The 72,089-nt window shown below is 38.1% G+C and overlaps 1 protein-coding gene across 1 annotated transcript; it reads right to left on the bottom strand.

Annotated features, from left to right (window-relative positions):
• Positions 1-12,908: 12,908 nt before the first annotated feature.
• LOC131692391 (spondin-2) lies at positions 12,909-20,996 on the bottom strand. The gene is made up of 4 exons (XM_058979405.1): positions 20,308-20,996; positions 13,634-13,911; positions 13,348-13,569; positions 12,909-13,291 (listed from the first exon to the last, which is right to left on the bottom strand). The coding sequence occupies exons 1-4, from the start codon at positions 20,561-20,563 to the stop codon at positions 12,965-12,967; spliced, it is 1,083 nt and encodes a 360-aa protein (XP_058835388.1). The 5' UTR covers positions 20,564-20,996; the 3' UTR covers positions 12,909-12,964.
• Between the last annotated feature and the right edge of the window lie 51,093 nt (positions 20,997-72,089).

Here is a 72,089-nt window from a genome sequence, read left to right on the forward strand (position 1 = left end):
GAAGTCCTGACAAAGCTGGATGTAAGACTGTGCAATGAAGGTTCCGCTAGCACATTCCGTAAAGATGGTCGTCATCGACATAACCTTCTTCAGTCCTTTGCTGACTGATAACATGAATTGGCGAGTTAGTAAGCCGTACAGCATAGCGACCACCAAGCGATTCACTACATCATTGGTTGCCAGAATTGTATTGAAACGCGGAGAGTGAGGACTAGCGAGCGGAAGTGGAAAATAGAGGACTTCGACAAGGTTGACATCCGGCGTATTGGTGCAGTGAAAGCCTCAGCATCCTCCGTACTGCTTGCCTAACAGCCAGAAGACGCGTTCAGTGAGCAAGATCTGAGGCAGTCAGAGAAGATAGTGCTTAGTAAGTCCACCTGGTACATAGAGCTGTGCATTAGAAGTAGACGTTAACCCCTGGGGCAACGCTTACCGTGTCGTGATGGCCAAGATCAAGGGTCGAACTACGCCACCTGAAATGTGGGTTGACAAACTGAAAATGATTGTGATTGGTCTTTTTTCGAAGCTCAACCAAATCGCATAACCACTACCCCTTATGTTGATGCAGACGGCAGAAATGCTGGTGACAATTGAGTCTCCAACGACAAGCCTCTTACGGTGGCAAATAAGCTGAAAGAAAAGAAAGCTCCCAGTGCAGATGGTATCCCCAACGGGGCACTGAAGACCTCGGTCCTGGCGTTTCGGTACATGTTCAGGATAGCTTTACAGAAACGGTGTGGCTATTTCCCGGACAGATGGAAGATCCAGAAGCTGGTGTTGCTGCCAAAATCAGGTAAACCACAAGCAGATCCAGCATCGTATCGGCCTATATGCCTGCTGGATACTCTCGGTAAGCTTCTGGAAAGGGTCATCCTACACAGGCTGACTACCTACGCTGAAAGTGAGAACGGACTATCGCAGAGGCAGTTCGGGTTTCGGAAAGGGATATCGATGGTGGACGCCATCCGCAGTCATCGCGAACGCGGAGAAAACATTGAAGCAAAAGAGAAGGGGTAATCGCTACTGCGCCGTGGTAACGGTAAACGTGAAGAACGCATTCAACAGTGCTAGCTGGGGGGAGATCGCCTTAACGCTGCACAGACTGCGGGTTCCGGACTATCTGTGCCAGGTGCTGTAAAGTTACTTCCAGAACCTAGTACTGGTCTACAAAACGAACATGGGAGAGAGGTCGATTAAGTTTACGGCGGGAGTACCTCAGGTCTCCATACTCGGCCCAACGCTCTGGAATATAATGTACAATGGAGTGTTCACACTGGAACTGCCCAGGGGAGTGAAGATTGTCGGCTTTGCAGATGATGTTGTCCTAACGATAACGGGCGAGACCCTTGCGGAGGTGGAGATGCTGACGGCGGAGACAATAGGCATCGTGGAAACCTGGATGGCAAACGTCAAGTTGCAGCTGGACCGAGGAAGTGCTAATCAGCAACCGTAAAAAGATCGAGCGTGTCGAGATCAGCGTCGGGGGACAATCTATCCAATCGATGCGTACGCTGAAGTACCTGGGTGTGATGGTCGACGATCGGTTAAATTACAACAGCCATGTCGACTATGTATGTGAGAAGGCTGCGAGGACAACTAACGCATTGGCAAGGATCATTCCGAACCACGGTGGAGCAAGGGGCAGCACGAGACGTCTCCTGGCGGATGTCTTATCCTCAATACTGAGATATGGCGTACCAGCCTAGGCAACTGCGCTGAACTCAAAGCGAAACCGGACGAAGTTGACAAACACGTTTCGCCTAATGGCTGTTCGTGTCGCGAGTGCGTACAGAACGATCATCGGAGGCGGTATGCGTAATTGCCGGGATGATTCCTATCTGCATCACTCTGGCTGAGAACGTGGAATGCTACCAACGGAGAATACACATAATTCAAGAAGACTGGTCCGAGTGGTCCCGTTGGTTTAATGGTAGCAGGAGTGGGACAACGCGGACGAAGGAATGTGGACCCACCGACTCATCCCAAATGTGTCGGCTGCATAGGAAGCATGGGGAAGTGAAATTCCATTTGACGCAGTTTTTGTTTTTGTTTTGCTTCCGGAAGTACTTGCGTTGTTTTGAACATGCTTCGTCACCCCTTTGCCCGGAGTGTGTGGACGTGCAAGAGAAACCGGAACACGTGGTATTTGAATGCCCTAGGTTCGAAGAAGTTCATAAGAGTAGGCCTGGTGTGACAGTGGACAATATCGTGTGCCACGACGAGCATATCTGGGACGCTGTCAACAGAGTGGTTACGAGTATACTCTCCGAGCTTCAGAAGAAGTGGCGAAGGGACCAACAAAGTAGCGCCATTGGCTAGAACGCCGCTGGGAAACCACAAATCGGGTTTCGGGAGAAATTCCGCCGCCGAGGAACTCTCCAACGGTGTAGACTGGGGGCCCTATTCTCACAGTCACGTCACCTAGTGACTAGAACAAAATTTCCCTCTAGTCACTAAGTGACGTGACTGTGAGAATAGGGCCCTAGGTCCATGGCCGGGGACCAGTTGAGTAGTACGCGGCATAGCACCGGGCTTGGGTCGCCGGGGTGCCAGTGAACCGGACGTCAGGCTTCACCGGAATCGCCGGATCCACCCTACCGGGTAGCTCGTGAGTAAGCTAGATCCACCGCCGTGGATTTGACTGAGTAGACTTAGGGGCAGATCACTTGTGATGCATTTTTAAAAATCAGCTAAATTAAATGCATTTCTTTCCATCAAAATAGAAATTCGTAATGTATTTTGCATTGCGTGTAAGACGTCAAAACCCTACAAAAAATTAGCCCTACATTCAGCGATGCCACATGTTTTTTTGAAATGTCTGTAGAAGAATAACTAAAATGTCTGTAAAAGTCTGTAGATGGTTGTGTAAATCCTAGTTACACTAAAATTTTACTTTAAAAATAGTTTGAAAGTAGAATTCTATTGTGAAGGAATGATTCGTATTCGAAAACAGTTATTCTAGTGCAATTTTACTAAACACTATTACCCTTTTAAACGTCTGTAGATCTCTGGCTACGTCTGTAGGAGACATCAAAAGTCTGTAAAATACAGACATGTCTGTAAATCTGGCATCGCTGCCTACATTAAACAAAACTTCGAACAAAGTGAATCAGCGTAGGACGTTTGATAAACAAACTTTTCTGCGAGGGAGTGCAAAGTTGATGCAAAAATGGAAATTAAATGCATTTTTTCTAATTTGATGCAAATTTGTTATACATTTCTTGAGTGATCTGCCCCTAAGTGAGTCGTTGGGGCGCCAGTGAACCGGAAGCTACACTCCACCCGGAATCGCTGGACGGACCTCAGCACCTACTGGCTGGCCCGTTGAGTAGGCTAGGTCCACCGCCGGGGACTAGACCGAGTAGACGGAGCGGGGAGCTAAATGGCTCACAGAAAGGTACATCGTTATCGGGAACAATCTACCACCTGGGAACTCACGGTAGGCTAGATTCGCCGCCGTTGACTACCCGAACGAATCGTGATGAAAAGGGGAGCTAATTGGGTCACGAAACAAACATCGGTACCGAGAGAAATCCCGTTACCGGAGAACTCTCAATCGGAGTAGGATAATATCCGACTTGATCTCGATAAAGCTGGGAGCTAAAAGGCTCAAGGAAGCGGGAATCGGTGTCGGGGGGAATTTATTTTTTTTTCAGCTCCGATCATAGAGACCTCAGCCGGGCCAATATGTAAAAGCGAAGGAAAATAATTGGGCGTGCTGCTAATTATGGACAAATGTAATTATGTTAGTAGAAGTTTCGGGTAATAGAATAGGATAGCATATCAGGTAGTAGTAGGTAGAACATATTAGAAGTATGGAATAAATTTTTTAAAACTTTTAATGGAAATGTATTTTCGTTCAGTGGAGCTTCGGAAAATAGTAGGTGACGGCATGAGTCAGATGCTGGGTCATTAGGCCGAAAGCCGGTAGGCCGAAGGTGTCATTAGGCCGAAGGCCATTTGGCCGAAAGGGTCATCAGGGCGAATGGGTCATTAGGCCGAATGGGCCATTAAGTCGAATGGGCCACTACCCGAGCAAACGAAAAACCCATAATGCCCCCATGCTCATGGTCCAAATTTACCCCCACTGCATGATTTTTTGATAGTGTTTGGAATGGGTTCAACCCATGAAAATACCATCACCATGGTCCGGAAGATCCCATTTAAAAACCATATACTGGTGCATTTATGGGTTTTTGAGACCATTTGTTGGTGTTTTGATGGTCGTAAAATATGGCGCGGACCATGTTCATGGTATTTTCATGGGGTTGTATGGTGTTTGAACCCATTAGAATTTGCTCGGGTAGGCCGAATGAGTCGTCAGGCCGAATGGACAATTAGGCAAAATGGGCCATCAGGCCGAATGAACCACAGAGAGTGATTAATAGAGCGGTTGGAGCTGAAAATTTTCATTCTTCTGAGCGTATTCATTCCTCTGTGCGGCTCTTCCTCCAGCAAGGAACACTTCCGCCCGCGCACTACAAGCTTTCTATTCCAAACTAAGTTCGTCAATCATCCTCCATGTTCCAACATGTGCTCCAACAAGTTTCGACAACCGGCTATGCCACGATTCGACCTGGTTTGTTGTTCTTGGCAGGCCATTTACTACATTACAATATACAGACCAAAAAGACGGCGGATACATAGGGTGACACTACTGCTGCTTTTTTCCGTATTTTTTCTTTCCGAGAATGTACTTCTCTTCCATGTACTGGATTACTGGCAGCATTGACTCGGAAAGATCTGCCGAAATCATTTCATAACCACGTGGTACATCGTCAGGAGGTAAGAAAGCGAGAGCTTGAAGTTTTTTATAGCTTTCGTACAACATGCTTTTCGGGTTAGAAAATAATGGGACAAGTCCGCTTTGTTGAACTTTTTTCCAGAGATTCTGAGACAAGTGAAAAAAAAACACCCAAGCTGTGCAGCGTCTGGAAATTCTTTATGAAAGGCGTTTAGTATTCCTCTTTCAAAGTCCGTCAGGATCAACTCGGGGGCCAATTCAACTTCGATCTGGTTAGACATTTCCACCAATTTTCCTAACACTTTTTGATACAGAGCCTCGGTTTTGTTGGTCATTAAAATATAAACTGTAGGGATAGTGTTTGTGTGACAGAGCCCAACACTTACATGGACAGAAAACAACTGACTGAAGAGCCCAGGTATCGTATCAAAGGTGGCATCTGCCACCCAGTATCGCGCGAGAGGCAGCCTTCTTAGATCTTGTTAAGAAGAAAAAATCATTGCTTGCCCACTATCGGCTGTCGCTTTTCCTTGGAAGAATCGAGCACCATCCAACGTATTCTTCAAGTTTTCCGGAAGTTCAAATTCATCGAGTGAAGCTGGCTCTGCGACATCTCGGGGACGCGAGCGCTTCACTATTTTCCTTTAGGCGTTCTGACTTAATCGGTGCTGAACTCCAATGCAATGGTCCCTTAACCGTTTTTTGAAGAATTCTAGCTGGAGGTCAGACTGTCTTCAGCGGCACGTCGCTTGATGTTGCACCGCAACTTTACTGTTTCAACAGCCATTGGTTCCGGTTCATGATTGTGATTTGGGGCAGCGCTGACCACGGTGCGACTACCGATAGTAGCTTTTGAGGAAATTCGAGATGAACACATTTGGTCGCTATTCTTGCAGTGTTTCCTCTCACGACACTCCCAATAAAAATGGTCGCACTTTTTTCTGTATTGTTAAAAATACATTTCAAGGGTTACTTACGCGTTTGTGATAAAGATAACCAGCATGTAGCAGAACATCTCCGCCGCGGGAAGTTTTCAAAATTTCCGGACCGGAATCAGTCACACTCATTTTGACACGTCTATATCTTCAGGCTTCTGAACCTTCTGAACAAAATGTAAACCGGAAGAGAAGTGAAAACTTTTTCTACCAGCCTACTTTGATTTGATTTATAAGGTGGTTGAATAGTGCAAACTAAACTAAAATGATGATTATATAAAAATCTTCATTAAGGGGGAATGTCTTCAATTATTCTATTTTTTTCTTTCCCCGTGTTTCGAAAGGAAAGATTTTAAATTGGTTCTTTAAATTTTTTTTGTCGGGACAAGGTCCTGTTGTATAATACAGAAAATCTCAATCTATTTGTTCTCTCATTTTCGTTATTTTGACATTAAAAATGTCTTACTCCACTATCTGGGGCTGGGCGTTATTCTAAATTTTGAAAATCTCCTATGCAACGAAACTATGTAAGGTTTGTACGGTTATAACTTCGCAATTACTGTCAATAATTTATACACCAATCGATTCAAAAACACCTGACTTGAATATAGTTGCTAATAAGTTTGATGTACTATATAAGTATTCTATTGAAAATCGGTTGAATAGAAATTGAACAATTTCACGAAAAAGGGGAAAATGTGCATACATGAGGATGCTATTCCGAGCAGAGCCGTCAATACAGAGCATTTAAGAGGTCAATCAAACAAGGAAAAGTTATAAATATATGTGCTGAATTTCCTTTTTGCCTTATCATTCGATAATTGATGGTCGACGAGTAGTGTACGGACGATTCTCATAAACAAACGGCCAATAATTGCCGCTGTACTGTACGGAACAAACAGATTCTTGCGAGGTTTGGGAAATAATCATAACAATTGTGTAATAGATTCCGTAGAGGATACGAATACCGTAAATTTTGATAGAAATGATTTTGAAAACGCATTAATTAGACGTGCTTTGATTGGTGGTTTACTTGTTAGCGCCGCCTTTTTGACGATGAACCACATCTGAGATAGGTAAAACAAATTGTCTACAGGAAAATGTTTTCAGTTTGCATTTGATCATCGTTGAAATCAGTTCGCTTGTCGCCGGCGACCCGCTTCGTTAGTTCCTGGAAGGAATACTCCCCGTTAGCAGGAGCAAACAAAGGCGCTCTCAAAATTGCCTCCATCACTAGACGTGTACAGAAGTCGCATTATTATTGACAAGGAAACGGCGAAATAATATTCTATGTGTTCTAACGGTTCTTATTAGGACCACAAAATCGTTCTCAGGAGAATTATAAATGAAATTTCCATTTCGTGCTTTGGAAAATAGCTTCCCTCTTACCGGGTTGGTTATTTTCTATAATATCCGAAAAATGTACGATAAAACCAATAAACTGATCAATCGGACGGAAGCAAGAAAATACCTACAAAAATTTGAATCTGAAAAGTGACATTGACGGAAAAATGCTTAGATCGTTTCTAAGTGATTGGCAACTGAAGTTGCCGATTTGTTTTCCAACGTCAATTGTTTGCGCGGTGCTGTACGGAACAAACAGATTTTTGCGCGATTTGTTGTGAAATAATCAAAACAATTGTGTATAGATTCCGTATAAGATACGATTTGTTACCTTTTGTGTGTAGTCCTAAATAAGTCGATGGCATTACAGGATGTATCCACGAATAATATGGCTGGTTCACAAAAATGGTCGCATTTTTAATGTCATCGTGGTCGTGTCTTGTACACAACCCTTTAATTTTTTTGGTATATTATTTTTATGTCCCGTTGATAGCTATTTGAAATATATCGTTATGACTATCGACACGTATATGACCACTATTTTCGTCTTATTTATGGGTCGAATATACGAACACTTCTGTCTAACAATCCAATTTAATAATGCCATCCTGTATAAATAAACACCATTCCCGAAAACTTCGGAACCATTTTCTAACTATTCATATAATACTCACCATATAGGGAATACTACTGATACATTCCATAATTATAATTCAACTAATATACTACCATACTTATTTAGTTACCATTTCCAATACCTTCCGCGTATACTATATTGGAGATTTGTATACTAAACTGTACTTTTGTGCAAGAGGTTACTCTAGTTGGTCTTTGTTATTCGTATATCTGTTTACGTTACTCCAAAAATCTGTAGATTAACATGGTCAAAAATCCTCGTCTTCCAATAATACGGCGATAGACTAATTGGATAAAGCTTAAGGTTGCACAGAGAATGCGCAAAATTCGCAAACGAAAAAAGCAGTTTTTTTTTCCACACCGTATGTTAGATCTTCATAAAAATCAATCAGCGTATGTAGAATGTTGTTACAGTACTGTTGATTGATTTGTATGAAGATCTGACATACGGTGTGGAAAAAAAACTGCTTTTTTCGTTTGCGAATTTTGCGCATTCTCTGTGCAACCTTAATGTCAACGAAGCTTTCTTCAAAAGATGACGTGCAGCAAAATAAAATTTCAGCAGTCGATAGAATTGAAAAGATGAAAGGGAAGTTTTTTCCTCACCTAATATTTTATGCATTGCTAGATATAAAATATGCATGCCATCATAATCTGTATGGTTCATAAATGGTATGTTGTCAAAATGTATATGGAAAACAGCACATTTTGATATGGTGACCGTTCTTAACAACCCGTTGTTTGTATGGTCAAGTATGGAAAAACGATACTGGTTATGTTCGATATTGTGCCAGGCAATGGTTAATCTATTGTTGAACGAACCAAAAAAAAGAAAAAAAATATTGAAAACGGGTTTGAGACGTTTAATGCAATGGTTGGCATATGGTACACATTTATGGGGATACGGGAGCGATTATTTAAAACAAAACAATTTAAAAGATGTTAAACAATAAAAAAAAACAGTTCGTGGTGATTGGAAGAAAAAATTATGATATTCTCGTTTTTTCATTAATTTCATTGAATCCAACAAAAGCGTTTAGATCATCTTATCTATGAAAGTAGACAAGGGCTATACAAGGAAAGATTGAATATCTAAAGCCTATCAATTCGCAGGGTGTAATGAAAAAATCCATTGAATCAGTCGGTTATCTGACGACGCTAAACCCTAAGACCCTAATATAAACCAATCCAAGGTAATGCTTAAAAAAAGGCAAAGTACACGATTACGATTTTTTTTCAAAATTTTTTTTAACGACATGAATTATGTGACAAGCACTACATTACATCATATATCGAAAATCATCCCATGATAGCCCATGGACATGGCAATATTAACTGTGAAATTATAACTTTTACTTTATGGTAGCTAACGATGCTTTTAATCTAATGGCATTCAGCCCAATGGTACATATGGCTTAATGACCAAATTCGGCCTACTGACCTATTCGGCCTACTGACCCATTTGGCGTAATGACCCATTCGGCTTAATGGCCCATTCGGCCGAATGGCGTTCGGTCAAATGACCTATTCGGCCTAATGACATTCGGCTTTATGACCCATTCGGCCTAATGGCGTTCGGCCTTGCAGCACTCGGCCTAACGGCTTCCGACTTAATGGCCCGACACCATGAGTCGCGAAGAGGGGTACAATACCCACTGAGACGTCCAAAAATTTGTTTCAAAATCGTTCAACACGGGTCCAACGATGGACGTTCGTTGAACGGTTATTTGGACGTTGGTGAAATTGGTCCAACGAACGTCCGTCATTGGACGATTTTGAAACCAACCGTTCTTAGAGGGTAGGTTTGTTCCAGTACATGGAAGTTACTCCCTGTTGCTCCGGAGCAAAAAATTCTTGCTCCTTTTCACTCCGGTTTGCCACCAGAAGAAGAAAAAAGAGAAGAAGATAATACAGGAACGATCTTCTCCCTGTTTGCTCCGGAGTGCTTCCATTTTCTCCTGGTACTGGAACAAACCTAATACGAACCGAGGACTTGGGAGTAATAAAGAGAGAGATAGTAAGTATAATTTTTGCGGAAGTGCGCAAAAAATTTACTATTTAAGCTTCAAATAAATTTCAAATGAAAGATACAGTAATCATAATAACTGCTATTGAATTTTATACAGTTCGGACTTTTGGTTCCGGAGTTACAGGGTGGTTGGTAAGGTTAAAATAGGTTCAACATTACTTGTATTTGCGGGTCTAGGTCGCTAATGATCAATCAAAGTAGTTTTGACCACATTGGCCACCTATGATGGTTCTTGATGCCCCTGGGGAGAACTCACCAAGCTCCTAAGCTAATATCACACCTATTTCCCAGCAAACTCATAACCGGTTTTTACAAAACTTGATTTTAAATGAAAGATATAATACTCCCATTGACTGCTATTGAATTTCATTCAATTCTGACCTTCAGTTCCGGAGTTACAGGTTGGTTTTTGCGATCATATAGGAATTTCTTATATAAACCGGTACATTCGAAACACTTCATTGGTTAAAAATATATTAAAATAAACATCAAATTGCTTCGATTCGCAGATTTAGATCAATGATGGTGAATCAGTGGCGGATCCAGGGGGAGGGTCCTGGGGGTCCGGACCCCCTCCGAAATTTTTAACCTTCTGAGAAATTTTAAATTAGTTTTAATTTTATACTAGTTTCAAACATAAAATCATTTGAAACCAAATTTTACCACCAAAACTGATTTTCATTAAATGAGCTTTTGACGTATAATTTATTGTACAATGTTCATTTCCAAATCAAAATCTCGGACCCCTCCCGAAATTTTTTTCTGGATCCGCTCCTGTGGTGAATCAAAAATTCTTGGAATGTATTATCCTCTATCGACTATTCCGGAAGTCCTGGGTATATTCCAGAACTAAAGCCACGTCGGTGATGACTGAACCAATTTTCACTAACCTAGTCTCAATTGGAAGGTATAATATGAAGTTGGCTGTTGCACCACACATCCACCCTCTTTCTCCTCATCCCCCTCCCACTCTTTCATAGACAATGTTACAATGTATATTGAACGTAATAACACAGAGAACAGACATCCATGATCGAACCAAAATATTTAAAAAACGTGTGTAAACATTTGAATTAATATACGAAAAACACTAGCGCTGCCACACCAACCTATCCCAACTATCCGTCAAATCGTTTCCGGAACCGGTTCGAAATCCTGGATGGATTCAGCACGGAATCTAGCTCAAAGAAAACAACCGATACCGACTCTATCGGTTGACGCATTTGAGCTGGAATTCATGCTGGAAGTCCGAATCGGTTCTGGACTAGTTTGACTGGGTAGAGGAATAACCGCTGTCAATTCTGTCGCACTCAGCCACAAAAAAACATGACGACAGTAGCGCACCTGGTTTAGATATCCAAACTACCTTCGAAACCGTTACGGATTTTACACAAGTTGAATGCTGAAGTTGGACGTCTGTTCTCTGTGGTAATAAGCTATTAAATTTAAATCATTGTTTGGATAAATGAGAAAGGCACAATTTCACCGCTAGGTGGATTTTTCCTTTTAGCCTTAAACATCATAATGAAAACGATTTGGATGTTCACAATACAGATTTTCTGCATAAGGTGCTAGAAAAACTTGACACCAGAAGAAAACGATTTATATTAATGTCATTATTGCTATAAATTTCTCCTTTATGTCAACCTTAACAAAAAGCACACATTAAAAATGAAACATCGGTAAACAGTTACGAATGGAATTAAAAAGAAACTGAGCATGTAAATCATTCTTTAAATGAAAATTATTACTTCACATATTATCTGCGTTGCGTCTCTATAATGCACCAGTCGAATCGCATTTAATTCCTCTGTATCTGGGATTATCATTTTGGATGAGTGAGTCATTTGGGATCCCGCCTCTCTGGTGGACCAAAGAGCCATCATAAGTCACAGCGAACCATGCCAGATACTTAAGTTACGATGTTTGCGTTGGTGGTTAAGTGATTGCCATCTGGCTTCGAGGTGTAGGATATTTTAAGTTATTATTGGCTCAATGGGACTGAACACGCGTGTGGTCTGAGCAATTAACCTTGACAAAGGATTACAACAGAAACAGTGGTAATCCTACAAGATTAACATACGAAATGAAGTTGTGATTTATAGTAAACTGACATGATCAACCTACGTGCAGTTTGACAACTCTAACAATGTAAACAAATAAATATGTAGTGTTAATTCGCGTTCCTCAAAAAAGTTGCTAGATTAATCCACCCTAATATGTAGGTCAGTGTCAGTGAAATCGAAAACAAATAAAATCATACAAGAACATCATTATTTTTCAACGTGGGGTACGTAAATAAAAACAGAACTACTATCTCTTTTCAACCACTCATTAAAGAAATGGAACGACAGTCTATTCATTAAAAAACAAACAGTAAAACTTGACGACAAGCTAAAGACCGATAAATCTGTTTACGACCTTAGTGTCATACATAACTCTACTTACTTCACCATCCATTCGCTGGGCGACTGTCAGCTACCATAGCCGTGAGCAATCGTAAAAATGATGCTGCTGCAAAGTCATGCCTAATTAAATTGCAATGACGAGTCAACGCGTCTCTGATACCTGAATCATCAGCAGAGACCACCAGCCATCAAATGTATCAATTGGTCCGAACAGCTCCTTTTCTTCCGGACGTGTTCGTTCAGCCCCAACCGACAGGGTCCGTTGTGATGCGACTGCAGCCTTTTCCACCCAAGTAAAGAAACGGGTCAGCTACAGTAGTTGCTACAACAGTAGCAGAAAACAACTTCACATTTGAAATGAATTTATGACTGTAATTTTAGCTCATAACTTGGTCTGCTGTTCATAAAAGAACTCGTAGACAATTTGCAATTATTGAAGTGTTTTATGGGGGCAAACACTTGGAAATTACCTTAATAGTAAAATGAGTGCCTCCACTGTTTTATGTTGTTTCGTATAATAGTTTGATTACAGTGGTTTGGCGTGCATATGTGCATAGGACTGAATTCTTTTGATTTAAACTATTTTAAGTGAAACTATCAAACCAATATTTCGGTAAATGTTTCCATGGCTGATACGAACACTGGTGAACTTCTAGTCGCAATACGTATTCGTAAAGGTAAAGTGCGTGTGGTTTTTGAGTGCAAGTGCATCTGTATAACCCAATACAAATGTAGCTAGTTCAAAGGGAAATAAAAGCGAAATTTTTCGAAAAGTTGTACCTAATTTTTAGAGTTCACGATAAAAAAATCCATTAATAAACAAACAAATTTATTAAATCAACTTCCACTTTAGAAAAAACTGACTTCTTCACCACCGGAAATAGTTCTCACTGACCGTACACTCTCTGGCCGAACCACACCACTGGGTGTCCATCAAATGGGGGCATTCTTTGCCCTGATCTTTCGCAGGACTTACGATCACCCGAGTACGGGTTCTTTTTCCCAACCCACAGGACTGACTGCACGAACTCCAGTGGGACCAGCTGCTAACACGGCAATCGTCGATCTGTTCGTCGGTTTCGTTTTCCAGCTTCCGGTTCGCCTGTGCCAGTTTCTTCAGCAGTTTCGAGCGCTGCCTGGACTTGAATTTCTTTACTTTCCGGGGAAGGTTTTTTGTGTTACGATACTCGCGAAGCTAGATTAAAAAAATTGATCAAAATAGGATAATTTTCTAAAGCTATATTAAGTTACCTTCGTGAATGTTACTCGAGCAATGGCGGGAAGATGTTTGATCTCCGGGTAGAAGAAACTACTGGCCAGATGTTTCGGGTATCTAGCGGTAATGGTTTCGATGACATTCGGTGGATTCGTTGGCCACTTGGGAGAAGTGAAGGTTAATCCATTGCTGGTGCCAGCGTCGAGAGGGTTTAAATCAATGGTTACATTTTTTACCCACCTGCCAGCTGAGCACAACTAAAGAAGCGGACAGAAAATGGATGTGGTATCATTGCAAACGACTTTTTCACTTGCATCTTACATTGTAGGAATCCAAACCGATGAACCAATCCGGCGATGGAATAATTTTGGTAATGAATGAAACCTTGTGGTGACGACCATCAACGAATAGTGTTGATTCACTGGAGCCTTGTCCTTTGGGGATTTTGTGAAGATTAAACTCATCGTATATGGCTGCATTTCTTGCGGTCAACTCTTCCTCCAAGGCATGTGCGTGACCGCTTTCGGCAAAGATTTTTACCGATTCGGATGCTAGATCCTTCAAATGGAACAGATGGAATGATGCGTTGTGTGATTGGCCTGGAATGAAGTATTGGAATCCTTAAAATAATTGTTCTTATTATAGTGTATAATTCTAGACCTTTTATTCAAAACGACTTATCTTCAATGAGTGACTCTCTTTGTGTACTTTCTCTTCTGTTAATAATTCGGTCGCTTTAACATTTATCCCTCAACTCTTTGCATAATATGCTAGTCAAAACCACCGTTTTTCGATCTGTACTCTAAAATAAGTGAATTGAACTATAGTGACACCGTAAAAATCGAAAGAGAAAGTAAACAAAGAGAGTCACTCATTGTAGATATGTCTTTTTGAAAAAGCGCTCAAGAATTGATTGATGAGTAAATTTAGGTGCGCAATGTAAGTAGTGTTTGGTTCATGGTTTGGTTCAATCTCTCCAGGGGTGTTAAAAGATATTTGGGGAAAAATCTCCAGATCAGAAGCACCGCTTGTTAATAGAAAACAAACCAGCAAATACCATCCGTATCGCTCTGCTACACTAGAGAAACCTCATAGTCCCATTACACGTCTACTGTGAGTAGAATGAGTGAACCATAAATGTTTTTGCACCCTTTTCAGGAAAACAAAATTGCGATTGACTTTATGCAGATCCGTCTTATAACTACAGTGTGTGCCTGTGCGATGGAGCAGTTGATAAAGCTGAAAATGGAGCATGTGCTTCCAGAAGTGTCACACATACAGCTACAATATACATATGTTATACTGAAAATCTCGACAAACATATGATTACGGACTAAAAGCCAACTGTCAAAATCCACTTTGAATGGAAATTCCGGACAAACCGTTACTAGGCGAACACAGTTCACAAGAGTTTATAAAAGAGAAAACTTTTCTCTTTCGTTTACTACCAACATATGTGATTGGCGTGTAACGGTTTGTCCGGAATTTCCAATCAAAGTGGATTTTGACAGTTGGCTTTTAGGCCGTAATCATATGTTTGTCGAGAAATGATCAGTTGTTTAGCCGAGGCAAAGGGTTTTGTAATGAAATTTCAAACGACAAGCAAAAACAAGATATTAAAACCTTTACTTTCATTAAAGCTCCAACCGGGAGTCACTTGAAAATATAACGATTTTCATATTTAAAAAGTTTCAATTGTTGTTTTTTGCATTGAGTATCATTCATTTAAACTTTTTTCATGCAAACTTAGTTTGTAATAATCAATGACCAAAATGACCATTTTTTACCCTTTTTTGGGTTTTGAGAAATAAAATTCAATAAAAAAGACTCATTATTTTACAGTAGAACATAAATTTTTATCAATACCCATCGAAATCGTAAATGTTTAGGCGGTGGTCTGCTATTTTTGTCCTATTTTTTGGGTGATTCATCAACAGTGCCATCTTTGAAAATGAACCGCCTTGGTTTTGCAACTATTTCTTTCTGATCTTATTTTATTGCAAACAACTAAACGATCATCATTTTATTATATTTAGAGTTATACATATTTTGTCGTATGTAATTTTAAATATTCTTTGATTTGATGGCATTGTAAGGGAACACGTATCAGCCTGTTGATGCTAATCAAGCTAACATTTCTTTGGACGGAGTAAACTATATCCTTTGTTTGCGTAGTGTTTATTTGACCCATTAGGGAACTAATCCACTGTGTATTTAATGTGCGTAGGGAAGCCGCATGGTCGTATCTGAGTGGAATGAAGACTGTCCAATCACGTATGAAGATTGAGACTTGATAATTCGCGAGAAGAATCGAAATCCAATTACCAATTTGCGGCAGTCATATCAACACTATGAACTAATGTATTGTAGTTATACTCAGTGGTTCTTTTAGTCCATTAACTTATCAATCAAATATAATAATTGTTCTTATTGTATTGAGTAATTTCATATACTTTTGAGTAGTACATGCACTATATTATTGAGTGGCATGTTAAACATATTTCTTCAATGGTATAACAATATTATAGCTTAATTGTTGGCGTGAAAGTAGACTAAACCAGTCTCGTTCTTTTTGCCTCCATTAATGTTCTAGTGATTAGCATAAAAACCCACGCGCATGTCATCAGTTTTATATTCGACTTACAAATTTAGTCGTTTCAGCTATTTCGGTAGTGCTTATTTTATACCGGTTAATATGCACTTCAGTTAGCGTAACAACGCAAGTGTATAATGATAATATAACACGGTGTTCCTAAAACCGTTATTAACAAAAAAAAATGACCATAAATTTGTCATACGGCATTCGAAAGATACAGTATCCAAGCATCTTCTCAGTGAATTTCAAAATGATCCATCGAGGGATTCGAGAGAAATTGCAATTTGAAGTTTTATGACACGTTTCATAAGGCTACCAGTAAATACCCACGGGTTTGGTCCTATCTCTACAAACAAAATTTTTTTTGTCTACATATTTAGTACATGGCATTCGAAAGATATAGTAATCAAGTATATCTCCTGCAAGTTTGAAAATATTTCATTGACGGAATCGAAATTTATAACGGATTGGATGTGGTATGCGGTCATAGATCGTCGCTGTTGTGCTATCTTATGACAAGCGCCATTTAGCACATTTCGAGAAAAACGATTTTTAAAGTTTGAGATTGAATATCTTGAAACTTATAAATGGTATAAACAATCCAAAGAAGACAATTGATGCTTCTATCTGTTCTGCATTAATCTCTCAAATATTACGAAGATCGGTTGACTATGTTGCGAGTTTTTACTATGAATGTAAACAAAAGTCGCACTCACACGTGTCATAGGCGTGTATTGATGACAAAATTTGTATGACGTGTCATAATCGTGCATGGAAAATTTTCCATAGAAAAAAATCATCACTTTTTAACTTTTATTCATATCTTTGGGTTCATATGGTCTATAAACATTCGGTGAAATGCATTTTAAAGAAAATGAGTCACGGAATCTAGAAAAAATGGTTATTCTTGATTACAGTGTTGCCAAATATATTTTATTTCCAGTTCAAAACTAAAACTGTGTTTTTCTCACAACTCGTATAATTTTCTTTCGAAAATGTTTATGCCATTGTGTTCCTCAGACATTTTCACACATAAAACCGTCTAAAACTTCAATATAACTTGAGCCAATCCCTAGATATAGTGATTTGAAGCAAAAAACTCACAATTTCTTATCATGTTTCTAGCTATATCTAAGTAACCAAGTAGAATTTCAAAATTCTGAAAACGCCACTTTGTAGAGATTTTTCAAACAAGTAATGTGGCATATCTAACACAGTTTACCCCAAAATGGCGTTTGTCATAAGATAGCACAATGATGAATGAAAGTTGGAATGTTTACTTCAAAAGGCCATATCTCAATGGTTTGTTGACCGATTCTAATTATTTTTTCATTATTGAACAGGTAAACGTTTCATTGTTAATTTACATTAAGAAGAACATAAAACAGAGTCATCTACAGGCGATATAGTTGATCTCAACTATATGTATTATCATTATTTAGTAAATATTTTTGTCTTAAAAATAGCTGCCTATCCATTTTTATATACTAGTTGATTGCAATTGCTGTATAAACATTTGAATGTCAAATTCTCATGATAAGTTCAATTCGACAATAAAACTGACAATAGTTAGAGATATGAGCAGATGAACTTGTATTAATAACATCCCCTTTGACCAGTTTTAACATCTGTCAACCCAACCAGCGATTGTACAAAATTTCCAACAAAAACCGTATCATAACATAAATTGATCTGAATCAGCAAATACCTTCATATTTTTTGAATTTATGGTTTTATTTTTCCATCATTTGTAGTTTGCGTTCGTTGCATTCAACTAATGTATAGGTCATCGTTTTTAATACAAAGATATTCACTAAATAGTGATAATACATATAATTGAGATTAATTATGTTGTCTATTTTTTGAAGTAGGCAATTCTATTTTATATTCTTCTTAATGAAAATTAACGATGAAACGTCTACTTGTTCAATAATGAAAAAATAATTAGAATCGGTCAACAAACCATTGAAATATGGCCTTTTGAAGTAAACATTCCGACTTTTATCCATTTTTTTCATTTACACATTATATTTAACGTTTGGTAGACAACCCTATTTTCATATTTTTTCAGTGTACCATATAAATAACACCTTTTGTACATTATATTATGTAATTAAATGGTAAGGTTTTCCTTTAAAAACCGCGACACGTATAAACGATCTAAATAGTCAATGGACAAACATGGATTCACGCTTGAAGTCTGGTAGAAACCCCATCTATGACCGTATACCACATCCAAACCGTTATAAATTTCGATTCCGTCAATGAAATATTTTCAAACTTGCAGGGGATATACTTGGTTACTATATCTTCCGAATGCCATGTACTAAATATGTAGACAAAAAAAATTGTTTGTAGAGATAGGACCAAACCCGTGGGTATTTACTGGTAGCCTTATGAAACGTGTCATAAAACTTCAAATTGCAATTTCTCTCGAATCCCTCGATGGATCATTTTGAAATTCACTGAGAAGATGCTTGGATACTGTATCTTTCGAATGCCGTATGACAAATTTCTGGTCATTTTTTTTTGTTAATAACGGTTTTAGGAACACCGTGTTTGTATTTCGGTACATCATATTGAGCCAAAGTGAGCAACGATGCACGATGTACAGGAAAAACTCCGTGGGCTTCAGTAAATAGCAATCATAACTATTCATTTATTTTGATCGAATACTAATCACGATTTATCGGACAAAAAGTCATCAACAAAGACGATCACTAAGCAAAACCAGACAAAGCACCTCACCTTTAAAAAAAAATGTTCGCTAATACATTAAGTTTGTGGCAAGCTAGTAAAACGATTATTTATGTATCCAAAAACCAATCCAATTATTTTCACCTACTCTACCCACCTTCGAAAGCATAGTGCCAAAGATCGTTGTCTTACTGGAACAAAGTTGCTTGCCTTAGTTTGGTTCGCCGCTTACAAATCGGTTGCCACTTTACCGAAAGCAATTTCCTCCGGATCATCGCCTGCAGCAACCTGCGATCATCACCCAAGCATATATACATAGTTACAAGTAGCACGTGCCCTCTCTTCGCAAATCACTGGCCGGTCTACAATTTTCCATTTGGCTTTTCTTAAATCGATCTTCGTCGGTGCCGCTGCCGCTGATGGGCATGCTTAAAAAGTGGGCATTTGTTTTCGGCTGCTCCTTTGCGCTCTGTTTGTGGCAGCGTCGGCGGCGGCGATGCCGTAATGAATTACCGGGCAACCAACCAAGCAAGCAAGCAACCAACCGACGATGAATCGCTTTGGCAGAGTTCATTAGTTGTGGGTCTTATTGGTCTTAAAAGATCGGTAGAAAATACTTACTGCAGCGGAAAATCTAGCGGGCATTCAGCAAAACCGAGTGCTGCTGTTTGTTACACGAGTGTTTGACTAGTCCGGTGCCATGCTATTGAACGATTTCGTTGGGTGGAGCTATGGTGGGACAGGTCGATAACCTGGTACGATTGAAGGATTGAACCTCAAGCAGCTAGGATGAACTGCTATTATAACGAGTATGAAAGCAATTTGATAGTCATACGAATAGTCTGAAGTCAAAATTGACAAAATCAATCGAGCAAAGTAAATAAACATTAAATAAGTATGCTTCATTTGGTGGATGCACAGTTTTGAACATCCGACCCTATTAAAAACTAAATTTTGGTTGGTATTTTATCAAATCGTGATTATAATGTACATGCATTTAATATTATAAACAAGTTTCTAAATGCTGTATTTCTGCTTACGAAGAAAATGGGAATAAGCCATTTAGTGCACGAGGTATTTGCGTTTCTATTTCGTGCCATCAGTATCTGACATTGTCTTAGCACTTAATAGATGCTAAATTCAATTAGATTTCCGCACCTATCTAGCGTTATGACAGTATCAGATACTGATGAGACTGAAATCGAAATGCAAACTTTTCTTCCATAGTTGCAAAATTTGTTCGTCTATTTTATTCGAAATATACATCTACTGTACAACACAAAATATAATATAAATCACAATCTTCAAAGCACCCTAAAATTTAAATATGTTGGATTTAAATGAAAACTTTTAGTTTTTTGTATAGTTGCCCCTAGCAAATTCAAGTTTGTTTTCGTCTATGAATTTGGCCAGAAACTGATTATCTGGCAAGGAATTTGCAGCTGCGGACTCAGAACCAAGCTTCTCATCACCAACAAAATAATGGACTCGAAGCTGTATACGCAAAAGCACCAGAAGAAAAATATATTACCTTTCATTGAGGCAATAATTGCTTGATGAACAATTCTTAAATGGCATGCCTCATAATCAATAAAGCAGTTTTGTAGACTTACTAAAGTTTAAAACTAAGAAAATCATCCTATTAATACTTCAGTTATAACTAATTGAATACTAGTAATTTTGAACATATGAGCCAACTCACCGTATGTCATACTCCACTGTGGGGGTGGCCGGAACTCGGGATAGTGCTTCGGGAACCGTTCCTTGCTCCAATCGGTCACCAGTCGGATCCGGTAAAAGACCAATGCATCCGAGTCGCAGCTTTCACTCTGGAAAACCGCCCCTTCAACGGCGGAATCCATTAGCAAAGACATCAACAGTACTGCTAGCAACATCAGAAACGTCGGCAGCGGCGACGAAGACGATGGTAGCGGCAGGACTTGTTTCGATCTCTTCATTTCTAATCCGGTGAGGTTGGATTTTTTTTACCTCCACTACGCGTACTAACACTGTGCAGTTTGTAGTTACGTTTTTAACCAGGTGACAAGACTAGCACAGAAATTTATAGCACCTATAAGCGAAACGAACGAGTCCAACGGGTGTGTCTTCAGACTTCGGAATGACGGCCGATTCCCAACCTGCCAATCAGTTCGTCTAGACGAATTAATCACTGCACTGTTTGTCACGAAACGAAAGGAAAATCATTCACTGATGGAAAACATATGTTTTAACAACGAGCACAGCCATTTAAATTTCGAACTTATGGTGAAAGCATCTGATGCTATTACCAACCTCCACTCGCCAGTGAACGAATGACCGCCGGCCAGAAGATTCGCGTTCTACCGCTCTGGATGAAATCTCATCCAAGACTGAGTCACACGCTCGAGCAACCAAAGATCGTTCGTTAATGGTGCGAAAAAATATGTGTTTTAATATTCCTATCAATATCGCGTTCCGTCTCCAGCGAATCCACTCTAGCGACAGGCGTGAGCAAGCTGAATGTTTAATAAACATGGACAGAAACCGAAACGAAACAAAAGAAGACAACCTACGATAGAAGGCGAAGCAAAAAAAAGCAAACTTGTTACTATTCAGAGGACCATCTGCTGCTACGCTTAGTCCCCCGTGTGTCTACGCGACCTCACGCCCAGCACTGCTGCTGGTTTCCTTTTTAGGCGGGCTTCCCCCGGACAGGAGAAGCGTGAGGTCAATCCTTTCGAATTGGCCTGATGCGTTAGTCAAGTGCGTTCTGGCGAGAGCTACGACACGAGGGGTCCATCGGGAGTGATTCATTTTGTTATATGTGAATAAAAATCATCTCAACAAATTACTATGCATTTTCAAAATTAAAAACCTGTTTTAATCCACCTAGTGGTGCGATTGTGCCTTTCTCGTTTATCCAAACTATGATTCATTAGCACTGATTATGTTCAATATAATTATGGAAATGTCTATTACATTATTATTATACTTAACACGTATCCAACGACTACCACGAAAGTCGATGCAGACACACTTTAAACAAAAAAGTATAATATTTAAATAGTTTAATCAGCATGAGTTCACTGTTATTTTGAAATGCTGAGGGAGTGGGTTTGTAAGTAGAGGGGGTGGGGGCTAGTAGAGTGAGAAACGAGACGAGGATATGTCAGCAATCCTTTATTTTATTTCGGTATGCAAGGTGGATGAAAAGAATGCAGGTGCGAGGGTGGTCGAAGGGTTGTGGAGGGGGGGGGGGCATAAAGGTAACTGCATATTACACCTTCCATTTGAGATTTGGTTTGAGAAAATCGGTTCATTCATAATCGTAAATTCGATGTGACTGTAACTGGGGAATATGTATGTCCGAAAAACGGGACATCCGGAATTGTCGATAGAGGACGATATATTTATGGAACATTTAATTGGTAATCGGTAATCTAGACTTGTGAATTTATGTCATTTGGTGACAATTCTAGTAGATTTATTGCCACTGAGATATTACGATTGTAACGATTCATATTAGGAATTCTAGTGTGACCTTACTGACCAACCTGCATCTTCGAAACCAAAACCGAATGAAATTCAACAACAGTTAATGGGATTACTGTATCTTTCATTTGAAATCAAGTTTGTGAAAATCGATCAAGAATTCGCTAGGATTAAAATTCAATAGTACCTTTCATTTGAAGTTTGTGAAAATCGGTTCTCTGGGAAAATTGTGTGAGTTTAAATGACACACACACATACATGCCCACACATACATTTTCTGATCTCGGTGAACTGAATGGAATGGCATATGACACTCGGACCTCCAGGCCTCGGTTGAAAAATGGATTTTTAGAGTGGTTCCATAGCCTTTCTTTATTTGAGAAAGGCAACAATGATTTGGTAATTTAATCCTCGTTAATAGTATATCGATCAGTCTACTTTCTACTTCTGCCCAAGTCAGACGTACAATCGAACCAAGTGAACAAAAACTAGCAACCTTTCGATCTAGTGTGCATTGTCTCAAGAACAAAGGAAACTTTTAATTTATTCTTGCCATCATGAGTAATGTTGACGAAAAATTTCTGCTCCGACCCAACACAGCGGTCGTTGACTTTAAATTCTGTTCAATAAGATTGAGTTTTCGTGAAGTGGAATACCTGCTGAAGGTGAAGATGCAGCTTAAGCTCAAGGAGGTTATGTATCTACAGTATTATCATCTTCGTAATGTCGTACTCATATCATTCAACAAGCAGCACAAGCTGAACGTTTCGTTTTGCAGAACAACTTGAAGCACGTGGCTCAAAGTGATAAAGTTGGAATTAAGATTCCCGTGTATATAGAAAAAGACTATGTAGATGTAAAGTTACATGACCTGTCACCACGTACCCCTCCTGATCTACGCAAAATACATGTCGCAATTCGGAGAAGTAGAATCAGTTACACGTGATACGTGGAGAAATTTCTTTCCGGGTACACCTAACGGTGTTCTTGTGGTGAGGATGCGAATCGAAAGACCTATCATTTGACTATAAAACTCAAAACCCACGAAGCTACTATTAATCAAACTACGTTACGCACCCATGAGGGGCAGACTCCCACGTGCAAGTATTGTAATCAAACAGCACACCACGGACAACCTTGCGCGGAAGATACAGAGGAGAATGCATCTCTACCGATTGCCAACGAATCCACGATAAACCAACCTAAAAAAGAGTTTTCATTACCAATACCTGAACCACAAACGGTTTCCAAATTTGTGGCAGCTATTCAGTCCATATTGATAACAGCCAAAACAGCATCCAGCACCCCAGAAACCACTGTAAGGAACATCGGTGATGAAGATAATAAAGATAATGACGACGGATTTACATTGGTCACCCGTAAGTGCAAGAAGCAGGAAAGAACATCTGGTCGCGAGCACCAAGGCACTTTTAACGATGATGACCTTGATGTGGAGGACAGGAGAGAATTAATTGGCCCCCATGAAGCAGTAAACGAGCCGCGAAGGAAGGTCTCCGCTCGCAATAAAAAGTTGGGCGCACGAGATCCAACGGACAATCAATAATAATTGTTTTCATTTTTATTTTTTACAAATTGTAAGCGCATAAAAGATCCACGGCTCCGTTAAGCTACCGCTATGAGCCGCGTCAAATAAACGAAATAAAAAAAATAGTATATCGAAGGGTGTTACGATCAAAATTTGGTCAGATAAGAATGCGTTTAAAATGTGTAATTAAATGAAGAATAAAACTCAATTATTACATACACAAAAAAGAGCCTTTCTTTCTAAATACAGCAATATAAGCGCAACCCTTCGGAATGATTTTTAATCGATTTTCTACAAAAACGTAAACACGTGCTTGTAGTATTAGTATTTTTTACAGTTATCCCAGCACCAAGATAGGGGTTAGGGTAGTTCAATGGAAGGGGTGTTCGTAATAATTCAATTTTATTAAATAATTTTTATATGTTATTTTGCGTGCAGAAAAGTCTTTAGCGTCAGCTGCATCGAAAAATTCCAAAAACATATTTTTATCAACAAACTAAATTATTTTACTTGAACTGTTCAAATAGTGTAAAATAAAAAAACCAGCTTTCGGTTGATCGAATCCGAATTTCCGAGCCTTTCGTATAACTCGAGTGACCTCTCTTTTTGTGGTCGCTTTGGCTTCCTGCTTTCAACTCCAAGACAAATATTCCCCGAACACTGGTGATATGATGCAGGGCCTTCGGGAGCCGCGCCCTACTATAGATAACTTCTTATTTGAATATCGATTGGGCCAATTGTACGGTTTCAACCTTTCAAATCAAACTATTTTTTATACAAATCGTTTTTTTTTGATACGGGTCAAAGCACTAGCTTAACGGAACCTTGAGTATTTTATAAATTTAAAAGATGGAAAAAATAAAAATAAATAAGCGAATAAAGGGTGAGTAGATTATTTTTGCGATGGCTTGAAACTTACGTAACTTTTCTCATACTTGACCGAAATTAATCAAAATTTGGCCTGTTTCTCTTTAGATTGTATTGCTTACATCCGGTAAGTTTAGCAGTTGTCAGAGTGATTCTGGTCGAGATGGAAGAAAATCCGAAAACCGTTAGTGAAAGAATTTTTTTCACCCACTTGCAAAAATTTGGGTTGTAGCATCGCGTCTTAAGAAAACTGATGGATATACATCATTCAACCGTCTCAAAGGTCCTCCTTAGGTTTCTGGAACTGATGACAGTGGACCACAAGTCAGGATGAAAACAAGGAACCGACAGAGCGTTTATTGCTAATTTTTAGCGGAATAGATGTTTCGCAAAGTTTCGTCTAGTGGGCCAAGAAAAGATCCTGATTGAAAACGTACAAGATGCAGAACTTTTCGATCTAAAATGTCGCAAATAATGACTCAACCTTTATTAGTGGTTGGCTTCCCGATGCTATTGAAGACCTTTTTGCGCCGTTGTCATAAACGTCCATATAGTCATGATGTTTATGATGTGTGCTGTTGATTTTGAGGTACTGGATACGGCTTTTGCGGTCATTATGGCCTGAACGCGTTTTTTTTGTTGGCGGTACCTGAGCATGGTTTTCTGCAGTTATTGCCCTTTAAATATGCAAAGAGTTGTCTGTTTAAGGGGAGCGTCTGGTGTAAAGTGCTCAAAACGACGGTGATTTTGTTTTACGATTTTGAGGGCATAGATGGCAATGGATCTTTTGTGTAATGTTAGAATCTATTTATACATTCATTGTGTACGAAAAAAATATTTTCAGTCACGCAGAGCCACACATGCGAGTGTTCCAAGAGTAGACGTCAAACCATTTCCAAGTCGACGAGCGCCGCGGCAAACACGATAACTCTTGAAAAAATTGTCTGACACAGGAAATTCAATAGGATTTGTAAACCTTAGACTTGTAGTTTCTCGATGAACCAAAAAAAAAAAGAAATAGAAAAAAGTACGAGTTTTGGAAAATGGCGTCGTGAAAACCGAAAAATCTCATATTTCACTGTAAAATGCGCTCACTTTTATATAAAATAATAGGGAGAAAAGTTTTACTCTTCAGTTTTGTGTGGTTCATCGACAAGCTACACATATCGTGCATTCTCATAAAAAATCAAGTTAATTTGTTGATTAATTCTTGAGTTATTGTGTTCGCCAATTTGAAAAACAAGGTTTCGAGAAAAAACACCATTAAAGGGAGTCCCACATCAAATTGCATCACGAAAAAAACGCTGTAGAAAATAACCCAGTGGGTATTTTCTCTTGCAAATTTGGAGTGTATTTTTTACACTGTCAGTTTTTCCAAAATTATTGCCGATAGATTAAAATCTGCGTGTTATAGCGAATACGCGCCGGGAATGCATGGCTGTTTAAAACAAAAGAAGTTCAGCGTGGCCACCGAGATTACGGGAGACTGTTCTAACAATTAAGCGGATAAAACAGATGACGATTTTTTTTGCTAATAATTTAAATCGTTTCTTATCAAGATTCGATCAAACGACAGCTTCTACGTGTCTCGTGTCACCAGCCAATTCATTGAGCAAATACAAAAAAACACTTGTAATAAATTATACTAGAATGGTTCAGTCTCACTGTTAGGTGAATTTCGGTTTTTGGCACTACGTTCAATAGATTCGGAAAATTATTCTGGAAAATTTCTTTGAAGGCACCAATTCGTTTCTATTACTAAAACGGGGCAAATGAGTTAGTTCATTTGGTCACTTGTAACGACTTCACGAAGTCACCGTACGAGTAGCCAGGGCCGTCGAGAGCCGGGTGGGCCGCAAGGCTGAAATTATTGCTTGGCTGTTTAAACCTACTTATTATAATCCTGATTAGAGGAATTGTGTGCTCACTGTTCAAATTAATATGTTGGATCGTTTGCTGTTTTTGTTGATCAGAGTCTTATTATTCTAGAATAGAGTGCTTCCACGGAAACGAACGAATTCAGAAACAAAAATCTGTAACTACGGAACATTAACAGCAGTGATCGATCTCTAAGGCTCTTCTACCCGTCCAACCTTTGGCGGCGATGAGTATCTGCTGAAACTGATAGGTAAAGTGTGACCATTGGCGTGCTCATAAAGTTGTCTAATGGAAATCACAGTTCGTCGCTACAAACAATCGTAGACACAACAACGAACAGAACGAAACGTCAAACACAAGATTTCTATCTATATGGAAGATAGTATAATTGAAGTTCAACTACATGACCTGTTGAGACAATTTAAGTACGTCTACCTGGAGAAACTTCTTTCCTGAAAATTACTACCAGTAGGGCTCGTGTCACATGCATTTAGCCGTGTATAAACCAGAAACTTCCTACCTCCAAAAGGCGCCTTGTAGTATGGAAATCAATTTACTACTCTAATATGTAAACGACATGTTCACTGCGCCTTTGCGCCTAATAGGTTGAGGGAAATGGTATAGTGCCAAGTTAAGTCACTTTCAACCACATTATTGGGGTTATTATGGGAGGGGTAAGGGTTTCAAAAAACCCATTTAATCGCCGGTTGATTAAGGTCAGTCTATCTTCTCATCTCGCCTAGAGCAGAAGCTAACAATTATTCCGCTAAAGATACACGGCAAAGCTAGCCCTACTGCAGACGAGTTGTGTTGCTATTGATTTTTGGAAATGTCCTGTAAGACCAGCTACTCGTGAGGTGAAACAATTACTAAATGTACAAATTGTGCTCAATCTGGGAGAAGAAAAAAAGGCACCATATCAAACATTAACAAGCACAGTCTTTCGTTTCGCTGAACAACAAGCAGCAGCATGTATGTCAAGATACGGAGACGTGGGAACAGGTCATGTAGTTGAAGAGGAGGGATACATTCGTCCGTGCGCTCGTATTACTGTTTGGCGCTCTATTGCTTTTTTCGAAAATACTTTGAATTGACTTCTGAATATCTAATGAAGAAAGGAGTTACAAAAAAGAAAAATATACAACACTTCAAACAAGGAAATGCCTTTCTCTGAATTTTTTTTACTGTTATGCCACCTTGGACGTGTCCATAATCCGGCCCTGCTCCGGTCGTTATGACGCTCTTTCGTTTTTGGATCTTGTGTCGCCATCGACATCGTGGACGTTGTGAAGCACTTAATAAGTTTTTGGTTGACATGTCTCATAATGTCCGACGTCATATTGCGTTGTGTAAGCACAGTATACTTCGTAGATTGCAGACTGATGGCTCTCATTTCCACCCATACTACTTGAGGAGTATTGTTTGGGAATAAGAATTGATCCAGTCCAAGCGAAATTTCGCCTGAGTACCATCATTGCGGGCCACGACCATCTTTACCGTAACTAGGGATACGAGAAAGGAAGTGTTGATGTGGTACTTACTTATTGGAAGGCCCCGACTCAGTGACACTCCCATAAGTACCACGGATTGAGTAGTGGGTGGGTTGTTGGTCAGGATTCACCTCAAGCAAGCGATGCAACTGAGAATAAATGTCTGTGCATAAAAAGATTCAATAGTTTATTGACTGTAGGATACGTAAATGTTCTAGGTGTAAAGCGTTTAAACTCTGGGTAACCGTTTATCGAGAGTTTGCTACATCGAAAAAAACTTGAACTCCCGGCAGCCGGCTGTCAGGAGTGTTGTCGAAAATATAAAATAGACCATAAACAATGAGCTTAAAAGCGGAATTGTTAACCATTCATAAATTATATCAAGCAAAGATTGCCCAATACTAACTAACTTTCTCTCATATTACCACGCTCTTCATCACCTTGGTCTAATACGAACCAAATGATTTCGTTTTTTCCTTTTTTTATAGGAGCACGAACGCAAAAGTGTTGATGTTCTATAGAATTTCCTATATACATCGTACAATCGTGCCGATTGTGTCAAAGCGACGCACGTGCTTCTCATCCCATTTATGTCACCATTTGTCATAGCTATTTCCCCTAATAGCGTGCAGAATTTGTAAATGGTCCTTTGGGGGATCCTTTCGGATTACGCTTATGCAGGAGAAGATACGCGTATCTTATCTTCTGTGGTCAATTTATTACTAATCTAGTATGTACAAATTATCTACAGATAAGTGCCTGGTGGTTTCACTATAACGTGGTGTGAGTGTGTGTGTAGTTGGCTGGTACCTATCGATCGGATGATCGATTAATTGTAGCTTTGTGAGGGTTTCCGAGATCGGGTAGTTAGGAAAGTGATATGATACTAGTAGTGAGATTGAGAGTAAGTTACCAGAGCGATGATGATTACGGTGATGATGCTTAGAATTACCATGGTGGATCGCCACAGTCCTTTATAGGTCCTTTATCACAAGTATATTGAGATCCCGTACTTGAAATTTTACACCTCGTTCGAGTAAACGTTGCGATATAACAATAAAGACGCGAAAATGAAAAAAATATCGATGCTGAGTTCCTAAACGATATTAATATCATGCACGAATCAAACACATCCCGTCTCAAAATAGTACGTACTTATTCTTAGCTCAGTATAATTGACATTTATTGGACTAAAAATAAACCGTTAAATATGGCAATCAAACATTTGTTCCTCGTGCTAAAATGATTGCCGCAAATTGGTAATTGGTCATACATAATTCAAAAGTCATATTTCACTCAGACAAGACCATGCGTATTTCCCACGCGTATTAAATACCCAGTGTATTCGTTTCCTAGTTGGTCAACATGTCAAAAATGTCAGCTCGATTGGCATCAACCGGCCAAGGTGGTTCATTTTCAATGATAGCACTGCTGATGAATCACTTTATTAAAATAGGCGATAAGGGACACGGACGAAAATGGCTGACTACCGCCAATGTCCGTCGTCATATTGTCCAAAAACAGAGTGCGTCATAAGATCCAGAGTGATAAGGGGTGCGCCATAAGGTCCTCACTATCCAATGGTTTGTCCGTATTTTAGTTGCCTTGCTAAAGATAAAATCCAACCTCGATATTACGCACAAATGGCAAAACGATGCTCAAATTTATGGCGTTTGATTTATCAATAAAAATCGCAAAAGAAATAAATATGTTGCAAATTTGATAACTAAATCATATATATATATATATATATATATATATATATATATATATATATATATATATATATATATATATATATATATATATATATATATATATATATATATATATATATATATATATATATATATATATATATATATATATATATATATATATATATATATATATATATATATATATATATATATATATATATATATATATAATTACGTAGGGACCTGGACACCGACCAGCAACGCAGACGCCTAGGTCAGCACATGAAGCCACTCACCGCCTCGTGTGGGAACATTAGTCTTGTCAGCATAATGTTCCCTTAAATACCACCTGCTAGACCAGCGTGGTGGTTCAGTATAAATGTATCTACGGTCAGGGCCGCTAAGTTTTAAGTCAATCAAGTGAAATAAAGTGCATAAAGTGAAAACAAACTTTTTTAAAACTTCGAACAGGTGGCCCAGATCAAGATTGGCGCAGCCTGCGGTTCTAGTGAAACAGTAAAAACTAAGTACGATAAACAGTGCAAAGGTTAGGATTGATAAATCCAACCAGAGTGAGCCCGCGAAGCATTTCAACAAAGTGTGAAAAGTGCTAGCATCTGCCGTCCCTCTAAAAGAGACACAGAGTTGAGACTCCGCCGCGTGCTTCAGACGTCCACTAGGAGAATCAAGCACCCAAGTGAACCCCGCAGAACACGATTGCAAAAAGGTGAGTTTGTTACTTTCTTAATAGTTATAACTAAGATTGAAATTGGACTCTCCTTGGGTAGTGTAAAATTTTTCTGTGCACCGAAGTCCGCTCTAAGAGAAAAGCTCGGGCAGCACATTTTCAATTTAACACTAACCATTTGGGGCAAGAAGCATTCCAAGAGAACTTCTACCCCACACGAAATTGTGAAGTTCTAAGCGAAGCACATTTTCGGAGGCCACACGAGTTCTAAGAGAACGTGTGCGCTGACAAAAAATTAAATTAAATACACCCAAGCAAAGGCTACATTAATGCCAAAAGCACCTAACGCCTTGAAGAAAACTCGCGCATTGTTGAGAAGTATCAAACGCAGCAATTGCGATTCTTCAGACTCTGACGAAAGTATTTCCTCAGCCGAATCAGGGGACCTAGCTCATATCCCCATCGAAAACACACCCGAAATAGAAACCATGTCTTTAACCAAAGATGATAACATGGAGCAAATTAATGCCCAGTTACAAAAAATGATGCAGATGATGAATGAATTCGCAAACAAGCAAAACGATCACGATACCATGTTTTCTCAAATTGAAACACATTTTAACAATATGGCAGCACCCAGACCGGAGCCTATTTTACAACCCACAACAAACGTCGAACAATTGTTTAAAATACCTGATCCAATAAAAATGCTACCCGCATTCGACGGTAATTCTAAACAGTTAAATGCCTGGCTGTCAACAGCGGAAGAAACTCTAAACGCATTTAAAGAACACGTGACACCATTGCAATTCAAAATGTATGTCACTGCAGTCATCAACAAAATTCAAGGCAAAGCCAAAGACATAATTTGCCTTGCCGGTAACCCCGACAGTTTTGAAAGCATAAAAGAAATTTTAATAAATTCTCTTGGCGATCGTCAAGAACTTTCAACTTATAAATGCCAATTATGGCAATTTAGAATGACTGATGGCATGAGTATCGCAAGATACTACCACAAGTCTAAAGAAATAATTCAGAACATTAAAACCCTAGCAAAACAAAAGGAGAAATATAAAAACAATTGAGAGCCGATAAACGATTTCATTGATGAAGATGCATTGGCAGCCTTCATCTCCGGACTAACTGAACCATACTTCGGCTACGCTCAAGCAGCCAGACCTAAGGATGTAGAAGACGCCTACGCGTTTCTCTGTAAATTCAGATCTAAGGAAATAGCAGCACACAACATGGCTGCTGATAGTTCTAACAAGAAAAATCAAAAATTTAAAGGGTTCGATATTCAGTCTACCGGTAAATCCAACCAAAACCATCCCAAACAATTCAAATCAACACCCCGCAAACCAGAACAAGACGAAATAGAACCAATGGACGCAATGACTACACGAAGTAAGCTAACACTAAACAAAAAAGTAATAAATAATCATGAAATCACGAAAAACGAACACGAAGACGAGATCTTAGGAGATGCTAAGTCGGACACTGAATCCGAGGACGACCTAGATATAAATTTTCATGTGGTCAACACAAATCGAAAAATAACTTAAATTATCTTCCCTATCTAAAGACGATTCACCCAATATCAAAGAAACAACTCAAAATTCTAATAGACACGGGAGCGAATAAAAATCTAATTTCGCCTGACATCCTGGAATCCACTAAATTAGTACAGGATACACAAATAAAAAATGTATACGGAACAAATAACGCCACAAAAATAGGAAAACTAGACCTTTTTAATAACGCTTTTAAACCATTTTCATTCTACGTATTAAAGTTTCATCAGTTTTTCGACGGACTAATAGGATCAGAGACACTTGCTAAATTACAATCGAAAATAAACTACGAGAACGAAACCATTACAATAGCAGATAAACAATTTTCTTATTCAAAATTCTACCCCACTAAACAACTTTATAACCATTTCGTAACCATTCAAACCACAAACAACGGCGACTGGTTCGTCCCATCATACCAAAAGCTTTGTAAAAATACATTCATACGACCTGGACTCTACAGGGCCGAGAATAATAAAACTACGATAAATATAATCTCCTCATCTAGGAACCAAACAAAAACACCCAAATTGAAATTAGCAGTTAACAATTTTGAAACCTTTTCCCCCTTTCCTATAAAAAATGCGAAAACAATATCTGAAAGTGATATCAGTAACATCATCAGAACAAACCACCTTTCAAAATTAGAGCTAACCGAGCTAATTCGGGTTCTGAAAAAACACCAATCTGTAATCCAGAAAAAAGGGGAAAAACTCACATGTACATCGGCAACCAAACACAAAATTCTAACCACCAACGATTCTCCTATCTTTACAAAAAACTACCGTTACCCACACCACTTCAAGGGTGACATTCAAGAACAAATACAAGAAATGCTAGACAACGGTATTATTAGACCTTCCAAAAGTCCCTACTCTTCACCAATATGGGTCGTACCAAAAAAAATGGACGCCTCAGGCAAGAGAAAGGTGAGAGTCGTAATAGACTATAGAAAAGTCAACGACGTAACTATCGACGACAGGTATCCCATGCCTCAAATCGAAGAAATCTTGGACTCCTTAGGGAAGTCCGAATACTTTACTACTATAGATTTAAAATCCGGATTCCATCAGATCGCAATGGATCCGAAACATGTAGAAAAAACAGCTTTTTCGACGGACAAAGGGCATTTTGAATTTACTAGAATGCCTTTCGGTCTCAAAAACGCTCCTGCTACCTTTCAGAGAGCAATGAATGATATTTTGGGAGACTACGTAGGGACAAAATGCTACGTATATCTAGACGACATAATCATTGTCGGATATAACTTGAATAATCACTTAGAAAATTTAGAATTTATTCTAAAACGTTTATCTGACTACAACTTAAAAATACAGTTAGATAAATGTGAATTTTTGAGAAAGCAAACAGAGTTTCTGGGACACATTATAAGTTCCGAAGGGGTAAAACCAAACCCAGGAAAAATTGAAAAAATAATTCAGTGGCCAATACCAAAAAATCAAAAGGAAATAAAACAGTTCCTTGGATTAGTCGGGTACTACAGGAGATTTATTAAAGATTTTTCAAAGATCACTCGACCAATGTCAAAATATCTAAAGAAAGAGTCAACAGTAGATGTGCAGGACTCTTCATACGTAAATGCATTCAATGCACTCAAACAAATTCTATCCACAGACCAAATACTGGCATACCCACAATTTGATCTACCTTTTATTCTTACAACAGACGCATCTGGTTACGCACTAGGTGCTGTATTGTCACAAATACAAGATAATATCGAAAGACCAATTGCATTCGCTTCCCGAACACTGTCAGATACAGAATCGCGATATGCTACCAACGAAAAAGAGGCTCTAGCCATACTATGGGCAGTAAACAAGTTTAAACCATATTTATATGGCCAAAAGTTCACACTAGTGACCGATCACAAACCTCTTACTTTCATTAAAACTTCCGATAAGAATCAAAAAAATTTACGTTGGCGCTTAGATCTAGAAAATTACGACTATGAAGTAAAATACAGGGAAGGCAAATCAAATGTAGTGGCCGACGCGTTAAGCAGAATGCCGATCGAAGCAAATGTAAATGAAATAAATAATGATATAATTCCCTATCTTTCAGGTCAAGAAGATCACATAGATGACGCAGAATCCACTGCCAACAACTCACCCGAATCCTTTGACTCCCAAACCATTCACTCCGCTGACGAATCAGCTGACTATTTCATTCATTTTTCTGAACGCCCCATAAATTACTACCGAAATCAGCTCATCTTCAAAATCTCACGTCTAGATACTACAATCCGAGAAACCTTTTTTCAAAATTATCATAGGACAATAGTGTCTAAAAACAGTTTCACTAAAGAAGACGTTACACAACTTTTGAAAACCTTCCACAACGGAAAACAGACAGCCCTTATGGCTCCAGAAAACATCATTCAGATGATACAAGAATCTTATAGAGAAAATTTTAATCAGAAAGGTCATTTCGTGTTTACCAATTTAATGGTCGAAGACGTCCAGAGCGAAGAGCGACAAAATCAAATAATTGCGACCGAACATAACAGAGCACACCGCGGCATAACAGAAGTAGAAGCAAAAATCAGGAGATCATATTTTTTCCCAAATGTATACGCAAATGTTAGAAAGTTTGTAAATTCATGTGAAACATGCAATACCCATAAATATGAGAGAAAACCCTTCAACATAAAAATATCACCCAGGCCTATTACAGAAAAACCTTTAGACAGGGTCCATATGGACATATTCATTATAGACAAATGCAGTTTCTTATCCTTAATCGATTCATTTTCCAAACATTTACAAATGATAGAGCTAAAATCAAAAAACCTGGTCCACGTTCAGAAAGCGCTAGGAAAATACTTCAGTGCTTTCGGAGTTCCTCGAGAAATTGTAACCGACCACGAAACCACCTTTCAATCAATACAACTAAGAAATTTCCTAAGTCAATTAGGATCACAAATCCGTTACGCCGCCTCATCAGAATCTAATGGGCAAATAGAAAGAGCACACTCCACAATCATTGAAATATTTAATACTAATAAACAGAAATTTAGAGGTATGGGCACAAAATCAATTATAAAACTATCGGTAGCACTATACAACAACTCAGTACATTCATCCACACAGTACACCCCGAATGAAATATTATTTAATCAAAACAATATTGTTAACCCAGAAGAAATAATTAGAGATGCGCAAGAACTCTTTCTTAAGGCTAGATTTAACATGGAAAAAGCACAAAAACAAATTTTAAGTCGAAATTTAAACAAAGAAGATCCTCCAGTCATAGAAGAAGGGAAAGAAGTCTTTATAATACCAAATATACGCACAAAAACCCAAGCCAGAGCAAATAAAACAAACGCCAACGAGGTACAAGACAAAACATTCAAAAATAACCGCGGTATAAAGCGACACAAAAACAAAATAAAAAGATTCAAAAAAACATAACAAATTTCTATTTCACACCTTGATTACAGATGCTCCAATATTACATAGGAATCACCTTGATATTCTCGACCATTTCATGCCAAGAACTAACTATTCGGAACCTACAAAATGATCTAATATTAATGCAAAAAACAACCCTCTGCCAAATCCAAACCGGAAACATTCGTATTGTTCACCCAATTAACATAACAGAAATAGAGGTCACCATCAACCTACTCACAAATTTAGTGTACCATAAGCAAAGAAAAAATAATGCTTTAATCGAACTAAGTAAACACAAAATTCGAGAATTGTATTCAAATTTTGTACAAATAAAACCAGCATCGCACCAGAGACACAGAAGAATGGACGCTATCGGCACAATGTGGAAATGGATAGCAGGCAGTCCAGATGCCGAAGACTCACGAATCATTTACTCAAACCTCAACCAACTTATCAACGAAAACAACCATCAAGTGAAGATCAACAATCAAATCGACAAAAGAATCTCAGCTCTTACAAACACAATCAATCAAATAATAGACAAACAACAAATCAACCAAATCGTCCTCGACGAACTAGACGTTATCACCACCATTATAAACATCGACACTCTCAACAAAATTATAACAAGTATTCAAGAAGCAATGCTATTTTCTAGAATTCACGTCACTAGTAACGGTATACTAACCAGCCAGGAAATTCACTTAATCAAAGACATCATCAACAATCAAGGAGTCCAACTCAATATTCCCGAGGAAGCCCTAAATTTTGTTACACCGAAACTAGTAATGAACGAAAACACTTTACTGTACATATTACATGTTCCAGAATTAGAGAAGGAAAAATCCACAATCATACGGATCTACCCCTTGAACAAAAACGGTACAGTTATAAAATCTTACCCCCAATTTCTGATCAAACAGGCAAAACGACTCTTCACCACATCAAAACCCGAAGAGTATGTCCAATTGCAAAGCTACATCAGAGAATTCAACGACTCTTGCATACACCCACTCATCATGGGAACGGAACCATTATGTCTAATGGAAACTAAAAATGAAACTACTGCACTACTAATAAGCAATAACAAAATGCTCATTACAAACGCACAAAACAATGAGCTACAGTCCGACTGTGGCCCACACAATAGAAATCTATCAGGAAACCTTGTAATATCATTCTCCAACTGCACAATAGCTTTTATGGGTCACCACTTTACATCAAAGGAAAAAATAACCGAAAACGAGACTATTCTAGGTGCCTTCCACAACCTAAACATAAAAAGCGAACTTTCCAAAAACTATGACGTTGAAAAAATAGAAAAAGCTACCTTAATAAATAGGAACAAATTAGACGAAATATCACTTCGACACGAAACAGATTGGAAATGGAAATGGAGCCTTCTTGGAGGAACCTCGTTAACATCTGTTTTATTGTTCATCACCCTCTACTTAATACTTTTCCATTTAAGAGCAATTCATATAAGAGCAACAAAGAGAAATCAACGCCGAAGATCGTCAAAATCAACGAATCAAAACAACCCATCAAGTGCCGAGGACGACACTTTTTCACCCCCCCGATGAATTACGTAGGGACCTGGACACCGACCAGCAACGCAGACGCCTAGGTCAGCACATGAAGCCACTCACCGCCTCGTGTGGGAACATTAGTCTTGTCAGCATAATGTTCCCTTAAATACCACCTGCTAGACCAGCGTGGTGGTTCAGTATAAATGTATCTACGGTCAGGGCCGCTAAGTTTTAAGTCAATCAAGTGAAATAAAGTGCATAAAGTGAAAACAAACTTTTTTAAAACTTCGAACAGGTGGCCCAGATCAAGATTATATATATGAGAAAAAACTGTTTGAAATTAACATATAGATTTATATACTTTACTAAGCGGTTACCTATACTTTACAATTCAGGACAAGCGTTTTTGTTTAGTATTTTTTAAAATGCGCGATGCATGTCAAATTTGACATACCTTTCATATAACCCAGTACGAATAGTACAAACCAGGGATGCCAAAGGTACTGGTAAACTACATTTTTTTCGGTATATTTACATTTGCACAAGCCGTACAGCCCGCTACAGTGACGCATCACTACAGCTCTTGCCAGAACGGTAGCCATCCCGAGTACATTTCCCGTAGAGCAGTAGAATACATTTTTGTTTTGCTGCTGTACTCCGACTGCTCGGTGAGAGTGTGGCGTAGTAAAGTTTGTTCTCTCGCTTTGTACACTTTTCTCTGCGTAGTCAAAGGGAGAGGCCCGCACACGAAAGCGTTGATGCCGGTCGTGGCGCAAACGAACCGCATTTATTTTTGTCGTTAGTGATTGAAAATATTGAATAGATCAAAAAGATTAAAAAGTGTAAAATAAGGAACGAGAAGCTGTACCGCTCGCGTCTGGTGGCTGTACTGGGGGCAGTATTTCTTTGTCATGTTACTGCTTTGCTTACAGACTGCCGTACAGCGCTGGGCGTCCTGCAGTAGCAAACGACGGCAGCGTCAAAAGAGAAATGAGAATGTAGGCAGAAAAAATACAGCCGCAGAAAAGGTAGGCATTTTGCATCCTTGGTACAAACACATGACATTATTCACGTACGACACAATCTGTTTTCAAAAGTTTGCTTTTCTTATATTCCTAATATTGTAAATTGAATTGCTTAGATTAGGTCGCTCCCCATAAGAGCTAAAAATTTTATCACTATACTACTATAAAACATCTTCTCCCTATAAATCATTTTAAGCAAAAAACTTAAATATGCTCGTGTTGGCATTTCCGGACATACACCACACCAACCAACATCCGCTGAAATTCATCGTTTTCAGCCGTATCACCTCGATCTTGCCTTTTGTTATTTTTTTAACCATCGCTAATCGCATAAAAAAGATCTTTCCTGCATTGCCATCCCTTTGGAGGTGGCTGGTCGATTGATGTGGGTATAATTTCTTCTTCGTGTCGGCAAAGATGTCGTAACACCGACTGATACACGCGCACCGATGGCCGTTGACATCCTTCCTACGGCAGTCCTAACTATAGCCCGCACGCAGCAGGTAAGACCAAAGTTGAATGCGATACCTTATCGCATGAGACAGCAATGAATGACCAGCTTATTGAAGCACTTTTTCATAGCATCACACAAACGGTCCACATCGTATCGTGTGAAATCATTTTTTTTTTCTTCTCTCGAACAACAGAAACGATACCGCGAAGGGCCTCCGGCGGCCAAAACCGTGCTCACCGCCACCTACCACCACCATCGACGACGAACAGAATCCGGGTCCAGCGACGCAATCAACGGTATGTACCTTCTCGCCGCTATTCGAACCAAAGCCGGCATGCTGCAGACCGAAGCGAAACAATTTATCATGATCAATTTCCTGATGCAGATTTTCTAGTTGCACTTTTTTCACACTCAATATTCATGCACTGATCTCTGATAGGGTTAACTCGGGGACCCGTTTCGGAATATCCAGTCCACTTTTCCTTTTCTTCGCCTTCTTTTATCACATTAGCTGCAGTGTGATAGGCTGGATGTAGTGCAGGTTGTTATACTTAGAGAAAAACCGCGAGGAAATACTTTGCTGCATTTATGATATTGTCACGTTAGCAAGCATTATTCGTACATGGTTGAAGTCGCACATGCTTTTGGCCGATTTTCAATTACTGCGGCGTTTTTCCGTACTTTTTTAGGTTTTCCTGATTATTTTGATGATATGATAACACTTAATGCGTGAATTTAAAAAACCAGAGCCTTAAGCCTAAGCTTAAGGTTAAAGAGCAAATTTAACTCATACTTTGACGCATTGATTGCAAGTTAAAGTAATTATTATTGTGTCGTGACGGCATCACTGCAAGCACGCTTTACACACATCTCTTATCGCTTCAAAAGTTCACTTCGGTAGCTTCAGGAATGCCAGGTGCACACCCTTATGCTATCCCTGGGCTATGATGACGTCCCAGGAAGAACACATGATTATCGCATTGCTGACAGCGATCGTACCTCTGTCTCTAGAGAGAGACTGCTGTCACCCAACACATTTGATCTATTTAATTTGTTAAAGTTTGTGCATAGAGCCGGAGTCCCAAGGATTGCAGGTTCGAATCCTGTCTCTGGGAGAATTTTTTTCATAATTGCTGTCGTTTCGATTTGTTTTCTCCGTTGGATATCACCAAAAAGTCTTAAATAAGGTATTCACACTTGCGTCAAAACCCAAAAAAAAAATTAATTAATTGTTTAATGAGAGATTCTCTTTTTGGGTTTTTTTTTCTATCCTGTTCTTTACTCGGTCGTTTCAACATTTACTACTCAACTCTTTGCATAATATTATAGTAGAAAACCAAAAAATTAAAGTACCAAAAAATTAAAGTTTGAAATCGATTGAAGTTCACCGATATTATTTATAATACATAGAAATTTTATAGTTATGCAGCAATTTTGCTATATCAATGCCAGCATAAACGTAGTGCTGTTAATACAGTATTTTAAATATTTATTCAAAATTTATGGCGACTTTAAAAAGAGCCATTTTTGTCAATTTATCATGAACATTCAGGTTGGGGTTTTGTATGAATTTATTTGGGACCTAATATCAATGGAATTGTCTTTTGGCCTGATTGGTCAAGTGCTGCATTACGCTAATACATTGTCATTCTGTGAAAATAACATGTGATTGTTGCTTATTCTAGTTGAATTTTTGTACTCATATACAAATATTAAAAAGTGAAAAGAATGCAAACGAAATAGGTTTTAAAAAAATAAAGAGAATATACAAAAGAAGGAAAAATTATAAAGATCAAAAAGGGTAAAGTTAAAAAAAGTATTAAAAATGAGTAAAATTAAAAAATAAAAAGCTGTAAAACGAAAAAATATTAGTAAGATTGAAGAAACAGAAGTATTGGAAATGTAGTACATAATATCAAAAATTATAAATATTATCTAAACGGAGATCAATGGAAAAATAAAACAATGGGAAAACTGAATATTAAAAGAATGTACGAACAACAAAATTAACAAAATCAACCAAATAAACAAATTGAAGTGAATTGTCAAGAAATGTATAATCGAGAAAAACTAAAACAGAAACAATAAAAATATGATTAAGTAAAACAAGAAACTAGACAAACAAATTGCAAAGATTGAAGAAGCCAAAAACTATTGAACAAGTGGTGTAAACAATGAAAAATCGTTGAAGGTAGAACAATTTTAAGATTCAGTAAAAATAAGAAAACTACCAACTTCAAAATAAAAATAAAAAACTGAAAAATTCGATGAATCCAAAATAATAAAATATATTTTACATCAAAACTAAGAAATAATTAAATCAATAGAAAAGTTAATAGTTAATAGAAAAATCAATAAAAATGAAACATTTAAATAAAAAGGAATATTTTGAAAAATTCTATAAAAATGGCAAATTGGAATAATAAAAAAATGAAAAAATTAAGAAATTTAGAAGGTATGGATTGAGCAAAAAACGGTGCAAATGGGCAAAATGTAAGAGAAAAAACTGTTGAAAACAAAAAGAAGAAATTGAAACAACTATAAAATGGATTAAATTACTTAAAGGATGGGAAAAAATAAGAAATGAAATTTTAAAGAAATTTAATCAACGAACTAAATGTTAAAAAATTTGCGCAGAATGGCAAAAAAGATAAATCAAACGTTTTTCAGGAAAATAAAAAAAAATTATTAAAAGAATTTTTAAAATAGGTTAAATGGAAAAAATGAAAACCCCTATTCCCTTCAAAAAAGCTACGTACCATGACATGACCCCCTACCCCCTGTCGTCGCACTTCATCACAAAATACAAAACTCCCACCTTCCCCATATAATGCTACGTCATTCATGGATGGTCCCTAACTACAATAAACAAAATGAAAGCTTAAGAAAAATGTGTAAAAAATAAACTAAATGATATTCATTTAACAAAGTGAAGCAAAAAAACTAAAAACATGGAATAAATCACGAGAAAAGTAAATAATGGAACAATAAAACAAATCTGGACAAACTTATGAAAATTGTTTTTTACATTTTAACGACATTAAATTAGCTAGAGATTACTGGGTAGGACATGTTATGAAAATTTAGTACTCAAGTGAGGGCAAAGATCTGAAGTATATAGATCGGAAAAGTAGAAGTGGCAGTGTCATTAGAGCAGGCTTAATACTTTATGGGCTTAACTTTTATCTTCTGCTGATGGGGGACGAGCTTAGGCAGCATAACTGCGAATCACTCAATGAAAATGCTAGAATGAAGCAAATACACATGTTTTTAAAATTGTATAAAAAAGATAAAAGAGCAGGGTATTAAAATATGAAACAATAGAAAAAATAAAATAAAGAATTTCTTCGAAAATATACAATAAATGGAATAACAGAAAAATGACTATAAATTAAAATAGTACCACAGTAATAAAAATGGGTGTATTTTTTCGCATATGTGAACAGTTTTGTTGATTTACTTGGGTGTACTACTTCGTTTCCTCGAATATCTACAAAGAATCCAAAAGCACCAACCAGTCTCGCTGTGAAGGATGACTCGAGCGAGCTTTGCTCTGCTGCACAGTAAGCAAAGACACGGCACTTCAGTGTCTTTCGAGTCCTGTGGGGAAAAGTAACGGTGGGGAACACTTTTCAAATATATTGGCCAGCATCGAGAGGGGCCCTCTTTATCGATTAGGACCTGCAATCCGAGGATGATATTTATGCTGAACGATCTATAAAACAATGGTGAGAGTTTTTGATGAAGAAAAGGGAAACGAAAAGTTGCAAAATCCGAATTAGCTGAACGGATATTCAGCTCCAAAAACTAGCGTGGCTGAGAATTTTACTTTTTCTTTTTAATAAATGATAATATATGGGTAATTTATAATAATAAACAGGTAGGGGAACATGGGGAGACTTGACCAAGCGCAAAATTTTATTTTCGGCTATGGCGTCTTCTATTCGCTTCTTAATTTTTTTTTCAAAAATATTTTTATACTTGTTTCGATCCCTTAAGGTAATTTTGAAAGTTTGGAGTAAAAAATCCTTTCCTTGCAGAAAATATTACGTGATTAATAAATTTGCATTAAGTGATGTAATTTTTTATCAAACTTTGTATGGACATATCTACTCGACTACTAATTACAATTAAAGGGCTAATATACCATCTTAATCCTTGTGAAGCAGTGAAATTATTTTACATAAACTGGAACATTGGAATAGTTATTACTAGAATTCGCATGAAATTGAACGCAATAACTAATGTTGGGGTGACTTGACCAAGATTTTATGGGGAGACTTGACCAAGTGGCGATCAACTGAAGAAAGATACAAAATTCCTAATATTTATTATGCTTTGGTATCTACTGTTAATGTTAATCACGCCATAAAAAAATCCCACCCCAAACATAAGTCTTTATATTTTAAAATTTGTAAGCAAGGTTAGCAATAGTAGGACTGATTTCATGACGTGTGAACATGCAATGCAAGAAGTACAGTTAATCCTTAAAAAGAAATGCATTTAAAAAAATCAAAATTTATCAAATGTAACTCTTTTATATTTTTTCCTGCTACCTAAGGATCTCGACAATAGGGAAAAAAATAATTACAGTATGTTTTATGTCATTATTTTTTGTTATGATTTTTCAAAATTCTTTTGGCAAGTCTCCCCACGCCTTGGTCAAGTCTCCCCGCAATGAGGAGACTTGACCAGAAAAAACGATCACAGAAAAACTTTTGTAACTTTTCAAAAATTAAATTAAAAATTCTGCAAAAAATCATGAAGAAGCGCAATAACTTTGCGCATTATATCTGAATGATTTTTGGGGGATTGAAGGCTTTTTTGGAGATTTATGCAGTTTTAGCTGAAAACCTGGTCAAATCTCCCCATGTTCCCCTAATTTATTTATTTACAGGTAATATCAACGGACACAGCACGGTCCTAATGATAGTTTCTTAAAATAGTTAAAAAAATTAGTTTCTATTCTACTACGCGGAATGTGAAAGTCAAATCCGGATGAAACTGTGTTGAAAGTCCGCTGCAAACCAATGACGGCATCGTTGGCTCCATAGTTAGTCCGGCGAAGAGGCAAGCGGAAGAATACATTAATGCCGAGAGAACGAGGGCGAGCGTTCATTTTCATCGCAACAAGAAGCTCGGGGCAGTCAATTCGATCGTTTAGAATATCCGATATCGTCATAGCACGAGACAAGTATCGAGTTCGATAAGCTGTCCTCGACTTTCGTAACTTGGCAGCTGGTGTGTGTGGTAGTGTGTTATTAGATATTCTCATTATGAACCCCAAACAGCGTGATGCTTTTGTGACAATATAGTTGATATGCTGCCTAAATGTCAATTATATATCGATAAAAACTCCGAGATCTTTGACACAATTTGCTCTGTCAATCGTGGATTTTGCTAGACAGTATTCGAATCCACAACGTTTACCAGTTGACGTTGAAGAGAAACTGCGTCGTCAGTATTCCGGAAGCTGTGGTATAGCTAAACCCTTTCATGCCCAACTTTTTTCTAGTGCATGTAGGGTTTCAAAACTATTTTGCCTTGAAAACGGTGGGGCTAAGAAACACGAAAAGCCTATTTTCATAAAGATAGGTGCTTCCATGGCAGTGCTAGAAGCTGGTCAATTTTTACCTTCTAATGCTCAATACAATTCTCCTAGAATAATAACAATAGTCCAATTACGTGGAAAACGTAGCCAACGACAGTCTAAATTGATAAGTTTTATCAGTTTTCAATAATATTGCAGCACAACGAAGGTATATGAAATCATTTTCCGTCGTCAACGTAAACTGTCCCTGGCAGCACTGCTTCATCGGAATCCAATCAGACTAATTGCAATAACTTCGGTTCTAGAGCTGATCCTTGTAACTGTTAATACTCAAATTAAAGGCAATAATCACATTAACGAGCCTTACTTGTTTTTGTGAGCAAATCTTGCCTCAATCAAAAGTTATAGCTGTTTAAAAACGTTGTTGTCCACAAACAACATGGGCATGAATGGGTTAAGTTCATCAGCGCATGACAACCGTGGACCCTCTAAGCAAAAATTAACGTCGTTGAAATAGAGGAGAAAAATCAAAGGACCGAAATGACTGCCTTGCGGAATACCAGATGTAGCGATGAACTCTTCGGATACACAACCACCTATCTTGACAGCCAGATGACGATTACTGAGATACGATTGTATCCAACGGGGTATATTGGTACCAAAGCTAAGTCTATCCAACTTTGCCACTGCAATTGCGAGATTAATGTTGTCGAAAGCAGCTGAAAGGTCCGTATAGATTACGTCAGTTTGAAGGCCGTCAGACATGGCATCTGTCGAATAGGTCCTGAACGACAGAAGATTCGTATATGTACGTTTCGGCGCAAATCCATGTTAAGTCTCGATGATGTAGTGTTTGCAGTAATTGAAGATTGAAGGACCATTTCGAGCAGCTTAGTAACTGCGTTTAGCGTAGTAATACCCCGGTAATTGTCAACTTCTTTTTATCTTTTTTTTGTAAACTGGGACCATGGAGGAGGATTTCGAGAGGTCGGGAAATACTCCGGCTGTGAGCGACAAACGAAACAGATGACAAAAAGGTTCTAATACAAAGACAGAGAATTTTGTTTTTAATAATAACTGTTGTATCATCTGGGCCTGCGGAGGTTGAAGCCTTCATTTTACCAATCGCCAGTTGTACCATATTATTGTCGAATGTCGATATTGATAGAATTTAAAAACTGACATGACTGTGGCACATTAATAATAACACTGAGAAACAAAATAACAAAAAATTGAGAGCGGAACGAAAAAAAATGGCAAAAGTTTGAGGCCCAGGAAGAATTTTTTGAAAAAAAATTGGAACGGGTTTAAAACCAAAATTTGTATGGAAAACTATGGGTTTTCAAGAGGGAAGATAGCAATGAAAATGGTTATCTTAAATTTTCGCATAAAGTCTTACATAAAATGCTTATTACATCGAAAAAGGAATCTGTGCAATTTTTTTTTGCTCAATCGGACATCATTAAGGGAGTGCGGCGTTTGAATATTGATTTCATAATATTCGAAAGATCCAAAGAGAGGAGGAGTACATGAAATGTTGAAAATCGATTTTTTTTTGTCGAAATATGTCTAACAATAGCATGAAATCAGTATCTAGTGTCAAAACAAACGAAAAGCGCTAAAACAAATTTAAATATTCTTAGTTTCATGGACTTTTTGATTTTTAAAATAAAAAAAACTCGGATGTCAAAAATTTTATTGTAATGCCTTATGATTTCCAATCATTTTCCCAACGAACTGGGGTTGGGAGCATAACAAATAAAAAGATAGGAAGGATTTAGGGTTCCAACTAAACCATTGTCAAGAAATTTTTGAAAAAAAAAATAGAACTGGACTTCACAGTTTCAAACTACAGCTCGGCGAAATATTTAAAAATAGCATTTGATCGAAAATGCCCATTTTCAGCTAAAAGATGCTAGTTTTGAAAATTTCACATAACTTTGGTTTTAAACTGTGAAGTCCCGTTCCATTTTTATCAAAATTTTCTTCTCGATGATTTAGTTGGAACCCTAAATCCCTGCCATCTTTTTATTTGCTCTGCTCCCAAGCCCAGTTCGTTGGGAAAATTCAATCAAAGATGCTCATTTTCATCTAAAAGATGATATTTAAAAATTTCACAAAATGTTGGTTTTAGACTCTGAAGTCCTGTTCCAATTTTTGTCAAAAATCTCTTTATGATAATTTGGTTGGAACCTTAAATCTCTGCCATCGTTTTTATTTGTTCTGCTCCCAAGCCCAGTTCGTTGGGAAAATTTAACCAAAGATGCTCATTTTCACCTAAAAGATGTAATTTTTGAAAATTTCAAGAAACTTTGGTGAACTCTCGATCCAATTTTTGTTAATAAATTCTTCACAATGATTTAGTTGGAACCATAAAACCCTGCCATCTTTTTATTTTATCAGCTCCCAAACCCAGTTCGTTGAGAAAATGTTTTGAAATCGTAAGGCACTATAACAAAATTTTTGATTTTCGATTTTTTTTTCAAGTCCTTGGAACTAAAAAAAGTATTTTTTTTTATTTCGATTATAGAGGTTTTAAATTTAAGGTCATTCGCCTCTTCGGATTAGAAAAATCTCTTATGAAAAATTTCTAACCCTATGTGCGGGGTCGGGACTCGAACCCAGGTGCGCTGCGTACAAGGCAATCGATTTACCAATACGCTACGCCCACCCCCAAAATCTGAATTTGTTTTTAGCGGTTTTCGTTTGTTTTGACACTAGGTGCTATTTTTATACATATTTCGACAAAAAGAAATTGGATTTCTTCGAATATTATGAAATCAATATTCAAACGCCGCACCCCATTAATGATGTCCGATTGAGCAAAAAAATTGCATAGATTCCTTTTTCGATGTAATAAGCATTTTATGTAAGATTTTATGCGAAAATTTAAGATGACCATTATCATTGATATCTTCCCTCTTGGACCTAGTTCTCCATACAAACTTTGGTTTTAAACTATGAAGCTCCGTTCCAATTTTTTTCAAAGATTTATTGACTAATGGTTTTCCTGGGACCCCAAACTTTCACCATTTTTTTTCGTTCTGCTCCCCCGATCGTGTGTTGAACAGTGTAATCGTAAGTAATTTCGAAGAACGGCATAGATATTTGAATATTTTCCATTTGAATGTGCGTGGGATTTTTACCAGAAAGAGCTGATTTTAATGCAGAAAATAGTAGAAAATGCAGCATTGACAGTCTAAGTGCATTACTTCGGTTATGTCTCTGACATTACCCTTTATATAATACCCAATATTTCAAAGATGTAGAGATGTTTTATTGATTGGCGTTGCAACTTTCTGTTTTTATTTTAAATTTCTTATAAGTAGGGAACTACGGTTGAACAATGGTTTCTTATCAGAATATTGGATAATCTATATTAATATTCTGAAGTTATGGATGCGCTGTTTTTCGAAAGTTTAGCAACACAGTGTCAATGCAATTATTTATGTGATGTGATTCATATTGTTGTAGAGGTCCCCCAAATTTTTATCCAAGTCTCAAGTTTACGAAACAAATGTACCTGAAACTATTAGGTATTTATCCAAAACTAGAGACTAGATCTTTGCGTTGACCAATCCAACTCTTACCAGGCAACCGGCATTTGCTTCAAACGCCTACCGCCAAATGACCAGCATCACCGAACAATTGAGGCAGCAAAGTTCGCATGAAATAATCATTTCCTAAGCGGTGACTCTTCTTCACACAACGTCGCTAATTTACGTGGGAGTTTTATGTGCTTCTGCTTTATTTTAGCAACGCAAGTTAGGATAGCGCAGCGTCTACGAGGGTGCAGCTGTGGACAGATTTATTCGACACCACGTCGGTCGGCTGTTTCATATTCCGCGATGTGTCATGCGAAAAGAAAACACATCTTACCGGATTTGTCACGACGGACATTATCCTCCAGACCACGGTTAGCAGACAATGACTAATGGAATTACGATGAGAAACTGCAAACAATTCCTTTGACACGGAAGAAACTATTTGTAAGTTGTTTCACTTTTGCTCATTGCGTGCCGTTTGCGATCCGATAACATCATCCATCAGATTAGGCTCCTAGCCGCGATAGTGTTGTCCCACCGCGGCAGGCACAGTGCCAAATAAGAGCACGACCATAATAACTCAACATTGTGGCATGCCACTGACTTTGCTGGCTGGGTTGTCTATGGCCTGGCACCCTGTTTTGACCATTTTCGGCGAATAAGGGAACAGGAAAAACATGATTAAGTTGGACATTCGTTTTATTTTACGTCATCCGTTTTAGCTGATGTAATATAACCATTTAGATGAACAACCAAAACCGTCGGCAGTTGATTGCAAGGTATGTGAACTTTCTACGAATTAGTTAGGTACGGCAGGCACTGATTGGTTAATTTTAGAAGCTGATAGGTTAGATGCAGTTGGCAACCGAAATGAAAACCCTGCTTCGGCAGCGTAAAACTTAGGTAAAGTGCACTGTAGCAAGTTGGAACTTTCAACCTCTCGATGTTAGCGCGAATGTAACTGACAGAATTTCTCAGACTTTAATTGGGACAATTGTTGTTGTTTCTTCACTTCGTCTAAATTTTATAATAATATTTGATTCCTGATCATAAAGGTTTAGTGAGAACAAACCTAAATTTTTCTATACCTACCACAAAACCTACTTCTACTGCTGCTATACTATAATTATACTTTTAGTAAGTTCGGATAAACGTTTTGATTTCGTTTCATCAATATGGTACAGCCAGCTTGACCGCAACAATGGACTTCAAGCCCTTGCAGAAGTGTAAAATTGCGAAGTTTCAATCTCAACGTTTTATCTTGCGCTTTGAGATTTGTCAATCCACCCTCTTATAAAATGATAATAATAAGATGCCTATAGAATAGATTAACCATTTATGCTAATGGTCATCTTGAAAAATGGTGCTAAGGTTTCTGTGCCCTACTACTTTTTAGCCCCCAATTTGAAATCATTTGTTAGAGTAGCGTCTGTTATTTCTATTCAACGTATTGACTTAAATAGTAGCATATAAAAATGCGCTCGCATCGCTCAAACAAAAATGGAATTTAGTACATTTTACGACAAATTTGTTAGAAATTAAGCAAGTATATTAAGTAACTGTAAGTCTAATAAGTGAGTGGAGCTATTGTCACAACTAGCTCACCTACTCTACTGATCTAAAATCACAAAAATATGCACTCTATTCTGAGTAAATTTTAATCGAGATCCCACAGCCACTTCGAACGCAGTGACAATAAACCACAGAAAGGTAACCATTTAAATAAATAAACACTTCCATTCAGCGGCCATAAACTACCCGGCAACAACTAGTCGACGCTAGTGCGCAACGTTCAGTATACAAACTGACCACCCATAACTTCCCACGATGGGCAATTTGAAATATTTCAATGGGGTCGTAAATTCATTCTTTCGCACTTGTTGCGATTGCGTTTCGACTGCGGCTCGAGTTGCGCGGGCACGGGCTTTCGGTTGGTTTATGCACGGCGGCCGCCAACTCAACATTTCCAACGACGATCGAAGGCAGCGCATGCCGCCGCGGGCTGAATTCCTAAAACGAAGATCTGATGGGAATTGACAAACGCGAAGAACTACGTGACAGTCCGCGCCCGCGTCGGGTTTGGCGTGTTTCATCAATCGGCCCGAACAAGTTGGGTGGAACAAAGCAAAAAATAAAACAAACATCATGTCCGATGACTCCTTGCGATGACGGCAGACGACGCACGGTCTGCCTCGTGGGACCGTATCAGTTGCAACCAGTGAGTGAGAAGCTTGTTAGCTTTGATTGCAGTGCCAGAAATGGTTGAATGGGGGCGTATATATTTGGTATGAAGAGCGACCTTTTTGTGAGGGGTGAATGGATGGTGCCTCAGAAGGGTTTATATGCAATCAGGATTTAAATTTCCCATCACACTCCCCCACACCAAAGATTTTCAAAAGAAAAGAATGTTTTGCATTTTTTTTTATTTTGATTATAGAGCTTTACACTTTAATGCCATTTTTCATTTTTAGGGATAGAAAGATTTCTTAGGAAACGTTTCTTACCCTACGTGTGGGGTAGGAAACCCAGCGGAGAGCTACTCACAGCGGTTGGAAGTTGAAAATACGTGGAATAAATTAATAAGTCCTCGTGGTTACGCGATAGAAGCAAAGTGTCTTCAGCAAATTTGATGCTTATTACCTACCCGAATAGAATTTTACAATAGCATTTACCCTGCAAACAATAATAAAACAATAAATATTATAGTTATTACTGTTTCAATATTGTTCGACGCAGAGTTCTCTCAGTAGGTTTACAAAAAAATTTCATGTAACAACCAATTTTACTGTTCAACAAAAAACTGGTACAGTAAATTCACATTAAATTTTACTGTTTTCGTGAAAAAATGTATGGAAAAAAATCGTTTTTTTAATGTTAAGATACATAACCACCCCCCTTTTATACTGTAAAAGTCGATTTTACATTGAAATTTACTGTAAAAACGACAAAGTTTATTGTTTTTGTATTTTAGCACAGTACTAGATTTTACTGTAAATTATTGTAAAATTACTGTACTGTCACAACGAAAATTATGGTTTTGTTAATGTACATGTCTATTCGGGTAGGTCCTTATGTCGTTACATTAATATGGTTCGGAAGGCATAATAAAAGGATAGTGTCCTTGGAGAAGTTTTAGACAATGTTATTCTGAGCAACTCTTCTGAATGAACCAACTGGTAGGTCCTAGAGATTTTGAGACGTCAATATTGTAAGCACGGGATAGCACAGATAACCGTACTACTAAGAATCATCTAGTACAATGATGAAAATATGAATATAGTGTTCATCACTTCTAAAATATTAGCATATTGAAGCAGGACAATGCAAACAACTTTTTCCAAAACGACTTCTGGCTGAATAGGAGGATTTTTGAAAATATTTTCAATAGTTGATTTTTACCCAAAACTTACTTAGTTTCAGTCCAATGCTTTGTTCTACATTTTCCCTCAGTATATCCTAAACAATTTATTGTGACCTTAACGCCACTTAAAAACAAAACAAGCGCAATGAAAACGAATTTGCTAAACTAATTAATTAAAAAGAAGATATCGGATATTTTTGGGTGTACCCCATTAGGCATAAATAGGTTAGGCATACGGACGTTTGGCATACGTACGTTAGGCATAAAGAAGTTTGGCATAATGGACGTTAGGCATAATATACGTTAGGAATAATGGACGTTTGGCATAATGGACGATTGACATAATAGACGTTAGGCATAAATTATCATGTTGAAGTATCCTTTACGAAAATATTTTTTTGGTGTTGACAGCCTCGAGCGCAAATGTTTGAATTTTTTGATATTGTAGAATTACTCCTGAAGCTGACAGAACTCGATCAACATTTTATTCTATTGTAAATACAGTGGAGCCGATTTTATCAGCACCCGATTTTATCAGCCCCCGATTTTATCTACCCCCGATTTTATCAGCTACATATGAAAATTGATAGTTGGTAGTTTGATGGGCTCTAGCAGACGAACCAAATTGAATTCGAGTAAATCCTTTCTTGGGCATATTTTTCTTATCTTAGAGATTCGAAACACGCAGTTTTTTTTAAAAATTTTGCGCTGTTAGACCCCCTTAAAGAAAGTTTAAGCTAAATAATCAAGAAAGATTGTGAGGCTATATATAGGAACCACAGAAGAATATTATAAGAAGAAAAAAAAGAAACAAAAAAATATGTCCCGATTTTATCAGCCTAAAATTCACCAAGGGGCAGATAAAAACGGGTCTTCATTGTACCTCAAAAAAGCTTAACTCAAATAAAAGATGCAGAACGAATGCACATCGAATGAAGGAATAAATAAATTGCACATCTCTAAAATAGGCTTAATACTCTTGTTAAAAATCGGTCTATTTTGTATTAAGGCATGAATAACGCACCCCTTCATGTCCATAATTTTTGTAATCAACAACGTTTTTAAACTGCTAAAACTTTTGATTTAGGTAAAATTCACTCAAAAAACAAGTAAGACCAGTAACTGGTACTATTAGAACTTAGAACTAAAGTTATTGCTATTAGTCTGCTGGAGCAGTACTACCAGAGATATTTACAGTTAGCGTTGATAAATGAAATTTTAATATATCTTCATTATTTTCCATTATTGTTAAAAACTGATAAAACGCATTAATTTGGACCGTCTACGATTACCTTTCCTAGCATACAGAATATTGAAAATTTTCTAGGACAATTGTGTTGCGCACCGGAAGGTAAATATTGAGCAGCTTGCAACTGCGAAAGAAGCATCTTTCAAAGCTGGTTTTTCGTATTTCTTGAGCTCTATGAACACTAGAAAAAAGTTGGGCATGTAAGGGTTAACTTAGATTAGTTTTTCATGCATGCAAGATGAAATTGTCCAAGAAGAATATATATAACCTGGAAGAACAGCTCATGAAAGAAGGAATGATGCATTTTATTATTTATTCAACGAATATACGAATATTGCTGGTTCTATATTGATTGTCTCCCATATTCTTAAACACAATGATAGTATTCTCGAGGCCATCACAAATAGAACTACGGAAACTCTTTAATATGAGTGAAAGTTTAATCCTGTACTGTGACGAGTTACCGAAACGAAAAAGGTATAGTCACAAACGTAGAATCCGGAGCCTAATGTTGATCCTGTATATGACACTGCCAGTTTCCGTAGGATCCAAAACTTAATGTCTTTTTTTTTAATATTTGGATGCAACTGTATTAGTAATTAATCTAAGAGGCTTGAAATGTGCTTGTACCAAAACTGTTCAATTAAATGAAGGGATAATTTTTTTGTCTCGTCTTCAGAAAAAATAGAAAAACTACAAGGGGCAGCCCTATGGGGTTGCACGAACTGTAGACGTAGGACTATACTACTTAATGTAAAATATTTATTTTTTTTAGTACTTAGTGTGTGGGAAAAAACACCCAGACCGGTGAAGAAAAATCAAATTTTAGACAATATAATCACATCTCATGAATAGACCAAGCTTTCTAGTTGCTCTCAAACAGATCCTAAAAGTTCAAACACCCATGGATAACCCCAGGTTTGTAGATGTGTTTCGATGCCACAGGATTGTAAAATGGTTAATATTACGTCATGAAAATTCAATTCTTCCGTGAATTTTTTTTTCTGCGAAATGCCCTGTGTGTATGCAAAGCTCATGATTTGTTGGGATATTAGCATTGATCGGAAAATGCTTTCCAACGCTGCGCATTGCATACATACAGGACATTTTGCAGGTCACCAGAAGCTGTTCATTTTACCACCACCACATGTTCATTTTATCCACTCGCTATAAACATGTCTCATTTTTGACATGTTTAGAAATCAAGAATCATGTTTGAAAAAATGTGTTTATGACGAAATATTTTTACCAGATATGTACAAAACATGTCTAACAAGAAACATATAAGATGATCGTAATATCTCATTCACTTATTAGTTAGAAAATAATGACTTTGCTTAACGTGTTCATTTTACCGCCAGTTCCCCTACCTACCAACACATTCGCCTCAAACATTGAACCCAAGCGCACAATGCAAAATGAGTCAACGCTGATGATGATGGGTAGAGCGAAAGAGACAACTCGTCGCTGTTGTGCTATCTTATGACAAACGCCATTTTGGGGTAAACTGAGTTAGATATGCAACATTACTTGTTTGAAAATTCTCTACAAAGTGGCGTTTTCAGAATTTTGAAATTCTACTTGGTTACTTAGATATAGCAAGAAACATGATGAGAAATTGTGAGTTTTTTGCTTCAAATTACTGTATCTAGGGATTTGCTCAAGTTATATTGAAGTTTTAGATGTTTTTATGTGTGAAAGTGTCTAAGGAACACAATGGCATAAACATTTTGAAAAGAAAATTACACGAGTTGTGAGAAAAACACAGTTTTAGTTTTAAACTGGAAAAAAAGTATATTTGGCAACACTGTAATCAAAAATTACATTTTTTTCTAGATTTCCTGACTCATTTCCTTCAAAATGCATTTCACCGATTGTTTACAGACCATATGAACGCAAAGATATGAATAAAAGTAAAAAATGATTATTTTTTTCTATGGAAAATTTTCCATGCACGATTATGACACGTCATACAAATTTTGTCATCAATACACGCCTATGACACGTGTGAGGGCGACTTTTGTTTACATTCATAGTAAAAACTCGTAACATAGTCACTCGATCTTCGTAATTTTTGAGAGATTAATTCAGAATAGATAGAAGCATCAATTGTCTTCTTTGGATTGTTTATACCATTTATAAGTTTCAAGGTATTCAATCTCAAACTTTAAAAATCGTTTTTCTCGAAATGTGCTAAATGGCGCTTGTCATAAGATAGCACAACAGCGACGAACTAGTACCACCACGACACTATTAGCGCATTTCACCAAAATTCCACGCGGCCTTTCCCAATTGAAAGGAACGGCCGCGCTTAGCCCATGTCATAATATCGTGATTTTGCATAGCGAAGGGCTGAATGATAACACATTTTGTTCCAAAAAACAGCCCTGCGTTATGCAACACTTTGTGCAGGTTGATTATACCAGTTGCAAGTGGGGCCAAATTCACCAAGCTCCGTAAAATTCCTTTTAAATTACAGAATTGATAAAATTGCTTAGATGAGCTAAACTAATTAATAAAAACCTGTTTTAAAAACTGTCCTTGCGTTTAAACCAAAATGGGAAGCTTATTACTACCACTACATTACTTAATTTCAAGCGCAAATAGCAAATACATGTGCTAGTTAAACCAAAAATTTACTGGCAACATTACAGCGGCATTTAGGAAGCAGTTGGAGCGGTCGCCTGTTGGACGACACAGCGTAACGTCCCTCCACAGCCAGTGTAACGGACTTCTAACTCAGCTACACTGGCTGTAAAAAACACAGCGCAGTGATCTGCTTCGCCAGCCGTTCAACAGGGAACTGAGCGTGTCTGGCCAAGTCCGTTCTTTAAATAGTCGATGATGACGTCATTCATAGAAGCGTAGCGCGCTAGGTACACAAATCTGTCGTACAGGGCTTGGGAAGCGCTATCTTCTGTGTGTTAATGCGCGATATTTTGACAAGGTTGTATATTATTTAATTTTTTAATGCTATGATATCAAAAATCTTTGGATTTATCTATTGGAATCTATTCTTAGAAGTATCTCGGGGCAATTTGTGCAAAAAATTTAAAAATTTATCGTGAGATGGCTGAATTATATGCGTTTAAAATTGGACCACTTTTCGTTACATACCATTTTTGTAGAATTTGCAGAGTGCACCCCCATATCGAAAACAAAGACGTAGTCCTACGTCAAAAAACTGCACTTGCAAGGGTTAAATATCTCGCTAAAGTTATGCGAAGGTATGGTATAGCAAAGCGTTCTTTTTTCCAATCTGAAATCTCTATAATAACTTGCGATTATTTTTATATTTTTGTAAATTATGCCATTCGTCCATTGTGCCCAACGTACATTATGTCAATCGTCCATTATGCCTAACGTATATTATGCTAATCGTCCATTATGCCTAACGTCCATTATGCCTAACGTACTAATGTCGCGCACCCAATATTTTTGTACTTCAGCTTCATCCCACCGAAGTAGCACAGAGTACAGACATCCCTTGTGGCGACGAAACACCCAAGTTCTCCGGAATCGAGATCAGCGCAAAATTTCCGAAAAGAAAATGCTAATGGAGGAGGAACGTCGGCTACGAGAGTTGAAACTAGAGGAGGACAAAATTTTTCAAGCGAAGCAGCAACTGATTCGTCAGGAGTCGCTATAACAAAAACGGAAGCACCTCCAGCAAATTGCAGAAAAAGCGAGTATCAAGCGCGGATCGACAGTCGGATCACTAATCGGGTCGAAGGAGAAGGTATCCGCGTGGCTAGGAAAACAAGGTGGACGATCAACTGGGAATAAATCAGGAGACAGTAGTAAAATCGGCTCGAAATCATGCGAGATTCCCATTGACCCATCAGAAAGCTTAAATGATGGTGCGACTGCACAGGATCATGTCAAAGATCATCCGATTTCTCCGTGTGCGACCACAAACTACTACGACGTTTACCTTGATAGGGCTCAACAGGTGAAATTCCCTTAAGCACAATTATCGCCGCAGGTCAATGTGAGTCCAGGAAGATATCCTGCGATATTGGATACGCAACAAATAGCTGCTCGACGTGTTTTGGGGAAGAAACTCCTTCCCTTCGGCGGTAACCCTGAAGACTGGCTCATATTCATTAGCAGCTTCGAACAATGGACTGCTACCTGCAGCTTTTGCAGAAAACCTAATACGTCTACAACGGAGCCTAAAGGGTCGCGCTCTCGAACCAGTAAGAAGTCTAATGTGATCCAGACGCTTCGAACGCTCTACAGCAGTCCTGGACTTCTTATTCGATCGCTAATAGGGAAGATAAAAAATGTTTCAGCCCCGAGACACGATTGATTGGAAACTATAATGGAGTTTGGGTTAGCCGTTCAAAATCTCGTGGACCATCTTGTGGCTGCACAACAAGAAAATTTCAAACCCAGTATTGCAAGAACTGGCGGAGAAATTTCCGGGTGCGTTGAGACTGGAGTGGGCCATATACAAGAACCGCGAGGCCATACCTACTTTGCGAACTTTCGGCAGCTTTATGTCTAGATTAGTCACGGCTGCTAGTGAGGTAACATTTGATTTGCTATACATCGGTGCAGACGAGCGACAGAGAAAGAGAGCCCATATCCAGACTCACCTGTCTGACTTGGCACAAGACTGGTCGGCCATGCGCTGTGTGTGATCGCGAAGGCCATCGGCTAGCTGAATGCAATACATTCAAAGTGATGCCTGTAGATAGGGATGTCCGATTTTTTCAATTAATCGATTAGTAGCTAATCGATTACTGTTAACATCGTTTTTAACCCATTATATCCTAGCGTATGAAATTTCATTCACCGTTTAACGTTTAACGCGTATTTACTGCAGAATTTTGGTATATAACTGCTTTATTATTGCACTAATGGGATCATTGCACCTCATATTTCATTGTGAAACAAGACAACTGCCATTTTTTTATAATTTTGTTTACATTTTTGAACCGTGTATAGTTGGGGCAAATAGCGGCTGAAAAGTAAGCAATACATTTAATTGAATTTTATTGTTGGAATTCGTGCTAATAATATCATTATGTGACACAACGTTCCTACAGGTGTAAAAGAAGTGTTGTCTATCAGAAAATCCGAAGAAATGTGTCAATCAACTTAAAATTTGTTGTTTTTATTTAACCGTACGAAATTATTTGCACGAGAAATTTTCATTCTCAAAAACCATTTTAAGCGGTGGTTTTATTTTTCCCACAATCTTTGATACATTTTTTAGTGGAACTGAAGATATCACTGAATTTGGCTCACTTTTTGAAACCCCAGGATTATAATGGGTTAATCGTAATCGATCAATACCAAGAAACAATCGATTTATTGAAGTAATCGATTAGTTTAAAAGTTTTTCTAAGGGCAGTTTTTAGTTAGGTACCAGAAAACTCAATACGTCCATCTCGATCGTTAAAGTTGTTTAAAAGTTATCCGCATAAATATATATGGTACAACCATTGCACAGTGGAAGAAATCCGACCAAAAAGGCTTTAATTGGAAGCCGCTGAAAAAGTATGACAATATATACACCAAAAGTTGCGGATTTTTATAGGAAATTAAATGCAATCAAATTTGTTCACCGCACGCAACTGTTGCCGGGGATATGGGACTTGGGAGATCCGGAACATTACCGGTTTTCATCAAATCTGAGGCTTCATTCAGAAGCCGCAGTAAAAGTACAAAATATTTTACCCTTAATATTGCAGAAAACTCCAGCAATCAAAACGCAATCAAAGTTGTTTAAATTTGTCCTTTAACATTCTGTCACTCATCAGATATTCTCGTTGTGGTTTGGCACAGTGTTCGCCGCAAAAAGTTGGCGAGATATTTATTTTACGAGCGACAATTCGTACCGAAAGATCTGGCCTTCTCCGAAATATTTCATTCACCTTTTGATCGAACCTCAAATCTGTTATCGTTTTGGTTTCCGTCATCCTCGCTGATATCTTGTTTGTTGAATGCAGTGAACAGTGCTTGCAGGAAAACCAAGCTTTATAAAAAGTTTTCAATGACAAGCTGCAATTCTAGTTCGAATTCACAGCATTCCACAGAAGTCTATTTACGGGGTAAGCTTATACAGCAGACTGTTCATTTGAATCAACCTTTTGGCTGGAGATTGCTGCAGTTTATACTGACACAGGACTGCCATTTCATCGGGGTATGTTGCCATCTGAGCCAAGCTGGTCAACTTATTTTCCACCACAGCTAATTCTACAGTGACAAGGTTTGGGTCGAAGTTATAAGTGATACTGGGAAATGGAAAACAGCTAAGATCACATTGATCACGGGTCGCCAATTAGAGAAATCCGTCACATAGCACAGTGGATCAGGAACCGCACGATGAAACAGTAAATGTAAACTCAACTCAGCCTTCGTTGAGCCATGATCAATCGTTGCCTGGGGCCATTTCAACTCTGGATACCGAAGAAAGTCCAGACCGGAAAACCATCTGCTGTTATGCGTCGAATTTGGTCTCAGTATCTCCTAAAGTTTCAAGAAATTCGCCGAAGCGGAATGCCAAAAAATGTGTATAAGGTCGATGGTCTGAATTGATCCAACAGAGATCATCACGCGTGTCGGTTCAGAACACTCTATCATTAATTGAGATGGAGTGGGACTCGCCAACAGTTCGTACGAATCTTGCACCGACTATAACTGCTTGGAGCTTGGGATTGCAACCGATCGAGACAAACATCAACGGCGCTACGCGAGTTTTAATAACACCGTCGTGAAGGAACCTCAAACAGCATACTCCGAAGAATTTATTTGAACATTTGTTCCTTTACCAATATTGTAAAAATACTAAAAACCCTAATTTCCAGAAAAAAACTATCGAAGATCATTCGAGTTAGATTGTCGCTCATTTCATATAAATTCCTGCCGCAAATATTGAACTCTATATTCGTAAAATCAATTGACGCTAAGTGTTTTAAGGCTACGGAGGATATATCTATTCATGGTATATCAAGGCCAGCATATTGAGAAGACAAGCTTTAGGAGCTATGACCTGGTTAGTGGGTTGTTGATTACAGTGCATATCGTTAGAACTGAATTTCCAGCCCATGTTCCATCGTTACATTCCGGTTAAGTATGAAACATTACCCACCCATCTTTTTGTACATGCGTATGGAACAAAGATGCTTGTATGATCAATTGCTGATCAAGGTTTTTACACATTCTTCGTGCCAGTTGCTAAGAAAATCGATAGCATCCAGTCATACATCGAGTGAAGGTAGATGATCATATCACTTCACTCGATGTATGACTGATGCTTCACTTCTGGATTGTCTTTCAATTTATTATATCTCCCGTAGTTTTTTATTTTGCACTGGACTATGGCCCATGTATTAATAAATTCTACTTAAAAGACTCAGCGGATGGTAAAATTGATGTCGACTAGATACATCAACAGACTCCGACTTCCCATTTAAAATAATACACATTGAACTCGGTCGCATATTTGATCTTCTTTGTGATCAGAAATAATCCGCTAATTATTCTAAACATTTCGAAACAACTGACCCAGAAATATTGATTCTTGAACGATATCTTGAAAGCTCGCCCAGATAAGCTCAGAATTATGATATTCTGTCATAAAGCAAGAAAGTGACGATTTTGCCGATAAGTCTTCTTTGAAGGATCACCGTGTCTACATGTCCGCTCACAAAGTTGAGATCGACAGTGTGGTCACTGTCATGCTATGACAATGACTACCGATGCACGGGGTTGGCTGTTTCGAGGACCCTTTACTTCAGTCAGCGAAGATTTTGAATGGCCAGTGCGCGAAGATTCCGTTTGTCCCATCAAACTAGTACCGGGAGACTTTTTACTAGGCTGTTCTAGGCCACTTAGCTTGATCTTAAAACTATAAGCAGATGAGATTCCTTGTAAAGGCTTAAATTTTTCGTTTGAGAGGCCGCCGAACATAACAGCTTGATGATAATTGAGCTAGCTTACTTCATGATCTTTGCTGCAGCTTTAGGGAGGTGGCCTGCTTTACTGTTCATGGCGGACGGCGAGTTTTGGGTTCCTCCTGAAGTAACTCGTCACTCTTATCGTCCCTTTACGGCCGTTTCACGTTGGTGACGGTTGATTTGGCCATATTCAACTTTTTTTTAACTTGGCGTGCAAGTAGTTCGGATTTTTAAATGCGTCTAGTTTAAGTTGCCCAAATTTTGATAGTGTCGTGTTAGTTATATTTTTTTCAAATTCCATTAATCTATTTTCCCAAAATCAGGTTCTTAACGAACCCTAAATTCACGTAAACTCACTTCATTTCACTTTTTCAATGACCCTTCCATTGGCAAACGACAATCTGATGCCCTAGCTCGTAACTCGATCGAACTACCGATCCCGGAACAAATGAAGAATGGACAATCCGAAGCCGTGAGCTAACCAAACCGGGTTTAGTTTCTTTTACTTGTATGCACCACAGACAGCGGTAGTGACGGATACGTATGTCTATTCGTGCAAATGACGAAAAAAATGTCCGTTGAAATGACCATAGACGGTGTACTTGTCCTTTGATTCGCTCGCTAGCTAGGAGCTAAAGTCAGCAAAGTGGACTATTTCCATCTCAATGGTTCGCCAATGACGGCTCGAGTAAGTAATAAAATTAAAACGCCTTCGTACAGTTCAGGTTCCATTAGCCCAAAGGTGCCGTTATTCAGTGCACGCTTCGCTTGGAAGAGGTTATTGATATTTTTTTATTTCCAACATTTAGCGAGTAACTTTCAATATCCAAAATCATTCAATACAGGCGGATGCTGGGCCTGCATTGCCACGAATAAAGAGGAAAAACAGGTAATTACACCCAGTGGCATGTACTTCCACCTGAGCGTACGATCCAGAGTCGGGTTCCACCATCAGCAGGCAAGGCGGTTTTTGGTATGTGCCTTCCCCTAACCAACCATCCAGCCAGCTAGTCAGCCAACAGCGGTGGACTGCGTAATCGCGATCGTATTTTTTTAGGAAAAAGTATCGTGAAACCTGATCCATACTCTATGGCCGGTGGTGGTGGATGGCGGTGAAGCTGTAGGCGCAGTCACGCAGCATATCGCAAAGAGACAAATTGAGATGGAAGTCGATTCCGGTCGTAATTGCATTAATGAAAGACACATGAATGTGGATTTTGTCCGCATCGGAGTGGATGCAATTTCTGGTTTCGCCAAAAGTTGTAATCCGCTAATGGAAGTGACATTTCAGCCATTGATTATTGGTTGAAAATTTGGTGCAAAGAAACTTTCCCTAGTACAAATAGAATCAGTGAGGTGCATACGCCAATTATTAGCGAGTTGTGCATTGGGTCTGAAAATATTGCAACTAATGTCGAACACAGGAGATGACCCTTAGTGCGATTTTTAAATTGATCTACACTCGACTTTGCCAAAACTATGCTGACATCAACCATGGCACCATTTAAGGTTTTATGCACTAAACATTCCTACCAGGTGCGCATTTAAAACTGTCAATGGCGTTGAAAAGGGGGGTTTTAAAAGTCTTCATGACGAAAAAATAGATAGGAAAAACTCTGGGATTTACGCTAATGATCTAAACAAAACAAAACAGGATGCAGTTACAATGAAAACTCAGGGAAAGAGAAATTTGAAAAATTGTAAAATTTTAATAGGAAAAATGAAAATCATTAAAAAAACCACAGATGACAGACAAAATTAAAATGACAAGGAGAAAGCCAGAAAATCACGTTTCGAAGGAGTTACACATAAAAAAACCTGTTTTAATTCACCTAGTGGTGCAATTGTGCCTTTCTCATTTGTCCAGACTACGATTCCATGGTTGGTTATGTTCAATACAATGGTGGAAATGTATATTACAGATTCAGTACGATTTGTACATACATACAATGGATCGACAGCCACGACCTTGAGATGCTATGTGTCGACACTGAAACATTGCTTAAAGACAGCGGCAGACCAAGGAAGAGGATCCGGGGGGTCCGGACCCTGCCGAAAATTTTCAACTTGTTAAGAAATTTTAAACTAGTTTCAATTTTAAAGTAGCAACCCCTCACTGGATACTCCTACCTACGCCTAAAGAAGTAAAAAAAATTGTGGGGATTAAGTTGCCGATTTTTATAGTGATTGTATAATCTTTCTATATGAGACAGGCAAAAAGGTGCCAAAGTCCACAAAATGTCAATTTTCGCCAATATTTGTTTTCGAGATTACATCAAATCTCGACGTGTCATGCATTTTAAAGACATTTGGCATCAAAAATACAAATTCGATTTGGAAATTTTCCCCTACTCCCCCCTTAATTCCGGAAACAGAAGTCCAATCAACAAAAAAATTCAATAGCAGCCGATGGGAAGGTTGTACCTTTCATTTGAGACCAGAGGTGACATTTTTTCCACATACACACATACACACAGACATTTTCCGATCTCGACGAACTGAGTCGAATGGCATATGACATTCGGCCCTCCGGGCCGGGATTGGGATGAAGACAAAAAATTAAAGGGTTGTGTACAGGACACGACCACGGTGACATTAAAAATGTAGCTTTTTTCAAGAGCATGCAAATGAATTTTATCTATCACACATATCGACTCACGTTCTTGTTCACTCGCCTGTTTTCATATATTACAATTTGCTATATACCCTCCCCATCAAAACATAATTTATTGAAGGTCTTTTAACGGTAATCTATTAAATAATCAAGTATCTCACTAGGTGATTGGCATTATTTGGCTGATCCATCTAGTAAAAATAGGCTGGTCTGTCCAGAAAATATATTCAAAAGAAAAGTTCCATATTGAGAGCTGTGGTGAGGATGCTCACGCCCGCCAACGGAAATATACAGATTCTCCATGAAATATGAAATTTCATTTTCCATTTAAATTTTCAATAATGTACTAATGAACTTAAGTAAACAATCTTAAGGTTAAGTATTTCTTGATCGATTAGTGGTTGAAAAAATGAAATTATTTGATAAATTACATTGTTATACAACGTTCGCACTACCAGTTAAAACGGGTTTTTATGCTATCTTGGTGACATTTTTCTTGTTGCTAATTATTAAAACGTGTTATAACTCTGTAGTGTAAACATTGTATTATTAAACCAATTCTGCAGTGTTTTATGTTATATAGGTGTTTTATGTGGTAATAGGACTGACATAATTATATCTTCAGTACAGCGGTTTGTTTCATAATTTAAAACAGATTTATTTTAAAATTTAAATTAGTATACCCAACCGTTCTATTTGTTGTATACTTTAAAACGCAATTAGAACTGTGTTTTAAATACATAGGGTAGGACAGATATTCTGACTGGATAAACTGGGAAAACAATTTTAAGTCCAGTAACGCTTAAGACATGGCTTAAATTTGAATCGAAAAAGAACACCCGCTTAAACTGCTGCTGGGACGGTAAGTTCTGTTTTAAAATTTTCCGTTGTGTGCAGTACGAAACAAAAGTGTTTGAAATTAGAAAACAAAAAGTTCTGCTCGGAATGTTATTGTTTCCGATGCAATTACACTCAGATTTTTCACGCAGGGGATACAGGCCGTGTAAATGAAAACTGCGTAAATTAAAAAAAAACGCGTTAATGAAAACCGCGTAAATTTCAAAATCCGCGTAAAAAACCTAAGTGTACTCTCCTATATAAAATACTACGCTGCTGAACAGTGCAATAACTACAGAAGCACGTTGTCAGATGCCTTACTCATAAAAAACATATAACCGGAATATGAAACATGAAAACCAATAGGCTCTTTACCCTACGCAGCTACAAAGCGCCGTAAACATGGATTAACAAGTTACAACGCACACGCATGCATAAAAATAAATATATTTTTTTCAAACACAACACTCTTAAGCAGCACACACCGTATTGAATTAAATCCAAACCACCCCACCCACCCACTTTGCAAATCATTCTGTGACCAGCACGGTTACCCGAAAAATCCGCACACGGCCACCGCTGCCGAAAATGCATAGCGTCTACCGCTTATTGTAGTGCCCAGACGCTGCAGCCATGATCTTACCCGTTCGACATAAGAACAAAAACTGATTCAAACGGGTACGCGACACCTCTATTTATAAACTAACCGTATATGGTTTAGTCACTTAGGTGCTAGTGTGTGCGAATGCCAACGTTACCGAAAATCGATAGCGCTTATTGCGTCGCCCGGAGACGATGTTGCTCGTATAAGATAAGAGCAACAACTGATTTAAACGGACATGCGTTGCTTCTATTTATGACTTTTCGTGTTTTTACTTTTTTACTTTATTTTTGTTAACGTGACTTTAAAAGTGTACTTTTCGTGTTTCATTGAGCAACTAAGCTGCCCTTTTTTGACGGCTGTGTTTGAGAAATCTGCCTCACGAATGGTAATTTTCCCGTTTTTCGTAAACTTTTTAATTTTACCAATTTCCAAACGTCTACTTTTATTGGGGAGATATTAAATTATTACCAATATTTAAGTTAGGTGTTTCTGAATCGGTTGGTGTATGAATGATTAAAATCCATCTAGTAATATCGGAGTTATAAGCGTGCAAACCTTACATAGTTTCGTTACATGGGAGATAGTTTAGATTTTAGAATGACACCTAGCCCCAGATAGTGGAGTAAGACATTTTTAATGTCAAAACAAAACAAAATAAAAAGATGAAAAAACAAGAATATATATTCTCATAAATGGCACAAAAGGTCAATATCAGTGTGGTACTGTTTATTACATCGTTGTTAGCCTAGACACATATCTAAAAGAATAAAGTTTCGAATTGCAGTTTCAAAAATGAGGAAAATGAGAAAAAATCAACCATTCGAGTAATTCGAGACTCCAAAATCTAAATCTATCTATCTATCTATCTATCTATCTATATATATAAAAGTCAATGTTTGTATGTATATGATTTATGGACTCCCAAACGGCTGAACCGATTACCGTAAAAATTTGCACATAGTAGGCATTTGTTATGGAGCGTGTTTGTGTGCTATTGGTTGGGAATTGTCTGCCCGCCAGATGGCGCTTCGGAACAAATTGTGTTTTCCTCCTATTGCATTGAAAGTCGCAGCAACGCGCGATGGGTATTAGCTAGTATATTATAATCGAAAAACTCGACAAAAATACTATAATAAAAATATGTGCTTCCTGCGCTCTTTTTAATTTTCTCTCTGCGATGCTCGTGACCATTTAGCACGTCTATTTGCATTAATCCAACCGCAGTGTTGGAAACTATTCAAAACTGATATTGAAACATTATTACAGATATTAGGAGCCAACGAAATTTAATCCAAATAAAATAAGATAAGAATAACGACAAAAACGAATTGAAAAAGCACAAAAAATTCAGATCAAAAATGAATGAAAATGATTCAGAGAAAAGAAAGCAATAAACAATAAATAAGGAGAAAAAATAGACACAGAATAGAAGGATATTTCAAGCAAAAAATGGGTATAAGAAAAGGAAAGAAAACAATAAGAGAACGAAGACGTAACCGAAACACAACGAAAAACAGAAATTTTAAAAAGAAAGAAAGAGAACAATAGAAAGCAATAAAAGCAAAAAGGTAAGAATAAAACGAAACGAAGAGACTAACACGCAATAGAAGTAAATATAGTGAAAAAATGAGAAAACAAACAACATATGGAAGGACAAATATGGAAAAGAGCTAGAGCAAAAAGTAAAATTGAAGCATTTAGTAAGAAGTTTATGTTTAATGAATGAAAAAAGGATTCAGGGGAAAACAAAAACGAAAAATAAAAAAACTCAAATGCTGTGTTGCATATAAGGGAATAACAGACAAAAAGAGAAAAAATCAAAAGAAGAGAAGGAAAGAAAAATGGCAAAAAAGAAACACCCGTCAATGCTTTTTTGTTTATTTAATATAAAGAAAACAAAAAGAAACTATGGTATGCTAACCTAGCAAAAATTTAGGTAAATATGAAGAAATTATTTCCAATATGATAAATAAGGAGATAAAAGAAAAATATGAAGGCCCAAAATGGAAACAGAGAAAATATGAAAGTAAAAAAGAAAAATAAAGAATGAACGAATAATAACTAAACATAGTATTTAAATAAAACGTAACGTAATGAAAAGAAAAATAACAAAACCAACCAGAAAGAAAATTCAATCATCACAGTGATAAACTGAAACACGGAAGGAATAAAAACGAAAATATTGATATCAGTAAAAAAGATAAAAAATATACCAATTATTAAAAAGGCAGAAAATAGACAGATTTTCAAAATGTATGTATATCCTTTCGATTGAGACTGTCAAATAATCTGTTAAACCCAAAAAAGGAAATGGGAAAAGACAAACGGAAATTAAAAACAGCGAAAAATGAAATGGCTAAGGTATGGAACACAGCAGAGACCCGATTTTATCAGCCACAGATTTTGTCTACCAGCCTGGTCATGAGGCTATATCTGTGGACTAAGGAAAAGCATTTCAGCAGCTTCGGTGTTTTAAAATGAAATGAAAAACCTGTTTTAATCCACTTAGTGGTGCCATTGTGCCTTTCTCATTTGTCCAAACTACGATTCCATGGCTGGTTATGTTCAATACAATGATGGAAATGTATATTACATGTTCAGTACGATTCGCGCATACATACAATGGATCGACAGCCAAGATTTTGATATACTATGTGTCGACACTGAAACATCGCTTGAAAGCAGCGGCGGATCAAGGAGGAAGATCCGGGGGGTTCGGACCCTGCTGAAAATTTTCAACTTGTTAAGAAATTTTAAACTAGTTCTAATTTTAAAGTAGCAACCTCTTATTGCATACTCCTACCTAGGCCTTTATAGGTCAAAAAAAAAATTGGCCGGGATAAGATTGACGATTTTTAGAATGATTGTATAACTTTTCTATATGAGAAAGGCAAAAATGTGCCAAAGTCCAAAAATTCGATTTGGAAATTTTCCCTTACTCCCCCTTTTGAGATTTTTTCATTTCAGTTTATATGGGAATTTACTGCGAGTTCGCACTCTTCAACCCGTAACTCCGGAACCGGAAGTCCAATCAATAAAAAGATCTATAGCATCCGATGGGAAGATTATACCTTTCATTTAAGACTAAGTTTGTACAAATCGGTCCAGCCATCTCTGAGAAACAGAGATGACATATTTTTCACATACACACATACATACACACATACATGTAGAGTCCTCAAAATTCATACGCCCTTTGCATTCGTTAGGAGTGGTAGCTTGATAGGTTGGCAACGCTGATGACAGGCCGGCTAGTAGAGATCCGTGTAGAGTTTTCGGTAGAGAGAAGACAAGCGAGAAGAGTGAGTGAACAGTGTGTTGAGCATCAGGAGGAACATAAACGGACTTGTAAATAAGAAAACGATATTTTGATTTGGATTCCGAAACCAGACTTTACATTTGGCGACGAGGATCCAAATAAAAATGTTTTTATAGTTCGTGTTTTGAAGATCGGTCGGAAAAAAATTAGGTTATAGCTGGCGGAAGCTTGGAAAAAGTGATTGTGAAAAGAAAAGGGGTACAGTTTCTGCCCTTGATTCACAGTGAAAGGTAAGCAGTGAGGTTATGTGTAAAATTGGAAGCTTTTGAAAAGCTTCGGAAATAGCATAAGTGGCTATCGTCGTTATTGTTGTTATGTCGCTATCTATTCTGAAATGGCCTTCAAGCAATAGGCGGGTTGAAGTTGGAAAAAGAAAGAGGATTGATTTTGTTGAGTAGAGGAAGCAGCGTTTTTTAAATGTGTTGGTGCGGTAATCGATGTTTCTGGATTGATGTGCGATGGGTTGTGTACCAGAGTGAAGTAATGTGTTTTTTTCTCTAAAAAGTAGACATATATGGTTGTGTACCACATGAAGGAATTTTGGTTATGTACCATGAAAGGCGAAAGAGGAGGTGGTTGTGTACCCGAAAAAACAGGTCCTGGTTGTGTACCACAAGGCGGAAAGAAATAGAATCATTGGTTGTGTACCAAATATAATTCTCGAAAGTGTTGTGTATACTATTTAAGCAGCGAAGGCTGTGAACCAGGTTATATAAAGCCAATGGCTGCCGTTTGGAATGGTTGTGTACCACTGAAGAAAACATTTTGATTATGCATTGTGACAGCGTACCAAATAATATAAACAGTGAAGTACAACAACAGAGATGATTAGCACCTTTTATTTAGTATATGTTCAGAACTTCAAGGTAAGCAAAAAAAATAAATGGAAAAAAAATCACAGTATTCCTATCATGGATAAAAGCTTTTCTCCTGTGTAAGTCAAATTTTGGTTCGGAGGCGAAATACAATTTAAACAAATTCAAAACAATATAGTATCACATCAAAGATGGAAATGAATAACAACAATAATGACGATAAATGGATTTATGATAAATGTATATTACAAAAAAAATAAATAAATTGCATAATATTTTGTTTATATAAAATTTCAAATATAGGATGAGTGTACCGAGTCGTATCAAACCCTTCGATGTAAATATCGAAACTAGTAAACTACCATCGGAATGGGAAGTATGGAAACTGGATCTGGAATCGTTTTTCATGGCACAGCATATTGACACACAGTCGGAAAGGCGAGCACAGTTAGCATATTTAGGTGGGCCGGGGCTTCAGGAACTATTGCGTCATCTACCAGGTGTCAACCAAGTTCCCCATGTAACATTGAATCCTCCTTTTTACGATGTTGCTATCAGATGTCTCGACGAATATTTCGAACCTTTTCGTCGTAAGACATATGAACGTCACGTGTTCCATCAGATTACGCAATTTTCGGGTGAGCGGTTTGCAGATTTTGTAATGCGACTCCGCAAACAGATAGCAAGATGCGGTTATGATGTAAACGTGGTTGACGAACTTATCGCAGACAGAATTGCGCAAGGCTGTGCGTCAGATGATTTGCGTACTAAACTTCTCCAGAAAGATAGAAGTCTCGAGGAAATTGTTGCTTTGGGAACAAGCATGGCTGAATCAGCTGAGCATTCCAAAAAGTTTTTTCCATCTGTTTCGGCCAAAAATGAGTCAAGAAATAAACAAAATTTCAGAACGGGGCTCAAATTGGAAACCTCAAAACCCCAAACGAGAAGGCATGTTTCAGACTCGTTTCGAGAAACGTGTAAATGATCGTCAAACAGATCGTTTCATTTGCTACAGTTGTGGTCAAAGAGGCCATATTCAAAATAGCAGTGAGTGCCCAGCAAAGCGCACTAAATGTGCCAGTTGTGGAAGACCTGGCCACTGGGCCAAGAGATGCTACTCTCGTGTTGACACCCAGAAACGACGCCAACAATCACCTGGAAGAGGACCACCCCCGAAACGCATTCGTGCGATTGCCGAAGAAGTGAATAAACAGGAAACTACGAACTACATTTTTTACGCCATGGGTCGAAACGTATTCATGTTTAAAGTGGGTGGAGTTGATATACCGATGACTATAGACTCAGGGGCCGACGCGAACGTGATTACAAACGACATTTGGGAACAGATGAAAGAAGCTGGAGTGGATGTTTTCGAGATGAAAAGAGAAGTTGACCGAACTCTTATTGCGTACGCATCAAACCAACCGATGAAGATAATGGGTATGTTCCATGCCGAGATCGAAGCAGGAGATCGACGAACTTGCTCGAAATTTTACGTCGTGGAAAATGGTCAACAGTGTTTGTTAGGTGACAAAACTGCAAAAGAACTACAAGTATTGAAGATCGGTTTCAATGTGAATTCAGTACATGCTAAACCAGTGCGTCCTTTTCCAAAAATTCGAGGCGTTACCGTCGAAATCCCGATTGACAACAACATTCAGCCTGTCCAGCAGCCCTACCGGCGCCCACCGATCGCTATGGAGGAAGGCATTGGAATGAAGCTTCGCACATTACTGGAACAAGATATTATTGAACGTGTTACAGAACCATCACCCTGGGTCTCACCAATGGTACCGGTGACAAAAGATTCAGGCGAAATACGCCTATGTATCGACATGCGCCAGGCAAACAAAGCAGTAGTACGCGAGACCCATCCTTTGCCGCTAATTGAAGAGCTTCTGGGGTCGGTAAATGGCGCCGTGCGGTTTTCTAAGATAGACATAAAGGAAGCCTACCACCAGGTGGAAATTTCAGAGAGATCCCGTCCGATTACTACATTTATTACCAAATACGGACTTTTCAGGTAATATGGAACGGTTTATACAAGTTAAATTTTCACTTTTCAAAATGAATTGGATTTTGTTTTAGTTTTAAATAGAAGAACTTTTACCAAACCACTTTCGCTTATTTTGTTCTGTTTTTCTTTCTTTTTTTAAATACTATTATAATTTATTATACCAGATACAAACGTCTTATTTCATGGACTTTTCTCGGTGAAAATGAAAACTCCAAATTTTCCCATTACCACACGTAACGTTTCGGCTTACTGCTCTTCAGCCATCGTCGTCTTATGTTTGGTGTAAGCTGCGCGCCAGAGCTATTCCAGAAAGTCATGGAATCAATTCTGGCAGGCCTAGAAGGAGTCGTTGTATATCTCGACGACGTGATGGTTTTTGGTACAAATCAAAACGAGCACGATAGAAGGTTGGCGGATACACTGAAAAGATTAACTGAATACGACATTATGCTAAACGATCAAAAGTGCGTCTATAACGTTGAATCACTAGAATTTCTTGGACATGTGCTATCTGCCAACGGTGTTCGACCGAAGGAAAGCAGGCTGGTTGCTATTCAACAGTTCCGGGAACCTCAAAACATATCGGAGCTGCGTAGCTTTTTGGGACTGGTATGTTACGTAGGTAGATTCATACCACACCTAGCTACCAAAACGGATTGTTTGAGACAATTGCTTCGTTCAGTAGTACCCTTCAAGTGGACGGAGAAAGAAAGTATGGCGTTCCAGTCAATAAAGTCGGCTATTTGCAAGATTGAAAATCTGGGATTTTTTAATCCAAAAGATCTCACGAAACTTGTAACAGATGCAAGTCCAACTGGTTTGGGAGCTGTGCTTCTACAAGTTGATAAGAACGGACATACAAGGGTAATTGCTTTTGCGAGTAAAGCCCTGATGGACCTTGAAAGAAAGTACTTCCAGACCGAAAGGGAAGCGCTCTCTCTTGTATGGGGAGTCGAAAAGTTTCGACTATATCTACAAGGCACAAAATTCGTATTAATGACTGATTGTAAGGCACTTAAGTTTCTATTTAGCACCAGATCGAAACCCTGCGCAAGAATTGAGCGATGGGTCCTCCGATTACAAGCTTACACTTATGACGTGGAACACATTCCTGGAAGTGCCAATATCGCAGATGCAATCTCGAGACTGTCTACGTCTTCTGCTCAAGCCTTTGATCAGTTCACCGATATGTGCGTTCGACTTGTCGCTGAAGGTTCGGCACCAGTTGCAATAAAATATGACAAAATTATAGAGGAAACCAATAACGATGCGGTTATTCAAAAAGTTTTGCCGAACTTACAATCAATGTCGATTCATGAGATCCCCAAAGAATTCAAACCATTTACAAATGAACTTTGTGGCATTGAAGGGGTTCTGCTTAGAGGAAATAAACTGGTGATTCCCTCATCTCTTCGAGAACGAGTTCTCGAATTAGCACACGAAGCACATCCTGGGATAGCTGCTATGAAACGAAGATTACAGCAAAAAGTGTGGTGGCCAGGTATCGATAAAAATGCTGAAGATTTCGTGAAAAATTGCAAACAATGTATATTGGTTGGTTCACTTGGAGTACCAGAGCCACTTCGTCGGACGAAAATGCCGGAAAAGCCGTGGACAGACATTGCAGTTGATTTTATGGGACCGCTTCCCTCCGGTCACTCAATATTTGTCATGGTCGACTACTACAGTAGGTTCACAGAGGCAGTAGTGATGAAGCAAACGACTACAAAACTAATGATTGAGGCACTACATGAAACCTTTTGTAGGTTCGGTATACCGGAAACTATTCGGTCTGACAATGGCCCACAATTTATAAGCGAAGAACTAAAATCATTTTGCGACCAATACGGCATAGAATTATTAAAAACGACACCATATTGGCCACAGGCAAATGGTGAGGTAGAGAGAGCGAACTGAACCATACTCAAACGTCTAAAAATCAGTAAATCTTCAGGATCTGCAGATTGGTTATGGGACTTGCGATCATTTCTTCTCATGTATAATTCGACTCCACATGCAACCACAGG

This window comes from Topomyia yanbarensis, chromosome 3 (genome assembly GCF_030247195.1).
Source record: "Topomyia yanbarensis strain Yona2022 chromosome 3, ASM3024719v1, whole genome shotgun sequence".
Classification (NCBI taxonomy): Eukaryota; Metazoa; Arthropoda; class Insecta; order Diptera; family Culicidae; genus Topomyia; species Topomyia yanbarensis.

Coding starts and splice junctions, on each gene's coding strand:
- LOC131692391 (XM_058979405.1), bottom strand. CDS start 20,563: ATGAAGAGATCGAAACAAGTCCTGCCGCTACCATCGTCTTCGTCGCCG. Junction 13,912..20,307: donor ACAGTGGAGTATGACATACG/GTGAGTTGGCTC, acceptor ACTTCATTCCAG/GCCAATCACACAACGCATCA. Junction 13,292..13,347: donor CTCGAGTAACATTCACGAAG/GTAACTTAATAT, acceptor TTTTTAATCTAG/CTTCGCGAGTATCGTAACAC.